At 37.0% G+C, this 72089-nt stretch overlaps 1 pseudogene; it reads left to right on the top strand.

The window, feature by feature from the left end:
* Window positions 1-21430: 21430 nt before the first annotated feature.
* On the top strand, window positions 21431-21914 carry LOC126947188 (testis-specific XK-related protein, Y-linked-like; annotated as a pseudogene).
* The last annotated feature ends 50175 nt before the right edge of the window (window positions 21915-72089 follow it).

The raw sequence follows: 72089 nt of genomic DNA, 5'->3' as shown, positions 1-72089 counted from the left end.
TGTATTTCTTTCTCTTGCCTTATTGCCCTGGCCAGAACTTCCAACACTATGTTGAATAGAAGTAGTGAGAGAGGGCATCCCTGTCTTGTACCAGTTTTCAAGGGGGAATGCTTCCAGTTTTTGCCCATTCAGTATGATATTGGCTGTGGTTTTGCCATACATAGCTCTTATTATTTTGAGACATTCCATCAATATCGAATATATTGAGAGTTTTTAGCATGAAGGCTGATGAATTTTGTCAAAGGCCTTTTCTGCATCTGTTGAGATAATCATGTGGTTTTCATCTTGTTTGTGTTTATGTGCTGGATTATATTTATTGATTTGTGTATATTGAACCAGCCTTGCATCCCAGGGATGAAGCCCACTTGATCATGGTGGATAAGGTTTTTGATGTGCTACTGGATTCAGTTTGCCAGAATCTATTGAGGATGTTTGCATCCATGTTTATCAGGGATATTGGTCTAAAATTCTCTTTTTTTAAATTGTGTCTCTGCCAGGCTTTGTAATCAGGATGATGCTAGCCTCATAAAATGAGTTAGGGAGGATTCCCTCTTTTTGTATTGATTGGAATAGTTTCAGAAAGAATGGTACCAGATCCTCCTTGTACCTCTGGTGGAATTTGGCTGTAAATCAGTCTGTTCCTGGACTTCTCTTGGTTGGTAAGCTATTAATTATTGCATCAATTTCAGAGCCTGTTATTGGTCTATTCAGGGATTCAGCTTCTTCCTGGTTTAGTCTTGGGAGGGTGTAGGTTTCCAGGAATTTATCCATTTCTTCTAGGTTTTCTTGTTTATTTGTGTACAGGTGTTTATAATATTCTATGATGATAGTTTGTATTTTTGTGGGATTAGTGGTGATATCCCCTTTATCATTTTTTATTGCATCTATTTGATTCTTCTCTCTTTTCTTCTTTGTTAGTCTTGCTAGCTGTCTATCAATTTTTTTGATCTTTTCAAAAAACCAGCTCCTGTATTCATTGATTTTTTGAAGGATGTTTTGTGTCTCTATCTCCTTCAGTTCTGCTCTGAACTTAGTTATTTCTTGCCTTCTGCTAGCTTTTGAATATGTTTTCTCTTGCTTCTCTAGTTCTTTTAATTGTCATGTTAAGGTTTCAATCTTAGATCTTTCCTATTTTCTCTTGTGGGTGATCAGTGCCATAAATTTCCTTGTACACACTGCTTTAAATGTGTCCCAGAGATTTTGGTATGTTGTATCTTTGTTCTCATTGGTTTCAAAGAACGTCTTTTTTTCTGCCTTCATTTTGTTATGTACCCAGGAGTCATCAGGAGCAGGTTGTTCACTTTCCCTGCAGTTGAGCAGTTTTGATTGAGTTTCTTAATCCTGAGTTCTAGTTTGATTGCACTGTGGTCTGAGAGAGAGTTTGTTATAATTTCTATTCTTTTACATTTGCTGAGGAGTGCTGTACCTCCAACTATGTGGTCAATTTTGGAATACTTGCAATGTGGTTCTGAGATGAATGTATATTCTGTTGAATTGGGGTGGAGAGTTCTATAGATGTCTATTAGGTCTGCTTGCTGCAGAGTTGAGTTCAATTCCTGGATATCCTTGTTAACTTTCTGTCTCATTGATCTGTCTAATGTTGACAGTGGGGTGTTCAAATCTCCCATTATTATTGTGTTGGAGTCTAATTCTGTTTTTAAGTCTCTAAGGACTTGCTTTATGAATCTGAGTGCTCCTCTTTTGGGTGCATATATATTTAGGATAGTTAGGTCTTCTTGTTGAATTAATCCCTTTACCTTTATGTAATGGCCCTCTTTGTCTCTTTTGATCTTTGTTGATTTAAAATCTGTTTTATCAGAGACTAGGATTGCAGCTCCTGCCTTTTTTTGTTTTCCATTTGCTTGGTAGATCTTCCTCCATCCCTTTATTTTGAGCCTATGTGTGTCTCTGCATGTAGATGGGTCTCCTGAATACAGCACACTGATGGTCTCGACTCTTTATCCAATTTGCCAATCTGTGTCTCTTAAATGGGCCATTCAGCCCATTTACTTTTAAGATTAATGTTGTTATGTGTGAACTTGATCCTGTCATTATGATATTAACTAGTTATTTTGCGCATAGGTTGATGCAATTTATTCCTTGCCTCAGTGGTCTTTACATTTTGGCATGTTATTGCAGTGGCTGGTACTGGTTGTTCCTTTCCATGTTTAATGCTTCCTTCAGGAGCTCTTGTAGGGCAGGCCTGGTGGTTATAAATTCTCTCAGCATTTGCTTGGCTGTAAAGGATTTTACTTCTCCTTCACTTATGAAACTTAGTTTGGCTGGATATGAAATTCTGGGTTGAAAATTGTTTTCTTTAAGAATGTTGAATATTGGCCACCACTCTCTTCTGGCTTGCAGAGTTTATGCTGCGAGACTCTGTGTTAGTCTGATGGGCTTCCCTTTGTGGGTAACCAGACCTTTCTCTCTGGTTGTCCTTAACATGTTTTTCTTCATTTCAGCTTTGGTGAATCTGACAATTCTGGGTCCTAGAGTTACTCTTTTTGAGGATTATCTCTGTGGCATTCTCTGTATTTCTTGAATTTGAATGTTGGCCTGCCTTGCTAGGTTGGGAAAGTTCTCCTGGATAATATCTTGCAGAGTGTTTTCCAACTTGGTTCCATTCTCCCTGTCACTTTCAGGTACACCAATCAGATGTAGATTTGATCTTTTCACATAGTCCCACGTGTCTTGGAGGCTTTGTTCATTTCTTTTCCCTCTTTTTTCTTGTTTCTTCTCTTCTCACTTCATTTGAATCATTTAATCTTCAATCACTGATACCCTTTCTTCCAGTTGGTCAAGTAGGTTACTGAAGCTTGTGCATTTATCACATAGTTCTTGTGTCATGGTTTTGAACTGTATCAGGTCATTTAAGGACTTCTCTACATTGGTTATTCTGGTTAGCCATTCATCAAATCTTTTTTAAAGGTTTTAAACTTTTTTGCCTTGGATTCAAATTTCCTCCTTTAGCTCAGAGAAGTTTGATCGTCTGAAGCCTTCTCTCAACTCATCAGAGTCATTCCCCAGCCAGCTGTGTTCCATTCCTGTTGAGGAGTTCCATACCTTTGGAGGGGGAGAGGCACTCTGATTTTTGGAATTTTCAGGTTTTCTGCACTGCTTTTTCCCCCTATTTGTGTGCGTGTGTGTGTGTGTGTGTGTGTGTGTGTGTTTTTTTTTTCCTACCTTTGTTCTTTGATGATGGTGACATACTAGTGGGGTTTTGGTGCCCTTTCTGTTTGTTAGTTTTCGTTCTAACAGTCAGGACCCTCAGCTGCAGATCTGTTGGAGTTGCTCAAGATCCACTCCAGACCCTCTTTACCTAGGTATTAGCAGCAGAGGCTGCAGAAGAGTGAATAATGGTTTACAGCAAATGTTGCAGCTTGATTGTTCCTGTGGAAGCTTCATCTCAGAGGGGTATGTGGCCATGTGAGTTGTGAGGTGTCAGTGTGCCCCTAGTTGGGGGTGTCTCCAAGTTAGGCTACTTGGGGGTCAGGGACCCATTTAAGCATGCAGTCTGTCCTTTCTCAGATCTCAAACTCCATGCTGGGAGAAGCACTACTCTCTTCAAAGCTGTCAGACAGGGACATTTAAATCTGCAGGGATTTCTGCTGCCTTTTGTTTGGCTATACTCTGTCCTCAGAGGTGGAGTCTACAGAGGTAGGCAGGCCTCCTTGAGCTGCAGTGGGCTCCACCCAATTAGAGTTTCCTGGCCACTTTGTTTATCTACTCAAGCCTCAGCAATGGCGGGTGCCCCTCCTCCAGGCTTGCTGCTGCCTGACAGCAGTCTGCTGCCTGACAGACTGCTGTGCTAGCAATAAGGGAGGCTCCATGGGCATGGGTCACTCCGAGCCAGACACAGGAGACAATCTCCTGGTGTGCCATTTGCTAAGACCTTTGGAAAGCCCAGTATTAGGCTGGGAGTCACTTGATTTTCCAAGTGTTGTGTGTCAAGTTTTCCCTTGGCTAGGAAGGGGAATTCCTTTTATCCTTGTGCTCCCGGGGTGAGGTGATGCCTCACGTTGCTTTGATTCTCACATGGTGGGCTGCACCCACTGTCCTGCACCCACTGTCTGACATGCCCCAGTGAGATCAACCGCATACCTAAGTTGGAAATGCAGAAATCACCCATCTTCTGTTTTGCTCACGCTGGAGCTGGAGGCTGGAGCTGTTCCTATTTGGCCATCTTGGAACCACCCCCGAGTTTTTTTTTATTTTAATTACAATTAACGTCTTGGCCATCTTATTTATTAGCTCTCTAATTTATATGCGTAAATCAAAGAAAGATTTTCAGACAACCATTACAATTTATAAATGTAAGGTGACATTACTGAGAAAATATATTCCTCCATGAGTGGATATGTCCCTTCTCCCTCCCACTAATGACACAGTAATATACACTCGTTGAAAATTATTAGTAAGTAATACACCGCTACAAACAATAATTCTCTTCTCCATGTCCGTGTTGATTTTGTGTACATGTGTGAGTTGATTAGAATGCATCTGCTTTCTCTCTAACATTCAACAGCAAGATGAACTAGGCTTGGACTTTCGGTGAAGGTTGACCATGCCTTTGTGCATCAAGCGATCTGACATATCCTCAGACGCAAGAATTTTTGAACCCCTTCCTTAAAGCCTGCTGCCACATTTGTGGTATATTTTGCTTTTGTTGTAAATAAGGATAGTCACCATTCTCGCTGCATAAGCTTCAGTTGTTCTATAAACACCTCCCATTCACTTATGCCAGTCTTGGAATCCACAATCACAAAAGGAAAGTTATCAGGTTCTTCCACGTTTGTGTAGTAGATGAACTCTTTCTTCCGGTTACTTAAGTTCTGGAAGTTTTGTGAATTGTTGATACTAAAAGTAAGAAGACAACTGTCATAACCTCTGTAAAATGCATCCTCAGGCTTCAGAATCTCTTCTAATCTGCTATGTGACAAATCTGCATGGTAACAAAACGTCAATCCCTTTCAAATATGATTTAAAAATTCCACGTGTATTGTATGGAACAGCTGAGTATCAAACTTATTAGTTAGTCACGTATCTGTTCATAAGTGAACTCTTCCCAACCCCATCATCTCCAAGCAGAATTACTTTAAAAAGTGATGAGTTTCCTGCCACTATTTATCTCAAGAGCTTCAAGAACCCTGCAAAATAAAAAGTCACCATAACATTCCTTTTTTACCTACCTATTCTTCTATATGAGTGAATGAATATCAGCATTTAGCTGAAATAAAACACATAGCCCCAGGGAATAACAAAAATAAGACTGGGTTTTTACTGAGCACATAGCCATGTGCCAGCTACTATACTATCATGATTCTCCAAAACAACTAAAAAGGGCTCACTCTTCCCCTTTCTCAGGTTACATTTAACTGTGAAGCTGACAAACAAAGTAATAGTAATTAATAATTAGAATTTACCTCACTGTTCTCCTCCTTATCTTCAAAATATCATTGTCTATATTTTTGCCTATGCACTCCATTACAAGAATACAGTTTCTCATGGTGGCGGGGGTGGGGGGGGGAATACACACACACACTCACACACACACACACATAAGGCTGCTGGATCACAGAAGTCATGTGATAAGTAGCACCAGCATTTTTGATTCCCACAAATCTTTCTGATGGATGAAATCTAACTGACAGCAGATATTCCCACTCAAAAAGTGCTTCACAACCTGAGATGAAAAGAAAAATTAATGCTTGTATTATGAAAATAATAATTCTGCCCACTCTTCTTTCCATCAAGTGACAAATTAATATTAACAACAACGGCCAGACGCAGTGGCTCAAGCCTGTAATCCCAGCACTTTGGGAAGCCGAGACGGGCGGATCACGAGGTCAGAGATCGACACCATCCTGGCTAACGCGGTGAAACCCCATCTCTACTAAAAAATGCAAAAAACACTAGCCTGGCTGGTGGCAGGCCCCTGTAGTCCCAGCTACTCGGGAGGCTGAGGCAGGAGAATGGCCTAAACCCGGGAGGCGGAGCTTGCACTGAGCCGAGATCCGGCCCCTGCACTCCAGCCTGGGCGACAGAGCCAGACTCCGTCTCAAAAAACAAACAAACAACAACAACAAACAAAAACAACAACTCGTTTATCAACACAGCTATTTTGAAAGAGTACTTTAAATTTTCATATTAACAACAAATTGAGTGACCATTACAGATATTTAACTTCAGAACCCTTAGGTCCATATTTTAATTACATGACGTCTGTTTGTTTAAAGAAAGTGTTTATTTAAAAATCTCTTTTAATACATATTTTTAACTGTCAATTCAATTGTTAAATAAATTAATGTAAAAGGTATTTTTAGAAAGGAAGTATTCTCTCTAGATAGATTGCACAAGACAAAGTTCTGACCTTGCAAGCAGTGAGTTTAGCTAGAAACTCCTACAATGTACTAGAAAATATACTCACACAGAGAAAAACATAAACAAATATAATTTCACATTTATCAGTTAAAGATTGGTACAGAATGCTGTTGATATTTGTATTCTTAATCCAAAGTTCTCTCTTGAAATAAACTAAATAGAAACTAAAAATAAACATAGGTTAAGAAAAATATGTCTTTCCACCTAAGAAAATATTTTTATGTTTGTTTGACATAATTAAACATCTCATTATATCTTGGAACAATTTTGAATTTTGTTCCAAAGAAAAATCATTTTAAAAAATCCAAGAACAATCAATAAATGCAATTCATTTCCAAAATTAGATTTTTGAAGAAATTTCTAAAATCTGAGAACTTTACCAAAGAGAAAAGTAACATTTTAAATTAATGTAGTCTTTTAATTACATATTAATGGAAATACATTTATTTACAATAAAAAGAAAATGCATTAAAATTATATTTTTTATTGAGTTATGAAACATGTAAAGAAGCTCATAAAAAAATGTTATAAAATAAGTTTTTGCAAGATGGATGTTTTCATAATTAGAAATTCAATCAAGGGCCAGGGATGGTGGCTCATACTTGTAATTCCAGCACTTGTGGAGGCCAAGGCAGGCAGTAGACTTGAAGCCAGGAGCTTGAGACAGGCCTAGCCAATATGCTGAAACCCCATCCGGTGTGGTGGAGCTCACCTGTAATTTCAGCTAATCAAGAAGCTGAGGCAGAATACTCACTTGAAACTGGGAAGCAGGGGGTTTCAGTGTGCCAAGATTGTACTGCTGTACTCCATCCAAACAGACAGTATGAGATTTCTTTATAAAAATAAAATAAATTCAATCAATTAAGAAGTGAGATATATTACTTATTTATTTTTCAATGCATGTTGTGGCAACTCTGAATTGTAACTACAAAAATGTCTTAAAGTGCAGCATACATTTCAAAGTTAGTATAACCTCGATTTTACAAAAAGAAAGCTTTTTCTTCTTCATTTAGTGTATTCAATTTTCTTTTATATTAAGTTATATGGTATATACTCAGAACATACTAGTTTATTTCATAGGTAAAATTGTTCCATGATTGTCCACTGTGTCTATCAACCCGTCACCTATGCATTCAGTCCCACATAGATTAGCTATTTACCCTGAAGCTCTTTTTTTTCCCTGCCCCCTGAAAGACCAAGTTGAATGCTATTCCTCTCCCTGTGTCTATGTGTCTTTAATGTTCACTGTGAGCATTTAGTGATTGTGAATATGCAATACTTGTTTTATTGTTTCTGTGTTAGTACACTGAGGATGATGGCTTCCAGCTTCATCCATCTCCCTTCAGAGAACATGATCTCCTTCCTTTTATTTCATGATGTATATGCACCTTGCTTTCTTTATCCAGTCTGTTACTGAAGGGCATTTGACTTAATTCCATGTCTTTGCTACTGTGATTAGTGCTATAATAAACACACACATGCATGTATTATTAAAATAGATTGACTTATTTTGAAGGGGAGCTATATACGCAGGAATGAAATTGCTGAGTCCAATAGTATTTCTTGTTCTCAATATCTGATGAATTACTACACACTTTTCCACAATGTCTGTACTGATTTACATTCCAAACAACACTGTAAAACATTCCTAGGGCTGAACTAACTCACCACCATCTGTTGTATCCTGGAATTTTAGTAATCTGCATTTTGACCAGCCTCAGATGATATCTCATTGTGGTTTGGGTTTATGTTTCCCTAAAAATTAGTGATGTTGACCTTTTTGAGATGAATGGCTTCTGAAATGAAAGACCCATAACACTTTTCTTACCCCAATGTGGCCTCTTTATATCTGCTAATCAGCACCCATTTCATGTGTGTTTTAACACTACCCTGCAAAAGAAAATGTATTATAGGCTCAACTTATTAGATAGACAAAATGACAGGATGGTAGAACAGCAGAAAGTTAGAGAAAAATGAGATCTCATATAAAATTTCTGCAATTATTTTTGAGATGGAGTTACACTTTTGTCACTCAAGCTGGACTGCAATGGTACAATCTCAGTTCACTGCAACCTCTGCCTCCTAGATTCAAGCAATTATCCTGCCTCAGCCTCTTGAGTAGTGAGATTACTATTACCTACCACCACATCCAGCTAATTTTTAAAATTATTATTATTGTCACATCAAATCTAGAGCCAAGCTTATGGAGAAATAATTAGGTGTCAGAGAAGTGAAAATCAAACCACAATGAGATACATACTTATATTGAATAGCATGGCCTATAATCAGAATGAAATGACAAATGTTTGTGAATACATGGAAAAATTGAGAACCTCATCCATTTGCTAGTGGGAACATAAAGTGAGGTTGTTTCTTTAGCAAACAGTCTAGGAGTTTCTCAAATAATTGGGTACACATTCAGCATATTTCCCCAAAATTAAGGTGTGTTTATGCGAATTTGTAGAGGAATGTTTGTAGTAGCATTATTCACAACATAAATGTTTCCATCCGCTCCTGATGTGGAGGTGGACCTAGGCCAATGGTAACCTTGAAGTACATTTGTATCATACATTCCCTTACCATATATCTGACATAATTAATGTAAATCCATATATTCTACAATGAAACTACCAAGATAAAGAATTTGGAGAAAATGCTGAAACTTTTTTGCCTCAGGATGCTTGGCTTAATAATAGGACAGAATAGCAAGCCTTTTGCAGAAATCTCAAGCTTAGGAAACTCCAGCATTTTAAAGAAAGGAAACTTTGCCTTAGAAGGAAGCATTAGCTTTATCTTTCATGGGTGTCTATTATACATAGTCCCTTGAAGATAATCTATAACGGAAGGCTGCACATCACAAAGAGCCTCATATTGTATGAGTCTATTTATATGAAGTGTCTGTAATAGGCAAATCTATAGTGACAGAAAATGGCGTACTGGATGCCAAGGACTCTAGGAAACAGGGAAGCTGGGATTAAATGGTAATGGGTGCAGAGGTTTTTTTTTTTTTTTTTTTTTTTTTTTTTTTTTTTTTTTTTTTAGTGCTATATATCTTCAGTATTTAAAAAGTGTGATGACGGTACACTTTTGTGAATACCCTGAAAATCACGGAGTGTGTACATTAAAATGGCTAATTGTGATAGTTTGTGAGTTATACCTCAATTAAAAAGCTGTTGAAACCTTGGTCAAAGTTTTGAGCCCTGCAGACAAAAGTACTGAATGGACCCCAGTTACATAAAATGGCAGGGAAGTGAAAAACTGAAAAACAATATGAGCTAAACTCAAAGTTGGAATTCATCATGAAAGAATGCTTTCTCTATTCTACACAACAAAACTGGAGGAAATGACCATGTAGTTGGATGATGCTTTACTTATAAATAATGCCTATAAATGTGCCCCTAAAATTACAGGATTTTTTATAAGAGTGCAAAACTCAGAATACAGAAAGAAGGTGGTAACACCAGCATTAAATTATAAACTATTCAGCATACACATGAAGAATTTAATTTACCTTTTAATTATTGTTATGCATAAATAGAAGCAGACAGAATTATCTAGTTTGATTATAAAAACACCAGGAAAAAATAATTTAGACACTTTACTTAACGTTTTATTGCTTCAGTCTCCACAGTTTAATAAGAAGACTGAATAATAAGTCTGTTACAGAAATTATGCCTATGAACCTTTTAGAATGAACATCATGTCAGGCATGGTTACTCACATTTGTAATCAAAACAACTCAGAGAGGGTCAAGGCAGGTGGACAATCTGAGGTCAGGGATTTGGGAGTAGCCTGGCCAACATGGTGAAATCCCATCTGTACTGAAAATGTCTGAAAATAAAAACAACAACAACAACAAAAACAAAAACAGAAAAATCCTGTGGTTCTAGCTACTTTGGACAGTGACACAGGAGAATTGCTTGAACCCGAGAGGCAGAAGTTGTAGTGAACTGAGATCCAGTCACTCCAGCTTGAGTAACCGAGCAAGATTGAATCACACTCTTCTCCCATGCCGAAAAGAAATAAGTAAATACATGAGAAAAAGAAAATGATCAAATTAACTGCGTTTTTTTTTAAAAAAAATTATTGTACTTTAAGTTCTAGAGTACATGTGCATAACGTGTAGGTTTGTTACATATGTATACTTGTGCCATGTTGCTGTGCTGCACTTATCAACTCGTCAGCACCCATCAACTCGTCATGTACATCAGGTATAACTCCCAATGCAATCCCTCCCCACTCCCTACTCCCCATGATAGGCACCGGTGTGTGGTGTTCCCCTTCCTGAGTCCAAGTGATCTCATTTTTCAGTTCCCACCTATGACTGAGAACATGCGGTGTTTGGTTTTCTGTTCTTGTGATAGTTTGCTCAGAATGATGGTTTCCAGCTGCATCGATGTCCCTACAAAGGACACAAACTCATCCTTTTTTTATGGCTGCATAGTATTCCATGGTGTATATGTGCCACATTTTCTTAATCCAGTCTGTCACTGATGGACATTTGGTTGATTCCAAGTCTTTGCTATTGTGAATAGTGCCCCAATAAACATAGGTGTGCATGTGTCTTTATAGCAGCATGATTTATAATCTTTTCGGTACATACCTAGGAATGGGATGGCTGGGTCGTATGGTACATCTAGTTCTAGATCCTTGAGGAATCGCCATACTGTTTTCCATAATGGTTGAACTAGTTTACAATCCCACCAACAGTGTAAAAGTGTTCCTATTTCTCCACATCCTTTCCAGCACCTGTTGTTTCCTGACTTTTGAATGATCGCCATTCTAACTGGTGTGAGATGGTATCTCATTGTGGTTTTGATTTGCATTTCTCTGATGGCCAGTGATGATGAGCATTTTTTCAATGTGTCTGTTGGCTGTATGAATGTCTTCTTTTGAGAAATGTCTGTTCATATCCTTTGCCCACTTTTTGATGGGGTTGTTTGTTTTTTATCTTGTAAATTAGTTTGAGTTCTTTGTAGGTTCTGGATATGAGCCCTTTGTCAGATGAGTAGATTGCGAAAATTTTCTCCCATTCTGTAGGTTGCCTGTTCACTCTGATGGTAGTTTCTTTTTCTGTGCAGAAGCTCTTCAGTTTAATGAGATACCATTTGTCAATTCCGGCTTTTGCTGCCGTTGCTTTTGGTGTTTTAGACATGAAGTCTTTTCCCATGCCTATGTCCTGAATGGTACTACCTAGGTTTTCCTCTAGGATTTTTATGGTATTAGGTCTAACATTTAAGTCTCTAATCCATCTTGAGTTAATTTTCATATAAGGAGTAAGGAAAGGATCCAGTTTCAGCTTTCTACTTATGGCTAGCCAATTTTCCCAGCACCATTTATTAAATAGAGAATCCTTTCCCCATTTCTTGTTTCTTTCAGGTTTGTCAAAGATCAGATGGCTGTAGATGTGTGGTATTATTTCCGAGGACTCTGTTCTGTTCCATTGGTCTATATCTCTGTTTTGGTACCAGTACCATGCTGTTTTGGTTACTGGAGCCTTGTAGTATACTTTGAAGTCAGGTAGCGTGATGCCTCCAGCTTTGTCCTTTTGAATTAGGATTGTCTTGGAGATGCGGGCTCTCTTTTGGTTCCATATGAACTTTAAAGCAGTTTTTTCCAATTCTGTGAAGAAACTCATTGGTAGCTTGATGGGGATGGCATTGAATCTATAAATTATCTTGGGCAGTATGGCCATTTTCACGATATTGATTCTTCCTATCCATGAGCATGGTATGTTCTTCCATTTGTTCGTGTCCTCTTTTATTTCACTGAGCAGTGGTTTGTAGTTCTCCTTGAAGAGGTCCTTCACATCCCTTGTAAGTTGGATACCTAGGTATTTTATTCTCTTTGAAGCAATTGTGAATGGAAGTTCATTCATGATTTGGCTCTCTGTTTGTCTTTTACTGGTGTATAAGAATGCTTGTGATTTTTGCACATTAATTTTGTATCCTGAGACTTTGCTGAAGTTGCTTATCAGCTTAAGGAGATTTTGGGCTGAGACAATGGGATTTTCTAAATATACAATCATGTCATCTGCAAAGAGGGACAATTTGACTTCTTTTCCTAACTGAATACTCTTGATTTCTTTCTCTTGCCTGATTGCCCTAGCCAGAACTTCTAACACTATGTTGAATAGGAGTGGTGAGAGAGGGCATCCCTGTCTTGTGCCAGTTTTCAAAGGGAATTTTTCCTGTTTTTGCCCATTCAGTATGATATTGGCTGTGGGTTTGTCATAAATAGCTCTTATTATTTTGAGGTACGTTCCATCAATACCGAATTTATTGAGCGTTTTTAGCATGAAGGGCTGTTGAATTTTGTCAAAAGCCTTTTCTGCATCTATTGAGATAATCATGTGGTTCTCGTCTTTGGTTCTGTTTATATGCTGGATTATGTTTATTGATTTGCGAATGTTGAACCAGCCTTGCATCCCAGGGATGAAGCCCACTTGATCATGGTGGATAAGCTTTTTGATGTGCTGCTGAATCCGTTTTGCCAGTATTTTATTGAGGATTTTTGCATTGATGTTCATCAGGGATATTGGTCTAAAATTCTCTTTTTTTGTTGTGTCTCTGCCAGGCTTTGGTATCAGGATGATGTTGGCCTCATAAAATGAGTTAGGGAGGATTCCCTTTTTTTCTATTGATTGGAATAGTTTCAGAAGGAATGGAACCAACTCCTCCTTATACCTCTGGTAGAATTCAGCTGTGAATCCATCTGGTCCTGGACTTTTTTTGGTTGGTAGGCTATTAATTATTGCCTCGATTTCAGAGCCTGCTATTGGTCTATTCAGGGATTGGGAAAAGAGTCAAGACCCATCAGTCTGCTGTATTCAGGAGACCCATCTCACATGCAGAGACATACGTAGGCTCAAAATAAAGGGATGGAGGAAGATTTACCAAGCAAATGGAGAACAAAAAAAAAAAGCAGGGGTTGCAATACAAGTCTCTGATAAAACAGACTTTAAACCATCAAAGATCAAAAGAGACAAAGAAGGCCATTACCTAATGGTAATGGGATCAATTCAACAGGAGAACTAACTATCCTAAATATATATGCACCCAATACAGGAGCACCCAGATTCATAAAGCAAGTCCTTAGAGACTTACAAAGAGACTTAGACTCCCATACAATAATAATGGGAGACTTTAACACTCCATTGTCAACATTAGACAGATCAACGAGATAGAAAGTTAACAAAGATATCCAGGAATTGAACTCATCTCTGCAGCAAGCAGACCTAATAGACATCTATAGAACTCTCCACCCCAAATCAACACAATATACATTCTTCTCAGCACCACATCGCACTTATTCCACAATTGACCACATAATTGGAAGTAAAGCACTCCTCAGCAAATGTACAAGAACAGAAATTATAACAAACTGTCTCTCAGACCACAGTGCAATCAATCTAGAACTCAGGACTAAGAAACTCAATCAAAACCGCTCAACTACATGGAAACTGAACAACCTGCTCCTGAATGACTACTGGGTACATAACGAAATGAAGGCAGAAATAAAGATGTTCTTTCAAACCAATGAGAACAAAGATACAACATACCAGAATCTCTGGGACACATTTAAAGCAGTGTGTGTAGAGGGAAATTTATAGCACTAAATGCCCACAAGAGAAAGCAGGAAAGATCTAAAATTGACACTCTAACATCGCAATTAAAAGAACTAGAGAAGCAAGAGCAAACACATTCCAAAGCTAGCAGAAGGCAAGAAATAACTAAGATCAGAGCAGAACTGAAGGAGATAGAGACACAAAAAACCCTCTAAAAAATCAATGAATCCAGGAGTTGGTTTTTTGAAAAGATCAACAAAATTGACAGACCGCTAGCAAGACTAATAAAGAAGAAAAGAGAGAAGAATCAAATTGACGGAATAAAAAATGATAAAGGGGATATCACCACCGACCCCACAGAAATACAAACTACCATTAGAGAATATTATAAACACCTCTATGCAAATAAACTGGAAAATCTAGAAGAAATGGATAATTTCCTGGACACTTACAGTCTTCCAAGACTAAACCAGGAAGAAGTTGAATCCCTGAATAGACCGATAGTTTTCAAAAATGCAAATGGGATTAAGAAAGTAATTTTTTTCTATTCCTGTTAATATTGTTCTCATTCAGCCTAAAGGACATTCTAAGTAGTTATGAGTGATAGAAATATTACCTTAAATTAAGGAATGAGAGTAGAGTGAATTAGAGGAGAGTATGGCTTGAAAATAATCTCATAAGTTGTATTTGTCAACTGACATGATTTAACATGTTAGTGGCAGATTTCCTAGACATCCTTAAATTTGCAGCTGTGATTTGGAATGTCAAAACAGAGCTAAGTAATTCGTTTCCATATGATTCCTCTCTGTTGCTATACTGATTTGCACGAGTACTAGAAATTTTGTAAGAACTAATTTCATTCAGATATGCATTTAGAGTTCCAAGACAGTAAAATGTATGAAAAATTATATAAATTTTATAGAATTAGGAGTCAATGGGGATAAGCGTTATCTGTCGTAAACATAAGTGCAGAAGTTTATAAACACATGCAAAAATGTGTAACCTCATGATTTAATCTTCTATGCAAATAAAAATTAGTAATAGCAAGGGCAATTAGTAACACTAGCAGGGCAATAAACACTCCTGCAAAGCCAAAGAGTTAATCCCAGTGACAATGCATGAAGTGATTTTGGGCCATACTCTAGCTATTTTAAGTTTAATTGACTGAATCTCCTGAAAGAAAAGGACTTAGCAGAAACAACAAAAAATGAACAACATATCAGCCAGAAAGCTCAACAAACAAACAACACTCCTGACAATAGTAGAACCACTAAATCTCAGTGTAGTAAAAACACCTCATTTTGTGGCTGTAGTTGTGGTTTGGAGACAGTGTCTCACTCTCTGGCCCAGGCTGCAGTGCAGTGGCTTGATCTCAGCTCCCTGCAACCTCCAACTCCCAGGTTCAAGTGATTCTCCTGCCTCTGCCTGCCAAGTTGCGGGGATTACAGGTGCACAACACTACACTGAGCTAATTTTTGTGTTTTTTAGAAGAGATGGGGTTTCACCATATTGGCCCGGCTCATCTCAAGCTCCTGACCTCATGATCTACCCACCTTGGTCTCCCAAAGTGTTGGGATTACAGGTGTGTGCCATCGTGCCTGGCCAACTTTTTCTGTTTTACAAGGTTAATTTAAGAAATTTAATAAATTTCTTGCAATAGGCCAAGCATCGTATCTCACATCTCTAATCCCAGCACTTTGAAAGGCCGAGGCAGGCAGGTCACCTGAGGTTGGCAGTTAGAGGCCAGCTTAGCTAACATGGTGAAATCCCATCTCTACTAAAAATACAAAACTAGCTGGATGTGGTGGCATGTGCCTACAATCCCAGCTACTTAGGAGGCTAAGGCAGTGGAATTGCTTGAACCTGGGAGGTAGAGGTTGAAATTCTGTGAAGATGAGAAATGTAGAGGTATATATACATATATACATATATACATATGTATGCATGTAGAGGTATATATACATATATACATATATACATATGTACATATACACACATGAACACCTATGCATATACATATACATACACACACAGCCACAGCCACACACACACACACACCTGTTAGCTGTGTATATATATTCTTTTGAAAACAGAAGATATTTATTTTTAATTGGGTTACTATTTTCTTATTCTTTTGAATCTGATTTTAGTTCCTTGTATATTTTGATTAACCCCATGTCTGATGTACAATTTGCAAATATTACTCTCATTCTACCACTTTAGTGATTTATTTTATTTTATTTTTATTTTTTGCTGTATGATGTAACCTCATTGTTCTGTTTGTGTGTTTTTTGTGTGTTTTTGAAGTCTTATCCAAAAAATATTCTTGCCCAGACTAAGGTAATTAAATGTGTTTTGTGATTTATTCTACTAATTTGTCAGTTTGGTATTTTCATTACTTCTTTATTTTTAAATGTTTTTAAAAATGTATTCTTACAGGTGATGTCTCACTATATTAGCTAGTGTGGAGTGCAGGGGCATAAGTGTTTCATGCTATAGCTTTGAACACCTAGATTCAGGTGATCCTCCTGTCTAAGACCCCTGAGTATCTGAAACTATAGATACACACCACTGCTCTAGGCTTTTTAATCCATTTGAGTTAATTTTTCTATGTGGTGAGAGATAGGGTTCAAATTGTATTCTTCTGCATGTAGTTCTCTTGTTTTCCCAGCACCGCGTATTGAAGAGACGGATATTTCCTCATACTGGGTTCTTGGCACCTCTGCAGAATATCAGTTGGCTATACAGGTGAAAATTTATTTTTGTTCACTGTATTCTGTTGTATTGGTTTACAGCATTGTGACATCTCCAGTTCTGTGGATTCACTCCCAAACCGCGCTGCCATCTTCAGGATTGCTTTGGCTATTTTGGGTTTTCTAGTGTTTGATTGTTTTTGTGATGTTGTATTAATTTTTTATTTTTTTCACCTTCTGTGAAAAATGACATTAGTGTTTTGACAGAGATTGCAATCAATCTGTGCACCACTTTGGATCATATGAACATTTTAACCATATGACTTTCTCCAGACAATGAACATAGATATCTTCCCATTTATTTATGTCATTTTAACATTTGATTAAGGTTTCATAGTTTTCAGAATGCAGATTTTTTTACCTCCTTCATTAAATTTACTCCTTTTTACCCCCCATAGCTGTTGTAAATGACAGTGTTTTCTTAAGGTTTTTTTTTGATATTTTGCTATTAGTGTATGGATATTTTGATTTTTTTGATATTTTGATATTTGCTATTAGTGTATGGATATTTTGATATTTTGCTATTAGTGTATGGAAATACTACGGAAATGTATATGTCGATTTTGTAAAGTGAAACTTTACTGACTTTCTGAGATAGTTCTAACTACTTTTTAGTGGTGAGTTTAGGGATTTCCATATGATATCATTAGCATATATGGACAACTTTACTTCTTCCTTTCCAATTCAGGTACCTTTTCTTACTTTCTCTTGTCTAACTGCTCTGGCTAAGGACTTTTAGTTTTATGTTAACATAAGTAGTGAAAGTGAACATCCCAGCCTTCTTTCAGATCTTCACAGCAAAACTTTCAACTTTAACTTCCATTAAGTGTGGTATTACCTAAGAGTTTATCATATATTCCATTAGCTGGTTTTTGGGTCTAAACCGTTCTTGCATTCCTGTAATCTCACTTCATCATGGTGAACGATTTTCTAAATGTGCATTGTAAGGCATTTTCTTAGTATTTTGTCGAGAATTTTTACATTATGTTTACAGATATATTGGCACATAGTTTTCTCTTTTTTCTGCATCCTTGTTTGGTTTTGTAATCAGCATAGTGCCTTCCCAATGGAATGAGTTGAAACTATTCCAATATCTTCCTTTTTTGCTTTATGTTTTTGTTTTGACTAGGTTAAAAAAAAAAGTGGCAGTAGTTGCTTTTTTTGTGTTAGGTAGAATGCAACAGTGACTACATCAGGTTTCAGGTTCTTCCTTAATAGGTGACTTTTTATTGCTGCTTTGATTTCTTACCTTTAATTTGTTTTTTGGTATCAGTTATTGTATCTCTTTTTTGGCTCTTATTTTCTTTATTAGGGCTTTTGATTATTATCATTACTTCATTTTATTATTTTACTTTTGAGTTTAGCTTTTTGTTTTTCTAATTCCTTGATTGAAACATCAAGCTGTGTATTTGATGTCTTATTTTAGAAGAAGACATTTATTGCCATAACTTCCCTCTTAAAATTGCTTTGGTTGTATCCCATAGGTTTTGGTGCCTTGTGTTTCTATTTTTCTCTCAAGAAATACAGTGTTTTCTCTTTAATGTCTTCATTGACTCACTGGTTGTTTAGGAGTTAGTTGTTTAATTTTGATGTACTCATGAGCTAGTGATTTCAGAAGAGACACTTGATATGGTTTTGATATTTTCAAATTTGTTAAGATGTGATTTTTTTTATAATGCATGATATATCCTGGAAGATACTCTGTGTATGCAGTGGAGAAAAATGTTTATTTTATAGCTCTTGGATAGTTGGTTCAGTAACTGTTTTTAGCATTTGCCCTGTTTACTTATTGAATTCTGTCTGCATTATCCATTCATTGCTGAAAGTAAGGTGCTGAAGTTTTCTATTATTATCTTGCACTTTTTTTCCTCCTTTGGATCTATTAACATTTGTGTTATACATGTGCCTATATTACTTATATAGGTGTATTCCTGATATAATATTTTCTTTTGTTTCTTCTGCTTAATTCTGTACCTTTTTTTTTTCTTTGATATTTGTTGGTTTGATTATATTAAGTCGTGGGTATATTTTTATTGAAATTGAATCTGACTGGAAATCTTTGATATTCTGATAGCAGAATACTTAATTTTTTATTTAAGTTCAGAAAGATTTCTGTTATTATTCCTCAAAAAAAACTTTCTGCTCTTTTGTTTATACCTTTTTTTTTGAGATGGAAATTTGCTCTTGTCTCTCAGGACTCTTGTCTGTCAGGATGGAGTGCAATGGTATGACTGTGCTTCACTGCATCCTCCTTGTTTTGGGTTCCAGTGATTCTCCTGAGCAGTGATACTCCTGAGTTCCAGTGATTCTCCTGAGTTCCAGTAATTCTCCTGACTCAGGCTTCTGAGTAGCTGGGATTACAGATGTCCACCAATTTGCCTGGCTAATTTTTTTATTTTAATAGAGAAATGGTTTCACCATGTTGGACAGTCTGCTCTCAACCTCTTGACAACATATTATGCACCCACTTTGGCCTCTTGAAGTGCTGGGGATACAGGCATGAGCCATTGTGCCCAGTTCTACCGCACTGTTGAATGCCAGTTGAATGTATATTTGCTTTTTGGATGTTATCCCATTAATCTTATGAATCTTCTTCATGTCTTCTCCTCTGACTATATATTTCAATTGACATGTCTTTGAATTTGGCTGCTTGACCACTTCTGTTGTCACTACTGTCAACTGCATTTTTTATTTTATTGTGCTTTATTCTTCAAGATTTCTATTTGTTTTTTTCCTCCCATTATTTTAATCTCTCGGGTAAGTTTCTCCAATAAATTTTGGAACTGTTTGTGTTTTGTTGAAGTCCACTGCATTGTCTTAAAATAACTATTTTGAATTCCTTGTCAGGCCGTGTGTCCATGCCCAACTCTTTTGGGTCAGTCACCACTAGCATCTTATTTTGACCACTTGATGCCATCATGTGTCTCTCATCGATCCTAATCCTTGTGACTAGACATTAATGTCTGTGCCATGAGGTAAATGTGTAATTCAGTGTTCATGGTTTGGCTTTGTTTGGAAGCTTTTTTTCCACTGTAAGCCTGTCCAGAGACTCGGGGCAATGAGAAGAAGGAAATTACAATCTTTAAGTCTATGATAGCTTCAGCCCTGGTAGCACTAGGGGAGAACCTAATGAGCAGCCTTTCATGGCTGGGGTAATTAGACAGCCAAAGCTGACTCAGTGCCAGGTTTCACCTGCAGCACACGATTGAACACTGGGTGCAGTCAAGGCCTGTAGGTTCCATGGTCTTCCCTCTGACCTTTCTTCATGGCCTGAGGTTACTGTAGTCAATCAGTAGGAATATTGACTGGAACTCAAGTCCATTCTGCTGAGGTCATAGTTTGTAATCTTTTGCTGGGGTTGGTCTATCAGCCTCCTAAAGTGCTGGAATCAGGGGACAGGGAAATAAAAGTCATAAAGCAAAAAATACCTATGCCTACTTCCTTTGCCCAAGCAATCTTCCCATCTCTGTCTCCTGAATAGTTGAGCCTACAGGCATGTGCCACCATGCCTGGCTAACACTTTTTTTGTATGTTGTTGTTGTTGGGCTCTAGTGATGTATTCATCTCAGCCTCCTAAACTACTAGGATTACAGCTATGAGTCACTACACTCAGCTAAAATTTACTTTCTAAAATTTAATTTTTAGGTGATTAATGTTTATTCCATCTTATTTCTCATAAATTCAGTTAAGAATGATGTTGGTTTAGAGTTTCTCCTTGGGTATTGCTGAAGGAATCAAAGGATTCTTGATTCTCATTTTCTACATGATGTTAGAAAATGAGTAATTACTTTAGATGAGTAATGACTATTTGGCCACCCTTTATTTTCTGGCTTCATTTAATTGTGTATGAAGAGTGTATTTTTTAACCCGCCTGTGTATGTGAAATGAATTTTTACTCTTTCAACTGAATGTAGTATGAAATTGTTTAATCCAATTATTCAACTACTTCATAATTTTGGCTTTCTTCCTTGTGCATAGTAGTCTAATTATTGGGAGAACAATCTCAAAATAATTTAATTTGCTTATGAAAAATTTTCTGATAAAATTACATAAATACACACCAACAAAAACAGGCACACACATATCATTTAATTTCTAAATATTTTGTTTTTTCTGCTTCTCTAGTACCTTGTATTCCATCACTCAGCAAAATCTGTCAGCTCCACTTCCAGGATTTACTTGAACTCCACAGCTTATTCCCTATTTCCTGTTATCACCATAGTCGAAGACACAGTTTATATTACATTTACCTCCTACCTTACACTGTAATTTTCTACTTTACACTTTAACTTTCTTTAAAAAAGAAATAATCTTTTCAAGATCTAGTTCAGGTAATTTTATTTTTTCTTCATTGAGACTTCTATGTGCTGTCACACATTATAGCATCAGATATGAATGAATATCTGATTGAAATATTCATCCAATCATATTTCATAAAATATGAAATCAATTTTACCTGTTCCAGTTATTTTTTTGAAGGAATGTGTATATATATTTATAAATGTGGGTATGTATGCATGCACTTATTATTTGTTTTTACCAGTATAATATATGTTTTGCATGCATATATTTACTAAATCCCTGATAATGGAAAGTTAACAAATCTTTTTTTCTTTTTTTTAAGTAAATTATTTTCTGAAGTAGGTGGGTTGGGAAGAATATATCTTGACATGGCAAGTTTGAAAGAGAAAGTGGCTATTACTAATAAAAATTATTCTCTAACCTTTTCATGTTTATTTTTAATAGCATTGCTGATGACATGTTCTCTCTTATCAGTTGTGTCTGGGGCCATTCACTGCAATATACTGGCCATCCACACAAGCCCGACTTTGCTGCCATTAAGCTACAGATGATAAAATTCATCTAAGTAATGATATGGCATTCTTTGGTGATTATCTCACATGTAGTGACTGACATTTTTCCCTGCATCTCTGAAACTGAGGTGCCTATCCTTTCTATTAATCATATATTTTACATTATTGTTGGAACCATGGGTGGAGTTTTGGAAAAGTGGAACTCATCTTCCTAGCAATACAGAAAATAATTCCAGCATGTTGGGTACAGTACTGATGCTTATCTTAATCATACCAGTATATGCTGCCATCAACTTCTCCTGCTGGTCAACAGTGAAACTGCAGTTATCAAATGAGGAAAAAATTGACAGGACATAGAAGTGGGCCATAGAATTCTAAACTACAGCTTTCAGTTTTTAGAAAATGTGATAATAATATTGGTATTTAGGTTCTTTGGAGGGAAAAACTTTACTGAAGCCTTGTGACTCATTAATTGCCATGTAGCTCATCATAACCTACCTAGTAGCCATTGACTTTATGCTCCTCTTCAGTCAGTATTTGCATCTAAGGTGATCAGGCAAAGTATTGCCAGGACTTACTGAAAAGCATCCAGATGCACTGTGGTATTGTGTAAACACCTAGAGAAAACACGATTAAAAGAATAAAAATAAGGAGCTGAGAAATTACTATCATTCATGGAGAAGGTTTGGAGATTTTCAATATAAAAGTATGCAATATCCATAATATGTTCATATATACTTTCACAGAACAAAGAGTGAAGAGGCTGAATGTCTTTGTAAATATACTCCTGAAAAGTTAGAAACAGCAAAATCTTGGAAGTAGTTTCTAATAAATTTGATTTTTCTGATGTGACTATGCATTAGTAATTTTTGTTTTCTTAAATATAATTGTGCAACTTATTAAACAAAACAAAATCAAAAATCCCTCTGGGTCAAAAAACTGAGCAGAAAAACTAACCATAATGCATTTTTCATCTAGTACAGTTTTGGAAACTATGCCTTTAATTTAACAAGTGTTTGTAATCTAGCATATATATTGCCAGTCAATATTTTCTTTTAAAAAAGAGTACTTACCACAGGTTTCATTCTGTACTTAAGGAGAATCTGAAAGAGAAGTCTTATGAGCATGATCCTATTTATATTAATTTAAGGTAATTAAAGTATTTCTCATTAAACTTTGACTAACAGAAAGTCACTCATATTAATGCATCTTAAAACACAAAACTTGTTCTCTTAAAAAGATATCATCAAGTTAATAATTTAAAATACTAATTTACATTCCTATCAACAGTACACAAGTATTCTCTGTGCTCTAGGTTCTCAAAAACACTTGTCCTGTTTCATCATGGTAATAATAGCCACTCCAACATGTGTGAGAGGAGGACTAATTGCTGGTTTTAATTTGCCTTTCCCTGATGATTGGTGGTGTTGAGCATCTTTAAATATACAGTTGTTCAGAAATTAGCTGGGCAAACTAGAGCACACCTGTAATCCCAGCTATGAGAGAGGCAAAGGCAGAATTGCTGGAAACCAGTGGGTGGGGGATTCAGTGAGCTGAGATCACACCACTGCACTCTAGCCTGGATGACAGAGTGAGAAAGTGATAATCCATCTCAAATCAATCAGTCAATCCATCCATCCATCCATCCATCCATCCATCCATCCATCCATCCATCCATCCATCTATCCACCAATCAATATTAAATACAGCACTGTTGGCCAGTTGTATGTCTTCTTTTGAGAAATGTAAATTCAGGTCTTTTGACCATATTTCATAGGCTAAATTGTTTTGGGTGTAGTTGTTGTTGTTAAATGACTTGTGTTCCTTGTACGTATTTATTATTCTCAGTTTATCATATATATGGTTTGCAGATATTTTCTCCAAGTGTTTGGGTTGTCTCTTCATTCTACTATTTGTTTTCCTTTTCCCTTTGTTGTGCAGAAACATTTTAGTTTGATGGAACGTGATCCAATTGTTTTGTGTTGTGCTTTTACAGCCTGTTCTTCTGAGGTCATAGAATTGAGGTTTCAAAAATAAAATAAAATTAAAAATAAAATTACCACATGATCCAGCTACTCTGCTTCAGAATATGTACTCAAAAGATATAAAATTAGCATATCAAAGAGATATCTGCACTAATATATTCATCTCAACGTTATTTGTAATAGCCAAGATATGGTAAGAACGTTACCGTATGAGGTGGTTGGATCACTTGAGGTCAGAAGTTTGAGACCCCAGTGAGCCATAGTTGTGCCACTGTACTCCAGCCTGGGCAATGCAGCGAGGCCCTGACCCTTTAAACAAACACAAAAAGTAGAGATTGGAGTGTGGGGTTGTGATGGGAGTGGATAGAGATAGAGGAGATGTTCATCGAAGGGTAAAAAATGTCAGTGAGATAGGAAGACGTTCTGGTGATCCATTGCACAGAATGGTGACTACAGTTAATAAATGTCAACTTCAGAATTGTTTAATTTAAAAAAAAGGGCAGCCATGGTGGCTCATGTCTGAAATCCCAGCCCTTTGGGTGGCCATGGCAGGAGGATCACTAGAGGTCAGGAGATCAAGACAAGCCTGGCCAACACGATGAAACATCATCTCTACTGAAAATACAAGAATTAGCCAGGTTTGGTGGCATGTGCATGTCATCCCAGCTACTTAAGTAGCTGAGGCAAGAGAGTAACTTGAACTCAGGAGGCAGAAGGTGAAATCAGCTGAGATTGTGCCACTTTACTCAAGTGTGGGCAACAAAAGAAAAACTCTATCTCAAAAAAACGGATCTCTTAAAAAGTAGAATTTATGTATTCTTACCACAAAGAAATGATAAGTATGTGAGATGATGGATATGGTAACTAGCCCAATTTAATTCTTTTGAAATGTATACGTGCATTATAAAATCACCATGTCACATAAATATTTACATTTGTTAATTTAAAATAAAAATTTTTAAAGACTGCATTGTAATTTAAATAAACTTGGCTTAATATACATAAACAGTAATATATGCAAATGTTTTCCTCTATTTTGACAATTTGGCTTCTGTTATTTCTTGGGGAAACACTCACTAGGGGAAGGGATGAAGAACACTTAAGCTAATATTAAGTGTTCTTTTTATATATACTATATATTATATATTATATAATAATTATATAATGATGTACATTATTTATTAATATATGTTATATATAATACATATTACATATTAACATATATTATATATTTATATATTATATAATATATAATAGTATATATAATAATATATAACATGTAGTATATATAATATATAGTATATATAATAGTATATAAATACATATTATTTATATAGTATAAAATATATATTATTAATTTATATTATAAAATATATATTATTAATTTATATTATAAAATATATATATTATTGATTTATAATAATTAACTAATAAATAATAATATATAATTATTATTAATATAAATATATAATATATATTATTATAGAATATTAATATAATAACAAAATAATGTAACAAACAAAATAATATACAAAATACAATATATACAATATATACAATTGTATATTGTATACAATGTACAATATACAAAACAATATACAAAGTAATACAATAAAGACAAATATAATAACAAAACAAAATTAATATAATAACAAAATAACAGTATTTTGTTATTGTTTTTGTTTTGTTTTTCCTTTTTTTAATTCTACCAAAGCAATGGAGGGAACTTTCTTATTCACACTTTCTTTTGTGTTTCTTTCTCATGAGAAATCACCACCAAAACTAAAGCTCATGTAGATTTGTGTATATATTTTTCTGCTCCTATGAATGATCCTCTTCACCTTTTCTTTGGATTTCACAACTTCGTAAAACAGTGATTTACCTATTATTTGTTGTCTCCCTGTACCATTACTTCTTCACTCCATCTGCAGGATCATTTTCTTTACTTCTTATTTTATTTTAGTTTTTTTTTTTTGAGATGGAGTCTCTGGCACAATCTCGGCTCACTGCAACCTTGGCCTCCTGGCTTCATGTGATTCTCCTGCCTCAGACTTCTGAGTATCTGACATTAGAGGCATGCACTACCATGCTTGACTAATTTTTGAATTTTTATTTGTGACAGGGTTTCACTGTGTTGCCAAAGCTGGTCTCAAACTGACCTCAAGTGGTCCACCTGCTCAGTCTCCCAAAGTCCGGGAATTACAGGTGTGAGCACCACACCAGGCTTGAGCATTTTCTTTCTTAGATCTACATGCTGCTTGTCTTAGTCCTAGATATGCCACTCTCAACTCATTTATTCATTTTCAGTGATAGCAAGACTCATGGAGAGAGTAGGCCCTGACAAGATTTAATTTTATTTGTCTTAACCCTCCTTTCTTCAGGCATTGTCCATGTTTGTTAGAATCATATCTATACTTGTCACTAAATCCCATATTTCACTTGTCTGTTGCATATTACTCAAACAGGTGTATGTATCTGTAAAACTGATTCACACCCTCATTCCTGAAATACTGTTTTGCTTTGGATCACATGACTCAAATTTCCTCTGATTTCTCTATTTAATTGTCAGTGTCCTTGCTTTCATTTTATCTCACAGATGTCTGTTCGTTAGACCACTAATGTAACTACACAGAATACCTCTTTCTCCTTCCCTTTCTCCTTTCACTTTTCCCTTTTCCCTTTCGTTTTTTGTTTCTTTCCTTTTCTTTTTAAAGAAAGGTTTCTGTCACCCAACCTGGAGTGCAGTAGTGAGACCTTGACTGACTACAGCCTCAAATTCCTGGACTCAAGCAATCTTCCTGCATTGGTATCCTGAGTAACTGAGACTACAGTTGTACACCACCACATTTGGCTTTTTATTGATGTTGTTTTCAGACAGAAGCCTCCTACGTTTTAAACCTTTAGTTTTAAGGAATTCAACCAGTGATATAACCTCTGGATTCCTATACATTGTGCCTTTTTTTCTTATGAGCGCCCCAAGGTTAAGACAGCTAAATGGAAAACTTTCCCTGAACTTCTTTGCACTTTCAACATGCCTCTCTCTTCCATCATTTTTTTGTCCAAAATTACATCACCTATATAACATAAAAACTGGGTATATTCCAAATACATTATTTTCCTTCATCTCTGTCATATTTTATCTACAATAAATTTTTTATTATTTACCACTTACAATTTTTTTTTCTTGTTGCTGTTTATAGATTCCAGTTGAGGTCATCATTCATTGTTCCCTAAATATTAGTATCAACATCTTAATTTACTTCCTGCTTCCATGTTAACCTATTCAATTTATTTTTCATTGAGGATTTACAATTATTCTGCTTTTTAATGAATAAAATATATCTCTTTTCCCTTTCTTTCTATTCTTCTTCCTTTCTGCTTTACTATTAGCCGTTACTTTGTGAAGTGAGGAGTCATTTCAGTGTTATTTACTATTATATCCACCATTTTAAGCTAAAATTCTGAGATACAATAACCTCTCTATAAGTGTTTAATAGTGATAATAAACAATATAATTTTGTAATTTCAGTATTAAATTTTTGAGTACCAAGTCTGTAGATTATTTAGGTAAGCTTGCTATTTTTTTACTCACTCCTTCCACTTCTATCCATCCTAGCTATAAGACGTTTAGAGGTGTGAACTTGGCATATTCTTCCCTGTACTTGAATAAAGAATAAAGTCACGTGAATAAAGAAACATACACTGACTAGTTAATTCATATAAGTAAATATGAATTTATATTAAATATAGTTTTATATTTAAAATTTATATGGTTTTATTACTTAAATTTATTATGACAGTTATTATTTAGATTTTTATTATTTAAAACTCAAACAATACAGCAAAAAAACATGGGAAAATTTCAAGTAATTCATTATTTATTGTTCTTTTTATCATAGAAGAGACTTACTGGTTAGGGCCATATTTCCAGAATAGTCAGAACATTTCACTTTTCATTTCCCAATGAAATCTGAGGAGTGTGTTTTGAACTCCATAGTGATATGCCCACAACTACCCAGTGTAATTCTGCCTTCTTAAGAGGACATGATTCTATAATATGAATATGATAATGTCCCAAAATAGCACCCTTACATTTCATTATATAAAACACCACTAATGTAATAATAATATATAAGCTGTATATTATGTAGTCTAGTTATAGAGCTAATTTTTACACTCAAATAGTTTAGTTAGAGACTGTGAGATTAAACTGGACCAAGATGGAACTTAATTATTTGTAACAACTACCATACTGTGGCAAAATGATTAGCTGCACTGTTAATAATATGGAAAATAATACAGTTATATCACTTAAAATTTACTAACAAAAACTTATATTTCTTAACTATTTCTTATTACATGAAAGACAGAATGACTGTCATGATAATGATGGAAGCAGCCTCAAATAAAGTCTTACAAAACAGTCTGGACATGATAGTTCATGCCTGTAATCCCAGCACTTTGGGAGGTTGAGGTGCATGGATGACTTGAGCTCAAGAATTTGACACCAGCCTGGCCAACATGGTGAAACCTCCTCTCTACTAAAAATAAGATCATTAACCAGGCATGAGGGTGCATGCCTGTAATCCCAGTTACTCAGGAGGCTGAGACAAAAGAATCGCTTAAACCTGGAAGGCAGAGGCTGCAGGGAGCTGAGATCGCACCACTGCACTCTAGCCTGGGTGACAGAGTGAGACCCGTCTCAAAAAAACATTTCTGAACATTAAAAAGCAAGGTAAATTTAATCAAGTTTCTATTTTATGCTGTCACTAAAGTTCATTCCGTTAAAAGTGAAGAAATATAAGGAAGAGCAAAAACCTCATACTTGATTTTTGGAGCACTGGAATCTAATAACGTAACACAGGGGAGTGTTTAATGAAGAAAGACCCGACCTGTAAGTTTGGGCAAAACAATATGTGGTGTTTTAACTGCCCATCATTTCCTATTCCTTGGCTTCATGGCAACTGTGAAGATTAAATTCTAGATGCAACTTTTGATGCATGTAGGGAAAAGACGGAGCTTATCTCAAAGAATTGTGGTTGTGTGATTTAAAATGTCTGAGGTTCCCTTGGAGATTATTAGCTCACAGGCTTTTCCTTAGCCCACCTCAGAGCTTTCTTGGGAGCAGAAGTTGACTCCCAGGAGGCATTTGGGAAAGGAAATATACTATTCAGAGCCACCTGGAGCAAGGAATGAGTCAGGTCAAGCAGTACACACAAAAAAAATGCCTGGAAGGAAGAGGCTGTGGAAGAAAATTGACGTGGAAAATCAGCTTTGTAAAACTTTCACAGTTTGTGATTGTTTGTTTTGGATTGGGTTTTTAAATGAGACAGAGCTTGCCCTGTGGCCCACGCTGGATGCCTGTGGCATGATCATGTCGCATTGCAACCTCAACCTCCTTGGGTTCAAATGATCTTCCCACCTCAGCCTCCTGAGCAACACATCTCTCTGGACTCCACCTATCCTCCCACCTCAGCGTCTCACAGTACAGGCATGGGCCACCACAACCACCTTATTTTTGTATTTTTTATACAGAAGAGATATTGTCATGTCGTCAAGGCTGATCTTGTACTTCTAGGCTCAAGTGATTTCTTCTCCAAGCCTTCCAAATTGGTGGGATCACAGATAGGAACCACCACACCCAGCCTCCTACTGGTATATTTAGATGGATATAAGTATGTCTATTTTTGGATCTTTGACTTTGGGCTAAACACTAGAGTTCCTCAAAGAGTCAATATGCAAAGTCTGTGCAGTTTTTCTTTTCTTTTCCTCTTTTTTTAAAAACTTTACTTGGACTGTTTTTTTAAAAAAATGTGTCAGGAACAGTAGGTGACCAAAAGGGTGACAGAACACAGATTAAGTGGCCATACATGAGGAGAAATACAGATTACAAAAATAGATCTGTAGGGTTGCTAAACAAGTAAACAACCCGCAAACTAAGCAATTGTGGAGGTCAGGAATTTGTTATCTGAGTATGCTGAATAATATCCAAAGTGTTCGTCTTTCAACAATAGAACAAAAGGCATTCAAAGGAAAACAAAAAAATGGCATACTCAGAGAAAACATAATTAAAAGAAACTACTTCAGAAAGCCCAGGCATGGTACTGACTAGGGAAATATTTCAATTCAATTCATTTTAATGTTCTCAAAGATGTAAGGGAACCCAGGAGAACAGTGATTCAAAATTGAAAATACCAATAAAGACATATAAATTATTTTAAAACATGAATTCAATAATCTGTAATTAGAAGGACTGAATAGCATGCATGAGCATGCAGTAAATATAATAAGGAAACTTGAAGATGGATTGTTTGATATTATTCAGTGTAAGGAACAAGAAGAGAAATGAAAATAATGAACAAAATTAAAGTTTCCACAGGACCCCATCAAGAATATCAACATATTCATAATGGGAGTTCCACTGGAAAAGGAGAGATGGGGGAAAAAAAGAACATTTGAAGAAACAGTGGCTGAAATTTCCCAAATGTTGATAGAGGCAAAACTACTGATCCAAGTATCTCCAAAGAAAAAATACTCCAGGAAGAATAAACTCAAAGATATCCACACTGAAACACATGCACTGAAATTGACAAAAGACAAATAGAGCACTTTAAAAGAAGCAAGACAGAAGTAACTGATCACAAGCAAGTTATTCTCCATGACATTAATAGCCAATTTCTCATTGAAAATTATGGAGGAAATAAGTCACTGTGATGAGATCTTTAAAGTGCTGAAATAAAAAATGAAGTCAGTCATGAACTCAATATGTGGACAAACCAAAATTCAAATTCATGAGCAAATAAGCCATTTCCAAGCAAATGGAATTAAAGAGAGTACATCACCACTAGATCAACCTTACAAAAAGTAATAAAAACAAGTAAGGAATGAAAGAAACGTAGTAACTCATGTGCAAATACTGAAATAAGGAACATCAATAAAGTAATTACTGCAGGAAATAAGAAAGCCAATATTACTGTATTTGGGGTTTCTGCCACTTTATTTTTCTACTATATTTAAATGACAAGAGTGTTTCACAAATGCAATTCCAACCAAACTGGGAGATTTCCTTGAGCCCAGGAGTTTGCGACCAGCCAGGTCAACAAAGTGTGACCGTTTCTCTACACAAAAACTAGCCAGCTGTGGTGGCATGCACTTTTGTCCCAAGTACATGGGGGTCTGACGTGAAAGGATCTCTTGAGTCCAGGAGCTTGAGGCTGTAGTGAACCATGTTTAGCCTGTGTGACTGAAATCCTGTCTCAATGAAGTAAAATAAAATATAATAATAAAATAAAGGAATGACAAAGAATAAAACAATAATCACATATCTGTGTTGTTAGCAGACATTGTATAACAAAAAATTTTTGACCAAAAACACAGGAAGTTAGGGAGAGCAGTATGGGAAAATGATTTTTGTATAATGTCAACATTTTGTTATTATAATTCACACTATATTATTATAAATTTAAGATATTAATTATAATACCATTTGTAACCACTAAGAAAATAACTGTTCAAATTTACTGAACAGAAATGAGGGAGTCAAAACATTAGCCTAGAAAAACAAATTCAAAAATCCGTAGTTTTGGAGGAATTGAAGAATAACAACAACAGCAAAACGCAGATAAAAAGGACCAAAATAGGAAAATAAATTATTGTCAGCAATTACTTTCAATCCAAATAAACTAAAATCTAGTTAAAAATCAAAGATTGGAAAAATAACTTTTTAAATATTTTTAAAATGAGGGAAAAAATAATGCTAACTGTAACCAAAACAGAGCTAGAATAACTATACAAATATCAAAATTGTTTAATTGAGCAAGAAGATATAATACTTACATATATACCTAATATCAGATCCTCAGGATATAAGAAACAAAAATGAATAGATTTGAGGAGCTAGACAGTTCTGCAATAATAATAATAGTTGGAGATTTCAACACCCCACTTTCAACAATGTGTGAAATGACCAAACCGAAGTTCAATAAGAAAATAATGGTCTTGAAAAGCAGTATAAATCAAATAAGTCTCTTGGACATATACAAACTACTCCACTCCACAAGCTGACTACACATTTTTCTAAAGTGTGAGTGGATCATTCTTTGTGCTGTCTTCAGAATAGACTTTATGGTAGGCCACAAAGCAAATCTCATTATATTTAATATTATTGAAACCACACATAATACTTTCTCCAACTGCAATGGAATAAAACTAGAGAGTCATTTCCTTTTCTTTCTTTCTTTTTTTTTCTTCCTTTCATTTTTTTAAAAAATAAGATGGAGTCTCACTCTGTCACCAAGGTTAGAATACAGTGAGGTGATCTTGGCTCACTGCAACCTCCGCCTTTCATGTTCAAGTCATTCTCTTGCCTCAGCCTCCTGAGTAGCTGGGACTACAGGCATACACCATCACATCTGGCTAATTTTTATAATGTTAGTGTAGACAGTTTCACCATATTGATGAGGCTGAGGCTGGTCTCAAACTCCGGACCTCTGGTAATCCAACCACCTCATAAAAACTGAAAAATATATAATGTTTGGAGACTAATTAATATACTCTTCAAAAACCTATGGTTAACTGAAGAATCTGCAAGGAATTAAATACTTTTCACAAATAAATAAAAAATTTAAACATTCTAAAACTTCTGAAATGCAGCTAAATCAATGATAAGGTATATATATGTGTAAACAGATAGATAAAAAATAAGAAATGTAAAATTTGTAACATAAATTTACACAAAAGGAAGTAGAAAAAGTACAAACTGGAGAAGAGTACCTTTACAAAAAAAATGGCATAGTAAAGAAGTTGCTGTCATTCACCCCCAACCCTAACCCCCCAAGAACACTCACAGAAAAACCAAATCCAAGTATACAGTGCTGAGATTATCAACAGCAATAAGACAGGCTCAAATATGAGAATGAGGCTGCTCCTAGGGTTACAGAGAAGTGAAGACACCAGGGAGATGATAAGAGAGTTTGCCTTTTATATTCATGACATTCTTCCCCTAGTCTGCTGATGACAACCAAGTGTGGGGGGAAAAAAAACAAAACACCTCCTCTGATTCATGGTTACTACACACTGGAAAAAATAAAGTTGAAGTAGATGACCAACTTCTCCACCACTTTGGATTCCCTGGCAAGGGACCTATTCCTGCCTTAACCCAAGGAAGCCTCGTGAGTGCCTGAAAAGAGAAAAAAATCTGAGGGCAACCACAGATGAAGGAGAAAGGCAGGACTACCATCTCCAGCCTGGATATCTCAGTGACAGGAGATGCCAAACCTGAGTGCCTGTGCAGGATTACCATGAGGTAGGAGGTATATTTCATAATTTCTTGATCACAAACCTATAGACAGCCTTCCCACACTGTTAGGCTATCCCCTTCAAGATCTCTCAGATAAGAGACTGGCTCTGTTTCAAAGTTGGTTAGATCTGAGACATACCTGGGCTTAGGACCCTATCTACTGCCAAAACAAGGGACTGAACTAGCCAAAAACAAGCTAACAAAACCCCCAGAATAGTTATGTCTTAAAGAAAACTTAAAGCAATCATATAAAATAAAATGCAAAATAAGACAGAGAAAACAATGGACTAAATAACTAGTCCTTCGATAAAAAGATATAGACGTATAACCACAAGAAATAATACCAAACAGGAAACTATAACCTTCCTAAATGGAAAAAACAATAAACCCTTGACCAGTGCTAATCAATTAGCTGGCTATTGGTGGTTATTGGATCGATAAATCAAAATATCAGTTTTCAGGAAAAGCAGATCTCTAAAACAACACAGAAAATGAACTAATATCCTTCTGAAAGAAATTTTTTTAATGGACTGAAATAATTTAAAAGTTAAAAAAAAAAAATCCTGGAGCTGAAAAATATATTGGCTGAAGTGAAAAATTCAAAAGGCTTTAAACAGCAGAATAGTTCAAATAGAATAAAGAATCAGCGAGCTCTAAAATGAATTATTAGGACCAGGTGTGCTGGCTCAGGCCGGTAATCACTGCACTTAGGGAGGCTGTGATGGGTTGATCACTTGAGGTTGGAAGTTAAAGACCTGTCTGGACATCATGATGAAACCCTGGCTCTAAGAATACAAAAAATTCTCTGGGCATAGTGATACATACCTGTAATCCCAGCTATTCAGGAGGCTGAGAGAGGAGAATTGCTCAAACCTGAAAGTCAGAGGTTGCAGTGAGTTAATGTCCTGCCTTTCAACTCCAGGCTTGGCAACACAGTGAGTCTTTGTTTCAAAAAAAAAAAAAAAAAAAAGGAAAATAAAATAGAAGAAAATTAATGCAGCTTATTAGGAAATGCACAAACAACAAAACAGAAAAACAATCAAAAAGAATAAAGAATATTTACAAGATATAAAAAATTACCTAAAATAGGCAAATCTAAGATTTGGCAATATTCATGAAAGAGCTCAGCAAGTGGAAAATATTTATAGCATATTCAAATGAATAATAACAAATTTCAAAAATTTGAGAAAGATATAAATATACAGCTTCAGAAAGATCAGAGACTATGAAAAATATTAATACCACAAAAAAGTACCTTGTAACAAATAAGGATCAAACTCTCAAAGGTCGAGAAATATAAAAAATTCTGAAAGCACTAAGGGAAAATAAACAAAAATGGAGGAGCTTGAAATCATTAGGCAAAAGACTTGTCAACAATATGTTTTTTGGGAAGACGCAGTATTAAAGGATATAAATTGTGACATCATAAATGTAATTGGAGGAGAAGGTAAAGGTGTAGAGTTTTTCATGACAAAAGTCAGATTAAACTTGTTGATTATTAAATATAAGATGTTTTATCTGAGCCTTTGATGGCCATGAAATCTACGGCAGCAACACCAATGATAGAGACAAAGGAATCAAAGCTTATCACTACTAAAACATTTAAATGCTAAACATTTCAAAGCAGACATGGGAGAAAGAAAGGAAAAAATGAAGTATGACTCAATCAGAAAAACAACTAACAAGATAAAAGTAGTAAGAACTTATAAATATTTATCTGGAATGTAAATGAATTAAATTATGCAATTAAATGACGTAGAGTGAGGGAATTGATTTTAGCAATGAGATTCAACTATGTGTTTCCTACGAGACCCACTTATTCTTTAAGGACTAACATAGGCTGCAAGTGAAGGAATAGAAGATAACCTATGCAAATGGTAATAAAGTAAATTCTGGCTGGCTGTACTCATATCTGATAAAAAAGATTTCAAGTCAAAACCTGTCATAAACCAAGAAGGTCATCATTTAATAGTAAAACAATTCATTCATCAAAAGGATATTACAATGATATATATACACATATACACTAAACATTGGAACAACTAAATATTTAAAGCAAACATAAATAGAAATGAAGAAAAAAATGGCAATAAAATTATACTAGGAAATGTCAGTACCTCAATTACAACAAGGACGAGACAAACGTGACAGAAAACTAGTAAGGAAATGCCAGATTTATATTATACATACACAATTAAGTTGTAGTTTTAACTAAATGGACCCAACAGATATATACAGAAATTTTCATCCTGTAGCAGCAGAATCTATATTTTGCTGTAACACACATGGAAGATTCTCTAAGATAGACCATATGTTAGGCTATAAAACAAGTATTAACAAAAGTAAGATGACTAAAAGCACATTTAATATTGTTTCAGACAGTCATGGTAACAAGCCAAAATTCAGTGACAGGAGGAATCTTGAAAACGTGAACATTTTTAATACATTTCTCCTAAATGACCAATCGATGAAAAGAAAAATAGAAAGAAAAATTCAGAAATTTCTTGAGACAAATGATAGTGGAAACACAACATATCTAAACCTATGGTATGCAATGAAGCAGCATTATGGTGAAAGATTATAGTTACAAATGCATACATTTAAATAAAAGAATAATGATTTCAAATAAGCAAAATCTGATACCTAAGGAACTGGAAGAAAAAACAACTAAATTCAAAATTAGCACAATGAATAAAATAATAATAATTAAAACAGAAACAAATCAAAGAGGGAACATGAACATCACAGAGTGAATCAGTACAATCCAGAGTAGATTTTTTTTTTGAAAAATCAACAAACCCTTAGCTAGACTAAGAAAAAAAAAATACAAAAAAGCCATAAAAAATTTAACTTATAAAAGTTAATACAGGCACGTTAGACATATACAAGAATCAAAGGGGATAATTCTGAATACATACATAATAACAACTTAGAAAACCTAGGGAAATGAATACATTCACAGAAAAATACAACCTAAAAGATTGAGTCAGGAAGAAATAACCTAAACAAATCAATTACAAATGAAGAATGAACAGTGGTTTTATAAAGCTTTCCAACATAGAAAAGCTAAACAACAGATGGCTTTGCGAATAAATTTTACCATATTTTCAAAAAAGAATAAAAAGGAGTTAATTGTAATGCTTCTAAACTTGTTTTATGAGGCCTATATCACCTTGATATGAAAGCAAAAAAAAAAAAAAAAAATCATGAGAAGCAAGGACTATAGGTCAATTTCTCTGATACACATTGGAGGAAAAATTCTCAATAAAATATTAGCAATCTGAATCCAACAACATGCCAAAAACATTATATATCATGGCCAAGATTGTATATCCCTGGTATGCAAGGTCAGTTATATATACACATGAATCAATGTGATTCATCACATTAACAGAATAAAGGATTAAAAACATATATACATCCCAATTAATGTGGAAAAAGAGTATGAAAATTTCCAACAATGTTTCTTGATTTAAAAATCCTTAATAGTTTAGGTAGAGAAAGAAAATTATTCTTTGTAATAAAGGCCATTTAAGAAAAAAAAAAAAAGCTAACTATACCATCAAGAGGAAAAATTGAACTTTTCAAATGAGATCCGGCATAACATGAGGAGGTCCATTTTGCCCACTTATATTTAACATAGTACTGAAAGTACTGGCAAGAGTAATCCTACAAGAGAAAAAAGGTAGTCAAATTATAAAGCAAAAAGTAAAATTACCTCTATTTGCAGATGATAGACTCCTATATGTAAAAACAACTCAAATATTCTATATAAGAAACTGTTAGAACTAAGGAATTAATTTAGAAAAGTCATTGTACACATAATTACCTACTGAAAAACTGAAAAAAAAATTAAGAAACTCATCTCATTTATATCAAAGAAATTAAATACTTAAGAAAAATTTTAACCAGAAAGTAAAAGATCTCTCCACTGAAAACTATGAAACATTGACAAAAGCAATTGAAGAAGACACAAATGAATGGAAATATGGTCCATGCTTATGGATTGGGAGAGTTAATATTGTTAAAATGTTTATAGTCTCCAAGTCAATACACAGATTCAATGCTATCCAATCAAATGAAGAGAAATTAAGTATGAAGAATACACTACCTTATTTGAAACTGGCATGAACACAGAAACATGGCCAAAAGAAATAAGTCAAGCATATATAATCAATTGATTTTGAAATATGTTGCAAAATGATATCATGAGGATTGTCTCTTCTACCAGGAGTGTTGGGAAAATTAGATTTCCACATGCAAAATAACAAATTTGGACCCACATTTTACATCATACACAAAAATCAACAGCATATGAGATGAAAAATCCTAAATGTAAGACTGCAACCTCTAAAATACCTAGAAGAGAACACACAAAAATCTCCTGAACATTGGCCCTGGTAATAATTATTTTGGACCCCATATTAAAAACTCAGTCCACATAAACAAAAATAAATGAGCAAGACTATCTCAAATGAAAAAGCTTTTGCACAGTAAAGGAAACAATCAACAAAATACAATATACTAGATATTGAGAAAAATGTTTTCAAGCTTTATATCTGATGATGGGCTAAGATCTAAAATTTATAAAGAACTTGTACAACTCAATAGTAGGCAAATAAATTAAAAGATGAGCAAAAGCTCTGAATTGACAATTCTCCAAGGAACACATAAAAATGGGCAACAGGTATTTGAAACATATTCAGCATCATTAATCATCAGAAAAATTTTAATCAAAGGTACTTTGATACATTACATAACTCATATCAGGATGGCTATTATCAAAAACTCTAAAGATTACACACGTTGGCTAGGATGTAGAGAAAATGAAACTCTTATAGAATGTTGTTGGTAATATATAGCCATTATAAAATTGGTATGGAGGTTTCCAGAAAATTAAAAATAGAACTACCACCAACTCTTCCTTTAGACATATAACCAAATGAAATCACAACCTCATAGAGATATCTGCACTCTCATGTTGACTGCAGCATTATAAACAATAGCTAAGATATGGAAACAACCTTATTGTCCAGTACAATGAAATATTCTTTAGCCCTAAACAAGAATGAGATCTTGCAGTTTGCCAAACCATGGAGGAGCTCATAGGAAGTCAAGCGAAGTGAAATAAACCTGACACAGAAAAAAATATTGTATAATCTCACATATAGGGAACAGAAGGGAAGGTAGTGTCAGTCTTTTTTTTTTTTTTTTTAAATGAGCTCTCAAAAGTTAATAGAACTAGAACTCCATCCTTATCACAAAAATGACACCAAGCTCTTCATAAGGGATCCACCCCCGTGATCTGAGCATCTCCCACTCAACCTCACCTCCAACATTGATGATCAAATTTCAGCATGAAGTTTGTAAAGGCAAATATCCTAACTATAGCAGCAACTATGTGAGATTACAATTATGGTAATTTGCTTCTGTATAGCAGCCTTTGAAATATTAATGTATATCCCATAGCATCATGCCATACACAGGAAATGCACATAATTGGATGCATTTCTATTATTTATTTTTAAATTGTTATTATACTTTAACTTCTAGGGTATATGTGCACAACGTGCAGGTTTGATACATAGGTACTGATGTGCCATGTTGGTTTGCTGCACCCATCAACTCATCATTTGCATTAGGTATTTCTCCTAATGCATCCGTCCCCTAGCCTTCCATGCCACTGCAGGCCCCAGTATGTGATATTCCCCACCATGTGTCCAAGTGATCTCATTGTTCAATTCCCACCTATGAGTGAGAACGTACATTGTTTGGTTTCCTGTCCTTGTGATAGTTTGCTGAGAATGATGGTTTCTAGCTTCATCCATGTCCCTGCAAAGGATATAAACTTGTCCTTTTTTATGGCTGTATAGTATTCCATGGTGTATATGTGCCACATTTTCTTAATCCAGTCTATCATCGATGGGCATTTGGGTTCATTCCAAGCCTATGTGAAACATACATGTCCATGTGTCTTTACAGCAGCATGATTTATAATCCATTGGATATATACTCAGCAATGGGATTGCTTGATCAAATGCTAATTCTAGGTCTAGATCCTTGAGAAATTGCCACACTGTCTTCCACAATGGTTGAACTAATTTACACTCCAACCAACAGTTGTAAAAGCGTTCCAATGTCTCCACATCCTCTCCAACATCTGTTGTTTCCTGAGTTTTTAATGATTGCCATTCTAACTGATGTGAGATGGTATCTCATTGTGGTTTTGATTTGCTTTTCTCTGATGACAAGTGATGATTAGCTTTTTTTTTTTTTTTTTAATGGAGTCTCTCTCTATTGTACAGGCTGGAGTGCAATGGTGTGATATTGACTCTCTGCAAACTCTGCCTAGAGTTATTATTATTATTATTTGCCTTCTGCTAGAAAACTAGACAGTTTTCCCGGCACCATTTACTAAACAGGGAATCCTTTCTCCATTTCTTCTTTTTGTCAGGTTTGTCAAAGATAAAATGACCATAGATGTACGGTGTTATTTCTGACGCCTCTCTTCTGTTCCATTGGTCAATATATCTGTTTTGGTAACAGTACCATGCTATTTTGGTTACGGTATCCGTGTAGTATAGTTTGAAGTCAGGTAATGTGATACCTCCAGCTTTTTGCTTAGGATTGTCTTGGCAATGCAGGCTCTTTTTTGGTTCCATATGAACTTTAAAGTAGATTTTTCCAATTATCTGAAGAAAGTCATTGACAGCTTAATGAGGATAACATTGAATGTGTAAACTACTTTGGGCACTATGGCCATTTTCAAGATATTGATTCTTCCTACCCATGATCATAGACTATTCTTCCAGTGGTTTGTGTCCTTTTTTATTTCATTCAGTCGTGGTTTGTAGTTCTCGAAGAGGTCCTTCACATCCTCTTTAAGTTGGATTCCTAGGTAATTTATTCCCTTTGTAGCAATTGTGAATGGGAGTTTATTCATGATTTGGTTCTCTGTTGATCTGTTAATGGTGTATATAAATGCTTGTGATTTTTGCCCATTGATTTTTGTATCCCGAGATCTTGCTGAAGTTGCTCATCAGCTTAAGGAGACTTTGGGCTGAGACAATGGGGTTTTCTGAATACACAATCATGTCAGTGGAAAACAGGGACAATTTGACTTCCTCATTTACTGATTGAATACCCTTTATTTATTTCTCTTGCCTGATTGCCCTGGCCAGAACTTCCAACAGTATGCTGAATAATAGTAGTGAGAGAGGGCATCGTCATCTTGTGATGGTTTTCTAAGGGAATGCTTCTAGTATTTGGCCACTCAGTATGATACTGGTTGAGGGTTTGTCATAAGTAGCTTCTGTTATTTTGAGATACAGTCCATCAATATCTAGTTTATTGAGTTTTTAGCATGAAGGGCTGTTGAATCTTGTCAAAGGCCTTTTCTGCATCTATTGAGATAATCGTGTGGTTTTTGTTATTGGTTCTGTTTATGTGATGGATTATTTTTATTGATTTGCTTATATTGAATCAGGCTTGCACCCCAGGGATGAAGCCAATGTGATCATAGTAGATAAGCTTTTTGATGTGCTGCTGGATTCAGTTTGCCAGTATTTTATTGAGGATTTTTGTATTGATGTTCATCAGGGATATTGGCTTAAAATTCTCTTTTTATGTTGTGTCTCTGCCAGGCTTTGGTATCAGGATGATGTTGGCCTGATAAAATGAGTCAGGGAAGATTCCCTCTTTTTTATTGAGAGGAATAATTTCATAAGGAATGGTATCAACTCCTCTTTGTACCTCTGGTAGAATTCAGCTGTGAATCCATGTTGTCCTGGACTTTTTTTGGTTGGTAGGCTATTAATTATTTCCTCAATTTCAGAGCCTGTTACTGGTCTATTCAGAGATTCAACTTCTTTCTGCTTTAGTTTTGGGAGGGTGTATGTGACCAGAAACTTATCCATTTCTTCTAGATTTTCTAGCTTATTTGTGTAGAGGTGCTTATAGTATTCTCTGATGATAGTTTGTATTTCTGTGGGATCGGTGGTGATATTCCCTTTATCATTTTGTATTGCGTCTATTTTATTCTTTTCTCTTTTCTTCTCTGTTAGTCTTGCTAGCAGTCTATCAATTTTGTTGATCTTGTCAAAAAAACAGTTCCTGGATTCATTGAAGGGTTTGTTGTGTCTCTATCTCTTTCCATTCTGCTCTGATCTCAGTTATTATTTGTCTTCTGCTAGCTTTTTGTTTGCTCTTGCTTTTCTAGTTCATTTAATTGTGATGTTACAGTGTCAATTTTAGATCTTTCCTGCTTTCTCTTGTGGACATTTAGTGCTATAAATTTCCCTCTACATGATGCTTTAAATGTGTCCCAAAGATTCTGGAACGTTGTATCTTTGTTCTCATTGGTTTCAAAGAACGTCTTTATTTCTACCTTCATTTCATTATTTACCCAGCAGTCATTCAGGAGCAAATTGTTCTGTTTCCATGTAGTTGTGAGGTTTTGAGTGAGTTTCCTAATCCTGAATTCTAACTTGATTGCACTGTGGTCTGTAAAACAGTTTGCTGTGATTTACGTTCTTTTACATTTGCTGAGGAGTGCTTTACTTCTAATTATGTGGTCTATTTTTGAATAAGTGTGATGTGCTGAGAAGAATGTATGTGCTGTTGATTTGGGGTGGAGATTTCTGTAAATGTTTATTAGGTCTCTTTGTTGCAGAGCTGAGGTTCAGTCCTGGATATCCTTGTTAACCTTCTGTCTCATTGATCTGCTAATATTTACAGTGGGGTGTTAAAGTCTCCCATTATTATTGTGTGGGAGTCTACGTCTCTTTGTAGGTCTCTAAGGACTTGCTTTATGAATCTGGTTGCTTATGTATTGGGTGCATATATTTTTAGGATAGTTAGCACTTCTTGGTGAATTGATCCCTTACCGTTACATAATGGCTTTCTTTTTCTCTTTTGTTCTTTGTTGATTAGAAGTCTGTTTTATCAGCAACTAGGATTGCAACTCCTGCTTTTTCTTTTTTCTGTTTTTTTTTTTTTTTTTTTTTTTTTTTTTGGCTTGGTAGATCTTCTTTCATCTATATTTTGAGCCTATGTGCATTTTTGCATGTGAGATGAGTCTCCTGAATACAGTACACTGATGGGTTTTGACTGTTTATCCAATTTATCAGTCTGTGCCTTTTAATTGGGGCATTTAGCCCATTTCCATTTAAGGTTCATATTATTAAGTTGTCTGTTGCCTTTTTTTCAGTTGTGCCCTGCCCACAGAGGTGTAGTCTAGAGGCAGTAGGCCTTGTTGACCTGTGGTGGGCTCCACCCAGTTAGAGCTTCCTGGCTGCTTTGTTTACCTACTCAAGGCTTTGTACTGGCGGACACCCCTACCCCAGCCAGGCTGCCACCTGGGATATTGATCTCAGACTGCTGTGCTAGGAGTGAGCAAGGTTCCATGGGCATGGGACCCACTGAGACAGGCATGGGATAAAATCACCTTGTCTGCTGGTTGCTAAGACATTGGGAATAGTGCAGTATTTGGGTGGGCATGCCCTGTTTTTCCAGGTAGACTGTCATGGCTTCCCTTGGCTAGGAAAGGGAAATCCTCCAACCAACGTCACATCCCAGGAGGGACAACGTCCTGCCCTACTGCAGCTTGCTCTCTGTGGACTGCACTCACTGTCCAACCAGTCCCAATGAGATGAACCATGTACCTCAGATGGAAATGCACAAATCAACCATCTTCTGCATCAATCAAACTGGGAGCTGCAGACTGGAGCTGTTACTATTCAGCATATCTTGGAACATCCCAGAAAAAGATAGGATGCATTTTTAAAGGTTTTTGTTTGTTTGTTTGTTTGTTTGTTTGTTTTTTTATGAGATGGAGTCTTGTCCCGTTACCCAGGGTGGAGTGCAGTGGTGTGACTTTGGCTCACTACAAGCTCCACCTCCCAGGTTCAGGCCATTCTCCTGCCTCAGCCTCCTGGGTAAGTGGAACAACAGGTGTGTGCCACCATGCCCAGCTATTTTTTTTGTATTTTTACTAGAGACAGGGTTTCACCATGTTAACCATGATAGTCTCAATTTCTTGACATCGTGATCCACCCGCCTTGGCCTCCAAAAGTGCTGGGATTACAGGCATGAGCCACTACACCTGGCTGAAGGTAAATTTTCTATTTAAGTGCTCATACATCTAGTTTTATTAAATGCGTAATTAAATCTGTATTTCAGAAAAACGTGAATTGCGGGGTTTTCTTACTTCCTCCACCCATTTCCCTGTCCCTTTCAATCAGCTGGCTGTGAGATCACTGAAACCAGACGTTCAAGACTCAGGACTGGCCCAAGTGGAGCTGTGTCTGCCCCTCTGCATTTCAAGGTCACTGTGTGGCAGGGTCAGGTCTTTGGCTGGAAAGAATGACATTATGTTACCAGAGGAGGGTTTGGTGAGTTGATTTGAGAGACAACACAGTCACCAAGATTTGGAACATCTCAGGTTAGAAATTGTGGGTTGTTGTTTCAGACCAAAGGAAGGAGGAGAAATAAACAAAGAATATTGGGGTGGCCCTGTGGTGGCAGCATTTTCTGGACTGCCAGCCTGCTTTACCTGCTGGGAAGAAGGCTGGGCCTCAGAGTCCCACAAAACCTCCCGTCCCGCCCATTCTTCTTTAGAAGGACATGAATAAAATGGGCCTCCACAGTCCCAAGAAACCACTCAAGGAGCATGGGAGCCACTGAGGTTGGCATTGGACATTCCCAGAGACAAGATCATTCGAAAGCCATTGACAGCCAGGTCCTGTCATCCCAAGGGCCATGGGACCATATCACAATTTCAGTTACCCTTTACCCTCTAGTGGGGACTAGGACATGGAATGGCTTTAGGGATGACAGGGCCCTGTCACTGGGATAAGTTCAGACCCCATGGAGTGGGAAACCACCAGCCAGGAACCCACGTCAGGGGCCAGATTTGGAGAGGAACTTCATCTGACCATACACGTGCTCTTGCAGCCTGAGTCATCACCTGAATTTATGTCTAATTTGGAGAATGGAGACAACAGACTTAGAAAAAGACACACAGGCCTGCCACCTAAAGAGAAACCCAGCTGTGATTGTAGTGTGTTTATTTTTAGTATTTTCTTTGTTTTGCTTTCTCATGTTTTTGCTACATATTATTGCTTGTTTGAGCACCCTCCCTGCCACTCTGTGATCTTCCTTTGATGGGGAGGATCTTGAAGGATAATAAAAGTGCAGGCTGGCCAGCTTTGGATCTGTCTACATGTGGGGCTGGCATACTTCTTATCTGGTCTTCACACCATATGCACATTTGCTCCTCCTTTCCATGTACCATGATGACATTAGCTTCTTTCTTGACACCTCTGGTGCCTTCTTATATTTAGATTCTGCACTGCCCAGGTGTGTAACCCTAGGAACGTTCATGTGACCTCTCACCTGTAAAACAGAGATGGTGCTAGGACCTTCCATGGGGATTGTTGCAAAGGTTAAGTAGGGTTGCTTATCCAAAGACGAAGAGTAACATTGAGACACAGCGAGCATTCATGAAATGCCAATTCTTTATTATCAAGTGCTGCCTAATAGTTCTTTAGGATCAACCATCATTTATTCACATAACTATTATGCTCTTTTAATTGTTTCCCAATTTTCAATACTGGAGAACAATACTTCATTGAAGGTCGTGGTAAATAAAGTGCTAACTTTTTATGAGTTTCCAGTAATAGGCTTTACTAAGTGCCTCAAGGGGGCCAGGTCAATCATAGCCTGCCCCAAGTCTTTGAAACCACAGGGAAAGTGGTAAAGGCATTGCAATTTGTGATATTCTGGGGCCCATACCAGTGACCAAGTTGAAACAGGAACCCACATTCCTGAGCTTGGCTTCAGTTTCTTTCCAAGTCCTACTGCTCTGGCCTGAGAGAGCCTCTGTCCACAAAATATGGTGTTTTCTGTGTCCCCCAGGTCACTGCAGGGTGGCAAGATGTACCAGTAGGGGCCCAAACATGATGTTGCCACCCTCATCCTCATCTTTCCTGGCCCTTTCCTCTGCCTTCTGACTGCTTGCAGTACCATGCTGGGCCTCTCTATGGCTGCACCTGAATCATGGCTGATGTATCTAACACTGGCATCCTCCAAAGAAGTTTCCTTCCAGACTAGGCAGTTGGTCCACAGGTAAAGGCTGAACCATGATCCACACTGCAGATACTTTTATGGCTGTGTCTATTGATAACCTTTGCGATGCCTACATGTGGATCTGCTTTGGTCAGATCTTGAGTTTCTGAGCTGGATGTAGTGATTCCTTGGGTCTTGTTTGAGGGAGTGTAAGTATAGGTAGAACCAGGATTTTCTGCTGGAATCTGTGGTGTTTAATTAGACTTGAAACCAATACAGCTGGAACAGAGACTCTTCCTAGAGTCTCTGACACCACAGATAATTTCTCATATAATTTATTTTGAAAATAAAATACATGCACATGACTGAAAAATAGAGAAGTGAGGCAAGAGTTACAGAGAAAGAGCTGCCACCATGTGCACCTCACCCTAGTCCCCTCAACCACTTGTTAACAACAGATACAACAGAGGAAGGCTGACTTTCTTTGACTCCTAACCTTTCCTCCACCCTCAGCCAAAGGTAGGAATATAATTATTTTAGTTTCTTTCTTAGTTATCACTGAAACTGTAAGTAACTCTAGACTACATATATTTAGATATTTATATTGTCGATCCAATACAGCAGAATCTTGTGATTCTCCTCTTGTAGGGAATATATTGGCACTGTGAATTCACCTATATTTCTTAGTATTCTATGGGTGTGTGTGTGTGTGTGTATATATATATATTCTATGTGTTCTACCCATAGAATACTAAGAAACATATAGATATATATTTTATAAAAATATTTTTTCCTTTAGCTTTCTCTTTTCTTGGAGCTTCTAATTGCCTTTTCTTGTTTCTTTCTATTTAAAAATAATTGTCTCTTTTTATCACATTCTTAATATCTTCCAGCATTTCTAACTTCCCCTCTGAAAAGTCACTGCTGGATACCTTCCTTTTTCCTGTTCCCATCCAACCAACATCTTTCTAGGCCTGGGATGGAGCTCTCATTCCCAGAGCTTTTATAACTGCCTCCATGGGTTTTTACATGGCAAATGCTATTTTGTTACTGCAACACTGGGAGCAGTCTCCGAGAGAGCTAACCACTTTCCTTATGGTTTATTTTTTAATTGTATGTGATTTTGAAATATTTTTTGGATACTGTCTTCCATTTTTTTTCTTTGAGAGTCGTACAGTTTAAGAGAATTTCGAGCTTTCTTTCCTAATCTCAATTTTCCTATCATCTTCCTAAATTTTGTTACTTTCTATGATTGTAATATTTTATACTTTTCTGAGACTATAGGGAGCATGGGTTCTGAAGTTTCCTTGAACAGATATCATGGGGCAAGAAGGAGGAAGGAACTTAAAGACTCATTTCTCTTGAAGATCAAACAGACTCACTCTCTGTTTGATCATATTTTTCTCTTATATCGTACATTTTTCTAAACTGTTGGAAAATCATGTTTGCCTGTGCAATTAGTAATAAGGTTACAATGTGGATGGTCACAGACTCAGTTCACATTGGGAGAAGAGGAAATGGACTTCAAACCAGGGGCCTACACATGGGAAGGGTGATTTCCTCTGGGAATCCCTAAGCTTCCTTGTTTCCTCTGCAGAAACCTTCACCTTCAGGTGCCCTTCTGCTGTCTTGGCATGACAGTTCTCTTCTTCCACTTGCAACCTGACTGCACAGCTGTGGACATTGCGCTTATGGCTTTTCCCTTCTCTTTGTCTTGAAGAGAGAAGATGCAACCCATTTCTCCCCTATGATGGAACAAGAATTTCCATATTAGAGCTTGAATATTATTTACTCAACATCAGAGGGTGAGTAAGCATGAAAGAGGAAATAGCAGAAAACATACATGGACAGGAAGTCACTTTTTTTTCTTTTTTTTATTATTATTATACTTTAAGTCTAGGGTACATGTGCATAACGTGCAGGTTTGTTACATATGTATACTGGTGCCATGTTGCTGTGCTGCACCCATCAACTCGTCATTTACATCAGGTATAACTCCCAATGCAATGCCTCTCCCCTCCCTTCTCCCCCCTCCCCATGATAGGCCCCGGTGTGTGATGTTCCCCTTCCTGAGTCCAAGTGATCTCATTGTTCATTTCCCACCTATGAGTGAGAACATGCGGTGTTTGGTTTTCTGTTCTTGTGATAGTTTGCTCAGAATGATGGTTTCCAGCTGCATCCATGTCTCTACAAAGGACACAAACTCATCCTTTTTGATGGCTGCATAGTATTCCATGGTGTATATGTGCCACATTTTCTTAATCCAGTCTGTCACTGATGGACATTTGGGTTGACTCCAAGTCTTTGCTATTGTGAATAGTGACTCAATAAACATACGTGTGCATGTGTCTTTATAGCAGTATGATTTATAATCTTTTCGGTACATACCCAGGAATGGGATGGCTGGGTCATATGGTACATCTAGTTCTAGATCCTTGAGGAATCGCCATACTGTTTTCCATAATGGTTGAACTAGTTTACAATCCCACCAACAGTGTAAAAATGTTCCTATTTCTCCACATCCTCTCCAGCACCTGTTGTTTCCTGACTTTTGAATGATCGCCATTCTAACTGGTGTGAGATGGTATCTCATTGTGGTTTTGATTTGCATTTCTCTGATGGCCAGTGATGATGAGCATTTTTTCATGTGTCTGTTGGCTGTATGGATGTCTTCTTTTGAGAAATGTCTGTTCATATTCTTTGCCCACTTTTTGATGGGGTTGTTTGTTTTTTTCTTGTAAATTTGTTTGAGTTCTTTGTAGGTTCTGGATATTAGCCCTTTGTCAGATGAGTAGATTGCAAAAATTTTCTCCCATTCTGTAGGTTGCCTGTTCACTCTGATGGTGGTTGCTTTTGCTGTGCAGAAGCTCTTTAGTTTAATTAGATACCATTTGTCAATTTTGGCTTTTGCTGCCATTGCTTTTGGTGTTTTAGACGTGAAGTCTTTGCCCATGCCTATGTCCTGAATGGTACTATCTAGGTTTTCCTCTAGGGTTTTTATGGTATTAGGTCTAACATTTAAGTCTCTAATCCATCTTGAATTAATTTTCATATAAGGAATAAGGAAAGGATCCAGTTTCAGCTTTCTACTTATGGCTAGCCAATTTTCCCAGCACCATTTATTAAATAGGGAATCCTTTCCCCATTTCTTGTTTCTCTCAGGTTTGTCAAAGATCAAATAGCTGTAGATGTGTGATATTATTTCTGAGGACTCTGTTCTGTTCCATTGGTCTATATCTCTGTTTTGGTACCAGTACCATGCTGTTTTGGTTACTGAAGCCTTGTAGTATACTTTGAAGTCTGGTAGCGTGATGCCTCCAGCTTTGTTCTTTTGACTTAGTATTGTCTTGGAGATGCGGGCTCCTTTTTGGTTGCATGTGAACTTTAAAGCAGTTTTTTTCAATTCTGTGAAGAAACTCATTGGTAGCTTGATGGGGATGGCATTGAATCTATAAATTATCTTGGGCAGTATGGCCATTTTCACGATATTGATTCTTCCTATCCATGAGCATGGTATGTTCTTCCATTTGTTTGTGTCCTCTTTTATTTCACTGAGCAGTGGTTTGTAGTTCTCCTTGAAGAGGTCCTTCACATCCCTTGTAAGTTAGATTCCTAGGTATTTTATTCTCTTTGAAGCAATTGTGAATGGAAGTTCATTCATGATTTGGCTCTCTGTTTGTCTGTTACTGGTGTATAAGAATGCTTGTGATTTTTGCACATTAATTTTGTATCCTGAGACTTTGCTGAAGTTGCTTATCAGCTTAAGGAGATTTTGGGTTGAGACAATGGGGTTTTCTAAATATATAATCATGTCATCTGCAAAAAGGGACAATTTGACTTCTTTTCCTAACTGAATACCCTTGATTTCTTTCTCTTTCCTGATTGCCCTAGCCAGAACTTCCAACGCTATGTTGAATAGGAGTGGTGAGAGAGGGCATCCCTGTCTTGTGCCAGTTTTCAAAGGGAATTTTTCCAGTTTTTGCCCATTCAATATGATATTGGCTGTGGGTTTGTCATAAATAGCTCTTATTGTTTTGAGGTACGTTCCTTCAATACTGAATTTATTGAGCGTTTTTAGCATGAAGGGCTTTTGAATTTTGTCAAAAGCTTTTTCTGCATCTATTGAGATAATCATGTGGTTCTCGTCTTTGGTTCTGTTTATATGCTGGATTATGTTTATTGATTTGCGAATGTTGAACCAGCTTTGCATCCCAGGGATGAAGACCACTTGATCATGGTGGATAAGCTTTTTGATGTGCTGTTGAATCCGTTTTGCCAGTATTTTATTGAGGATTTTTACATCGATGTTCATCAGGGATATTGGTCTAAAATTCTCTTTTTTGTTGTGTCTCTGCCAGGCTTTGGTATCAGGATGATGTTGCCTCATAAAATGAGTTAGGGAGGATTCCCTCTTTTTCTATTGTTTGGAATAGTTTCAGAAGGAATGGTACCAGCTCCTCCTTGTACCTCTGGTGGAATTCAGCTGTGAATCCATCTGGTCCTGCACTTTTTTTCATTGGTAGGCTATTAATTATTGCCTCAATTTCAGAGCCTGCTATTGGTCTATTCAGGGATTCAACTTCTTCCTGGTTTAGTCTTGGAAGAGTGTAAGTGTCCAGGAAATTATCAATTTCTTCTAGATTTTCTAGTTTATTTACGTAGAGGTGTTTATAGTATTCTCTGATTCTGGTATGTTGTATCTTGGTTCTCATTGGTTTCAAAGAACATCTTTATTTCTGCCTTCATTTCGTTATGTACCCAGTAGTCATTCAGGAGCAGGTTGTTCAGTTTCCATGTAGTTGAGCGGTTTTGATTGACTTTCTTAGTCCTGAGTTCTAGTTTGATTGCACTGTGGTCTGAGAGACAGTTTGTTATAATTTCTGTTCTTGTACATTTGCTGGGGAGTGCTTTACTTCCAATTATGGAGTCAATTTTGGAATAAGTGCGATGTGGTGCTGAGAAGAATGTATATTGTGTTGATTTGGGGTGGAGAGTTCTATAAATGTCTATTATGTCTGCTTGCTGCAGAGATGAGTTCAATTCCTGGATATCCTTGTTAACTTTCTGTCTCGTTGATCTGTCTAATGTTGACAGTGGAGTGTTGAAGTCTCCCATTACTATTGTATGGGAGTCTAAGTCTCTTTGTAAGTCTCTAAGGACTTGCTTTATGAATCTGGGTGCTCCTGTATTGGGTGCATATATATCTAGGATAGTTAGCTCTTCCTGTTGAATTGATCCCTTTACCATTATGTAATGGCCTTCTTTGTCTCTCTTGATCTTTGATGGTTTAAAGTCTGTTTTATCCGAGACTAGTATTGCAACCCCTGCTTTTTTTTGTTCTCCATTTGCTTAGTAGATCTTCCTCCATCCCTTTATTTTGAGCCTATGTATGTCTCTGCATGTGAGATGGGTCTCCTGAATACAGCAGACTGATGGGTCTTGACTATCCAGTTTGCCAGTCTGTGTCTTTTAATTGGACCATTTAGTCCATTTACATTTAAGGTTAATATTGTTATGTGTGAACTTGATCCTGCCATTATGATATTAACTGGTTATTTTGCTTGTTAGTTGATGCAGTTTCTTCCTAGCCTCGATGATCTTTACATTTTGGCATGTTTTTGCAATGGCTGGTACTGGTTGTTCCTTTCCATGTTTAGTGCTTCCTTCAGGGTCTCTTGTAAGGCAGGCCTAGTGGTGATAAAATCTCTAAGCATTTGCTTATCTGTAAAGGATTTTATTTCTCCTTCACTTATGAAACTTGGTTTGGCTAGATATGAAATTCTGGGTTTAAAATTCTTTTCTTAAAAATGTTGAATATTGGACCCCACTCTCTTCTGGCTTGTAGAGTTTCTGCCGAGAGATCTGCTGTTAGTCTGATGGGTTTCCCTTTGTGGGTAACCCGACCTTTCTCTCTGGCTGCCCTTAAGGTTTTTTCCTTCATTTCAACTTGGGTAAATCTGGCAATTATGTGTCTTGGAGTTGCTCTTCTTAAGGAGTATCTTTGTGGCGTTCTGTGTATTTCCTGGATTTGAATGTTGGCCTGCCCTACTATGTGGGGGAAGTTCTCCTGGATGATATCCTGAAGAGTGTTTTCCAACTTGGTTACATTTTCCCCCTCACTTTCAGGCACCCCAATCATACGTAGATTTGGTCTTTTTACATAATCCCATACTTCTTGCAGGTTTTGTTCATTTCTTTTTTTGTTTTTTCTTTTGGTTTTTCTTCTCACTTCATTTCATTCATTTGATCCTCAATCACTGATAGTCTTTCTTCCAGTTGATTGAGTCGGTTACTGAAGCTTGTGCATTTGTCACGTATTTCTTGTGTCATGGTTTTCATCTCTTTCATTTCATTTATGACCTTCTCTGCATTAATTACTCTAGCCATCAATTCTTCCACTTTTTTTCAAGATTTTCAGTTTATTTGCACTGGGCATGTAATTCCTGCTTTAGCTCTGAGACGTTTGATGGACTGAAGCCTTCTTCTCTCATCTCATGAAAGTCATTCTCCGTCAAGCTTTGATCCGTTGCTGGCGATGAGCTGCGCTCCTTTGCCGGGGGAGATGCGCTCTTATTTTTTGAATTTCCAGCTTTTCAGCCCTGCTTTTTCCCCATCTTTCTGGTTTTATCTGCCTCTGGTCTTTGATAATGATGGTGATGTACTGATGGGGTTCTGGTGTAGGTGTCCATCCTGTTTGATAGTTTTCCTTCTAACAGTCAGGATCCTCAGCTGTAGGTCTGTTGGAGATTGCTTGAGGTCCACTCCAGACCCTGTTTGCCTGGGTGTCAGCAGCAGAGGCTGCAGAAGATAGAATATTGCTGAACAGCAACTGTACCTATCTGATTCTTGCTTTGGAGGCTTCCTCTCAGGGGTGTACTCCACTCTGTGAGGTGTGGGGTGTCAGACTGCCCCTAGTGGGGGATGTCTCCCAGTTAGGCTACTCAGGGGTCAGGGACCCACTTAAGCAGGCAGTCTGTCCCTTCTCAGATTTCAACCTCCCTGTTGGGAGATCCACTGCTCTCTTCAAAGCTGTCAAACAGAGTCGTTTGCATCTGCAGAGGTTTCTGCTGCTTTTGTTGTTGTTTAACTGTGCCCTATCCCCAGAGGTGGAGTCTACAGGGACAGGCAAGTTTACTTGAGCTGCTGTGAGCTCCACCCAGTTCGAGCTTCCCAGCGGCTTTGTTTACCTACTTAAGCCTCAGCAATGGCGGGCGCCCCTCCCCTAGTCTCGCTGCTGCCTTTGGTTAGATGGCAGACTGCTGTGCTAGCAATGAAGGAGGCTCCGTGGGTGTGGGACCCTCCCGGCCAGGTGTGGGATATAATCTCCTGGTGTGCCTGTTTGCTTAAAATGCAGTATTGGGGTGGGAGTTACCTGATTTTCCAGGTGTTGTGTGTCTCAGTTCCCCTGGCTAGGAAAAGGGTCTCCCTTTCCCCTTGCACTTCCCAGGTGAGGCAATGCCTCGCCCTGCTTCAGCTCTCACTGGTCGGGCTGCAGCAGCTGACCAGCATCGATTGTCCAGCACCCCTTAGTGAGATGAACCTCCTTTTTTAATTGCCAAGGGCCAGTGAGACTAGGATCTCCTGTAAGGATAGAAAATAGATTACTCACGGCATAGGTAGAAATGTCTAGAGCAGGTCATATGTAACTAATGTCCACTAGTATTGGGGGATCCTGCCCCCAATATTTCAACATAGGTTCTTCTTGTTTTCCATAAGTGTTGGTTGGCTGAGATATAAAGAGAAATAATGCAAAGGAAGGAGTTCTACAGCTTGGCAGCCAGGGATGGCATCACATATCAGCAGGACTGTGATGCCCACCTGAGGCTCAAAATTAGCAAGTTTTTATCAAGGATTTCAAAAGGGAAGGGTGTTTACAAACAGGGAGTAGGTACAAAGATCACATACCTCAAAGGGCAAAAAGCAGAACAAAGATCAAATACTTCTGACGGAACAGGAGAAGGGCAAAAGCAGAACTCCTGATAAGGGTCTATGTTCAGTGGTATATGTATTGTCTTGATGAAGCTCTTAAACCACAGAAAACAGGGTTCAAGAGCAGAGAACCAGTCTCACCAAAAAATTTAACAGGGTGGTGTTTCCCAACCCTAGTAAGACTGAGGGTACTGCAGGAGACCAGGGCTTACCTCAGTCCTTGTCTCAAATACATAGGACAGACATTCTCAGAGCAGACATTTATTGACCTCCCCCCAGGAATGTATTCCTCTCCTAGAGTATTAATATTAGTGTTCCTTGCTAGGAAAAGAATTAACTATATCTTCCCTACTTGCACATCTGTTTATAGGCTCTCTACAAGAAGAAAAATATGGTTATTTTTGCCTGACCCTGCAGGCAGTCAAACCTTATGGTTGTCTTCCCTTGTTCCCTAAAAATTGCTGTTATTCTGTTCTTTTTCAAGGTACACTGATTTCATATTGTTCAAACACATATGTTTTACAATCAACTTGTACAGGTAACGCAGTTATCACAGTGTTTCTGAGGTGATGTACATTTTCAGGTTACAAAGGTAACCAGATTAAGAGATTAAAGAAAAGACAGGCAAAAGAAATTATAAAAGTATTATTTGGGAACTGATAAATGTCCATAAAATCTTCAGAATTCGTGTTCCTCTGCCATGACTCCAGTTGGTTCCTCTGTTCTGGGTCCCTGACTTCCCGCAACACCCTAGTAATTTTTGAACGTCACTTGATGTTTTCATTTGATCCCTACATATCGTTACTTTCTGTGTCAATATTGTAGTGTCATTTACTAAGGTCGCAAAGTAGGAACAAGGAGTAGTAGTCTGAATTTTGTCAGGAGCTATAATGAAACCAGCATGAGAAATAAAATTTTGCAAGTGATCATAACATTGGAGTAATATTTCTTAAGTAGGGACAGCACAAAGAATATCATCTATATAATTCCATATGAACTTTAAAGCAGTTTTTTCCAATTCTGTGAAGAAACTCATTGGTAGCTTGATGGGGATGGCATTGAATCTATCAAAATTGACAAATGAGATCTCATTAAACTAAAGAGCTTCTGCACAGCAAAAGCAACTACCATCTGAGTGAACAGGCAACCTACAGAATGGGAGAAAATTTTTGCAATCTACTCATCTGACAAAGGGCTAATATCCAGAACCTACAAAGAACTCAAACAAATTTACAAGAAAAAAACAAACAACCCCATCAAAAAGTGGGCAAAGGATATGAACAGACATTTCTCAAAAGAAGACATTCATACAGCCAACAGACACATGAAAAAATGCTCATCATCACTGACCATCAGAGAAATGCAAATCAAAACCACAATGAGATACCATCTCACACCAGTTAGAATGGCAATCATTCAAAAGTCAGGAAACAACAGGTGCTGGAGAGGATGTGGAGAAATAGGAACACTTTTGCACTGTTGGTGGGATTGTAAACTAGTTCAACCATTATGGAAAACAGTATGGCGATTCCTCAAGGATCTAGAACTAGATGTACCATATGACCCAGCCATCCCATTACTGGGGATATACCCAAAGGATTATAAATCATGCTGCTATAGACACATGCACACGTATGTTTATTGCGGCACTATTCACAATAGCAAAGACTTGGAATCAACCCAAATGTCCATCAGTGACAGACTGGATTAAGAAAATGTGGCGCATATACACCATGGAATACTATGCAGCCATCAAAAAGGATGAGTTCGTGTCCTTTGTAGGGACATGGATGCAGCTGGAAACCATCATTCTTAGCAAACTATCACAAGAACAGAAAACCAAACACCGCATGTTCTCACTCATAGGTGGGAACTGAATAATGAGATCAGTTGGACTCGGGAAGGGGAACACCACACACCGGGGCCTATCATGGGGGTGGGGGGGAGGGAGGGATTGCATTAGGAGTTATACCTGATGTAAATGATGAGTTGATGGGTGCAGCACAGCAACATGACACAAGTATTCATATGTAACAAACATGCATGTTATGCACATGTACCCTAGAACTTAAAGTATAATAATAAAAAATAAAAAATAAAATAAAATAAAAATAAAAAATAAAAAAAAGAATATCATCTATATAATGAATAATGTAACAATGTGAAAATTTTGTATGAGTAGGTTCAATTGCTTGTCCTACATAAGTCTGGCAAATTGTTGGACTGTTTAACATTCCTTATGTCAATACTTTCCAATGAAAATGCTTAGCAGTCTGCAGGCTGTTTACCTCAGGAACTGTAAATACAAACCGTCCACAGTCTTGCTCAGCTAAAGGGATAGTAAAGAAACAGTCTTTTAAATCTATGACTATTAAAGGTCAACTTTTTGGAATCATAGCAGGAGAAGGCAATCCTGGTTGTAATGTCCCCATAGTTTGAAATAAGGGCTCTAAGATTTGTCAACATTTCCATTTACCTCATTTTTTCTTAATTATAAAGACTTGAGAGTTCCAGGGGGAAGATGTTGGATCCGTGTGTCCTTTTTCTAATTGTCCAGCAACTAAGTTCTCTAAAGCCTCCTGTTTCTCTTTACTTAGTGGCCATTGTTCTATCCAAATTGGCTTATCTGCTAACCATTTTAAAGGTATAAGTTCTGGAGACCTAACAATGGCCACCATCAAAACTGATATCCTAGACCTTGAGAGAAACTTTATCTTTCCACATGAAGCAGTTCCTTCAAATCTTGCACATTTTTTCCTAGTTGCGTATCAGGGACATACCCCATTTCATGCATCATATATTGATTTTGAGGGCTATATAATTGTTCTGGAATTAGAACTTGGGCTCCCCATTGTTGTAGAAATCCCTTCCCCATAAATTTATAATTACAGAAGTTATAATTGGTTGAATTATCCCAGATAGTCCATCAGGCCCTTCACAATGCAAAATAGAATTATTTGGATATGCTTCAGGGGCTTTACTAACTCCAACTATGTTAAATTGAGTGGGTTGAATTGGCCACACTAATGGCCAGTGCTGTAGAGAAATGATTGAAATATCTGCTCCTGTCTCTATCAAACCTTTAAATTTCTTTGCCTGAATAGTTGTTTCTATTGATGTTTATCAGTCATTTGATTCACCCAATAAGCTGCTTTGCCTTGTTGATTTGTGCTTCCAAATCTTCCTGTTTGTTTAGTTTTACTTTTCCCCATTCCCACATATGGCACAATCAGGAACTGTGCTATACACTCTCCTGACTCTGCTTTCCAGGGGACAGAAGTAGATATAACAAGTTGAATTTCTCCTTTGTAATCTGAAACTGTTACTCCTTTATGTACTCTTATTCCTTTTAAATTTAAACTAGATCTACCTCGAAGTAATTCTACCATTCCCACTGGCAAGGGTTCACCATCTCCTGTTGGCACTTTTTGTGAGTGTTACCCAGACAGAAGCCTCATAGCTTTTGTGCAGCATAAATCTACTGCAGCACTACCGGCTGTGGCAGGGGACAGGCATTGTACAGGAGTGAGAGAATGGCCTGAGCTGGAAATAGCCTGTGTTGGAATGGGCCCAGAATGGGTCCCCCATGGCATTTCCTCAAATCAGATTTCATCTTTATCAAACTTAGAGTAACACTAATTAGCCCAATATTTTCCTTTTCTGCATTTTGGACATATTTCAGGCTCAGCAGTTTTCTTTTTTCCCTCAACTGGTGGTCTGATTTCCTGATTTTTTTCTACATTCTTTTTTAATATGATCATGCTTCCCACAGTTAAACAAACTCCAAGAAATGGAGTATTTACTTTACCCACTTTCAATCTTGCCATAACTTGCATCAAAAAAGTAGCTTTATGCAGATTACCTCCAATACCGTCACAGGCCTTGATATAATCAACTAAATGTGCTTCTTCTCTAATAAGTCATAGAGCAGCCTGGCAATAGCAATTGGCATTCACAAAAACTAGTGACCTAACTTTATATCCTGAGCAGCCATATCTGCAATCACCTTTTTAAGAGACCCCTGTAACTGAGCTATAAAATCTGCATATGGTTCTTTTGGTCCCTGTTTTATGTCACTAAAGGAAGGAAGAGTATTGTTCTTTTCCTGAAGTGATTTTTCCCCAAGCTCTAATGCACACTACTCTAAGCTGTTCTATGGCATCATCCTGCATGACCACTTGTGCATCCAAACAAGCCCAACCGCTGACCCCCAGAAGTTGGTCTGCAATTATGTTAATTTGAGGTTGGGCCTGGGCATTGTGAGAAGCCTGAGCATAAACTTCATCTCCTCACCAAGTTTTAAATTGTAAGAACTGAGCAGGAGTCAGCCAAGTTCGAGTAAGAGCATCCCATTCAGTAGGAATCATGTGACTGGAGACAGCAACATTCTTTAACACATTACAAAAGAAGAACCTGGTACATATTGATTAATATTGTGTTGAAATTCTTTGAGGAAGTCAAAATGAACAGTATCAAAAGTTTCTATACTATTTCCCTGTTGACCCTAATGTTCCCTAACAGGGAACTGCCAAGCCTCTATATCACCCTTTCATATAGCTTGCTGAATTCTTGCCTGAATAGAACTGGAAGCAGTAGCTCGAGGCACTGCTTGAACAGTCCTGGGTGCAACTACTTTTCAGCCAGCGTGCTCTGAAAAAGAAAGATCTGGAGGATCAGGCCACTCTTTTTCTTCAGAATAATGAGTTGGTGCAGAAGTGGACGAATCTCTCTCTCCTTTGCCACGTTAGCTTCAGTTGGCAGACAAACCTGCTCTGTCACCTCTTCTATTACTTCTATATCTTCTATTACTTCTATTACTCTTCTTCCTCCTCATGATCAATGTGAAAATGTTCCAAGGTAGAGGGAACCAGAGCCCACACTTGTCCCATCTTTATCCTGATGCTTCGGAGCTCCCCTTCTTACTATGGGGATTGCTTAAGAGTACCCAGGAGTCCTCTAGTGTAGTTCCACATTCTCCAACCATCATTCTGGTGATCCTTTGACCCGGGTTTGAGCCTCCCCATATGGACACCACTTGCTGCAACCAGCTTGGTTGTGGAGATCATAACCCAGTGACGTTAATGGCATTAAAGAAACACAAACAGAAATACCGAGTGTGAAGTGGGAATCAGGAGGCTGACAAGCTTCAAGCTGAGAGTCACAGAGTTTTACTTACTTATTTATTGACAGCAAGCCAGTGATAAGCATTGTTTCTATAGATTATTGATTAACTAAAATGGGAGACAAAGAATGGGCTCTGGTTAGTTACCTGGAGTAGGGCGTGTCCTGGAGGCGTAGATTGCTCATGCTATTGTTTGTGGTTCAGGAACTCCTTAAATGATTTTCTGCCCTGGGTTTGCCAGATATTCCTTGACCTCATTCCAGTAAACCAACAATCTTCAGTGAGGGTATCACAGCAATCATGAGCATGTCACAGTGCTGCAGAGATATTGTTTATGGCCAGTTTTGGAGCCAGTCTATGGCCAGATTTGGGGACCTGCTCTCAAAAAAGTCTTTATAATATATGTAAAATAGCTAATGATTTATAACATATTAATAATATAGATCAAGGAAGAGTGATAAAATACCTGGCCTACACCTGGAAATAAAACAAATTTGGCAAATCTTCCAGAAAATATAAGCAAAAATATGTTCTTCCTTAACTGCAGAAGGGTTATAGTAAAAATACCTTTGTCTGAGGTTTTATTTGTTAAATGACAAATGATTTAATAGAAATCAAGCACTTATTTATAATTCACTGGAGCAAAGTTAAAAGTTGCAAAAGCAACTCTCATGAAAGCCAGAGATTATAAGTGTAAGATAAAATAAAAAAAAAAAGTCACACTGACTATTAAGAAAAGAAACATCTCTGTGGTTTCAACTTCAACAATATTAGCTTGAGATTAAACTTGTTAATTCATTGAAATAGTCAACTGAGGAGTAAATTTAGATATATTAGCAGGAAAGAGACCGTTTCTGTGTTTGATGGGGTTGGGCTCCCTGCCTAAATAATTGGTGAAAGAAAGTGTGGGTCAGACATTTTGGTAAAATATTTAAGTCAGTAGAGAAAGTCATGCCCCACAGATACTAGGAACTAACACAGAATGAGGTTTTTATTCAAATCCATGAGAGGAAAGATTTATATCTCAACCTCTATCCTGTGGGATATTCAAGGCCGATGTTAGATTTTTGATCATGCCTACAAAATATAACTACGCCCAAAGAAGAAACTGGTATAAAATGCTAGAATAAACAATTAAGTTCTTAAACACCTGGAAAAATTAACATAAAACGGCCACTGTGAGAATCACTTTAAGCTTAAGAACTGAAGATTGTTTTACCACTTCACAGACAACATTAATAATTAACTGACAGATGGTCCACGTCCTAACAGGTAGCTAAGGAAGACACACTTAAGGAATATTCTCAAGGATATAAAGTTGAATCAAAAAAGTCTTTATCATGAGTAGGTTTAGGTGTCCTCTGAGACGAAGAAATGGAATCTAAAGGAAAAACAGGTGGGTAGAAGGACAAAAATACATTTTTAAATAGACGATTATACATTATTGAAAAATGAATCACATATTAAAGGAACTCAAATATTTTGTTTGTTTGTTTGTTTGTTTGTTGCTTATGCAGTAGATTCCACACAAATATAACATGAATAAGTACTTTCCTAAGTAAATCTGTAAGTAAATTTGCCAGGTGCAGGGGAATAATGAAGTTGAAATGTCACATTTCAATTTAAAATTTGATAACTTGTTGACAACAAAGAATTTATTGTCAGTATGACCCTGTCCCATGTGATATTGAGAATATTATTAAATTACTAGAATATTGAGAATTATTCTAAAATGTTATTAGTTGCTTATTTAAAATGAAAATGTAACTGGGAATCCTGTATTATATCTGGTGACCGTAGATGAAACAGAAGTTAGGAAAGTTGAACTCACTGGTGGAAGCTTTTACACACATTTACGAGAAACAGCAGAAGACAAAAATATATAGAAAGAGAAACAGATTATGCAAATAATCTCTACATAAAATATCCACATAAGTTACCATTTACTAAAAACACATTTTTGACTCACAAAGATCATGCCGAGAAACAGATTATGCAAATAATCTCTACATAAAATATCCACATAAGTTACCATTTACTAAAAACACATTTTTGACTCACAAAGATCATGCCAATATTAAAGACTTATCAAAAGACAAAGGAAAATAAATATAAAGGCTATTTTATTTTAGCAAAGAGAAATATAAATCTCAAAATAAAAGAGGTATGCAGGAAATTTTTCTTTGTTTCTTTTTTTGTTTTTTTGAACAGGGCTGGACATACGTTTTACTTTGTTTAAAAAAATTTCAACAAATTGGGTCCTTCTGACTAACTACAGAAAGTGTAGAAATATGGTGACTAATGTCAAAAGCAGGAAAATAAAAAATATGAGTAAGTAAAGTAGATGAATACAATTAGAAAAACAGGTGGTCGGTGGGGAGAGAGAGAGAAGCACAAAGGTAGATAGGAGGCAAAGGCAGAGAAAAATAAAATTTAGGGTAAATAAAAAACTGTCTAAGGAAGTATTAATTATGTAGCTAGGAGAGTAACCAAATTAGATGTAAGCTGTTACATAAACCCATGTGTTAAAATATAAAATACTCTAACATTAGATTGATAAAAATTTGCTTTCACCCGGGAATAATCACACTGAAATATTGAACATAAAGGTTTATTAAAAAATTAACAAGTATTTATCAAAAAAGTTAACCTACTGTTATTATGTAAGGTTAAAGACAATTTTAGAAAAAATTCAAAGAATAAAGAAGGAAATTATAGATAACTTAAAAGGTGACAGACAAAATATGAGATAAAATACTAAAAAATTATTTAAAAATTATTAAAAAATATAAAAAAATTATAAAAACATAATATAAGGTGACAGAGAAAATAAGAAATATCAAAATATGAAAAAACTTTTAAAGATAATATAACAGTCAGAAATGTAAAGTCATCAGTAGCATTGTCTCAATAGACACCTGAGGCAAATTTTATGAATATCTATTTATGTAGACAAGTCTCAATTGTAGTGAGAGGTGATATATGTATATACACACACACACACACACACAATGTAATATATATAATATATATTCATCTAGACTGATGAGTATATAGATATTTAGAAGGAATAGAAACAATTTGCAATGCTTGTGTACTTATTTTTCTTCAGTTTTTTAATGTGAACCAAAGTAGTGGAGCATGTTTCCAGGATTTCAGAACTCTACCAGTAGAGCAAGTATTAATACAGAATAACACTTGTCTGCTCTAATGTCAGGTACATCTCATCTAACTAGCACCATGCTTTGCCTTCTCACATGCTCTCTAGACATCATACTCACCCTTCTCTTCCAGATCCACTTTCTCATGACACTGTCTTCTAGCAGGGCTTACTTGAATGCCAGCATAATGCAGGCTTACCAGGGTATCCAAGCAAAGAAAGAACAGAAAATGCAAGACATCCAGTTGTAGTAAACTGAATAATTCATTTCTTACACATAAATATTTGCCAGGGTGTTTCATCTGAAGCATTTATAGCTCTGAAAAATAATCACACAGCTGCTTTTCACTACAGAGGCGTATTCCACTAAACTAATGTAGACTTTCAAATACCTCATTTTCTGTCTCAAACTGCTGGGATGTATCTTCAAGGAAAACTTTCCAGTGGTTAAATCTTTTTCCTTAGAACAAATATTGGAGGTTATAAATTAGCAGTTTTAAAAGACAACACTTTGTCGAAATGGTTGCTCATACCTTTTAAGTTTGTGGCATGTACACATTCATTACTGGAGCAGTTCTACCAAGACACTCATTAGAATATGTGATACTCCTTGATAGGGACCTGTGACACACCAGCATCAAGGGATGAGACCACAAATTCATAGATATGCCATCTATCCTCAAATAAGTGCTATTTATATAGGAAATAAAATGGAATTGGTGTTAAGTTTTAATTCTGACTTTAATAAATGTTTGCCTCAAAAATAATGTGATTTTTATGACTGACTTTTCAAATTAGATTTTCTTCCCAAGTCCAGGCCCCATTAATTTACTCATCCAAATAAGAACATATTTTGGAAAAATACTAAAATTAGCTACAATTATGCTGATTCTATCACTAAAGAATTTGGATTCCCACTAATTGATAAGTTTTCCAGAACAATTTTATCATCTACTACTAAAGGGTCTGGATTCTGACTCATTGACAAGCTTTCCAAAAGCAATTTTGTAATAGGTTATATTTCAATAACATTCTCATTCATTTTTCATTATCCTTGGGAAATAAACATCAGCTCCACCTTAAGGAGTATTTGTTTAAATTTCTAAGAATTTATCTCACAATCACAGACCCAAGTATCTTTCACAGAATTTTGTTCCATAAATATTTTTCTTAATTAAAAAGTGTCACCTTCTTAAAACGACCACCATTTTTAACCATTTCTAAGTGGTCTGGGTAAAGAGTTTCATACCAACTCTCTAAAACCTAATTTCAAACTGACCACAGACCACTAATCTCTTATGTTTATTGACTTGAAGACATAATTTAAATTAGGGTTAGTATTAATTTCTTTTTATCAAAATATTAGTTTCCTGGAATAATAAAGTTTGATGTTGAGCAAGAAAACTACTTGAGTTTAAGCCATTTCAAAACAGGCTTGCTTTCTGCATTATTATTGTGTTACAGACATTAAGTGACTATAGGTACTGGGTATTAGTGATGGTAAACTTTGTGTTTTTCATTATGAAATAATCTATGTAACAGTTGGGTACAGCAGTACTTTTAAATGGGCTGCTAAATATAGGATTAACTATGTATATTCATATTAAGAATTAGCTTGTGATTTTCACTGTTTCCTGGATATTAAAATATACAGGTGCAGAAAACTATTCAAAATTGAGGAAGGAAGCACAGATTTATTAGGGTGCTACTAAACTTGAACATCAAGTATCATATATCTGTTGATGAGGAAACCAGCCCCACACCAGCCAGCGTGTACCCCGAGTTCAGCAGAGACAAGGGAGTTAGAAAGAGACAGAATAAGCATTTAAAGGCAGGTCCAGGGGACCGGAATGTTGGAGGCTTGATCATGGCCCAGAGCTCCTTGGCTCCACCTAATTTAATGGTTTACAAGATCTTGGTTCTTAGGGCAAATGGGAGGGTTTAGGAAGGGATGAGGAAAAGGATTAATCAGTGAAAGAGAACTCATGAGTCATTCTATAAGATGTATAGGAGTGGCAGTTTCTGTGAATTTCCTTGAGCAAAGGTGTGGGTCTATACTACTTAAGATCTTTAGCTTATCATTACTGAAATAGGTGAGAGTGGGTTTCAGGAGGAGTGTATGATTACACTCCACAGCTTCAAAGGAGTGTTACACTCCTGAATCACCCATGGAATGCCACTGAGTGGAATGCTATTGGGGCATAAAGACCCGAAGGCAATAATGAAACTTTTCTCCTCAGAGGCCGCCCATGGCTCCACATGGGTGTCTCACACAGGGAAGACAAACCCATCTGGAACCCCAGAAACTCTCTTTCCCACATGTCCCCTTTGGTCATCTCCATGAATTATGTTTGATTAATAACTGCCATTGCTATCATGGCTCGTTCTTGGTGTCTGGCTTCTCTCCCAAGGCACCGTCTGCATCTGTACACTAAAAACAAATAGCAAAAACAGACACAACCCAAAATAAAATTTGCAATTTTTGATCCACCTATGGTTTTAATCCGCTTTAAAGGATTGATATTAGAAAGGCCATGAGCGACTCCAGCAACAATATTAGCTCCAGGAAATGGGCTGACATGAGCCTGATATGTGCCCAAAATTTGTTGTTTTTTCTTTTTTTTTTCAGTTTAGCAATATCTAATGTTAAATTATCTTCTTGTGATGTCTAATCATCTGCCAGTGGTGTTCAGTGGTATTATAAGTGCTAGGAGTAATACAAAGATCAGAAGTATTCCAACCACATTGCATTTGAATTCTATGCTCCAAGCACATAATCCGATCTCCCATCCAAATTACTGTTTGACAGAGATCATTAATTTGATTTGCCAGCTTTTTATCTATTTGGCTTTGGGAATTCAAAAACTTAAAACTTTTCTTCCAACTATCCACAAAACCCACAGTTTGATTAGAAGAGTGCAAAGCAACACTAGCAGCAACAGCAGTAGGTGTGACAGCTATAAGGCCCATGATCACAGCTATTAAAGTAAATATGGATCTCTTTGATCTATTAAGTATTCATTTTAGTACTTCATTGATAATATGTATGGAGGGAGAGGTCTCCCAAATCTACTGAGGGAAACAGGTATCCAATTTTTTCTCAGGCCTTAACCAGTAAAATGCTATTATCTTGTTAAAGGTAGAATTAATGTAGGTAAAAAGATGAGAGTTGAGGCATGATATGGTTTGAGAGTCAGGTAGGATATTAATTTTTTCCACTGCCAATAAAAAAAAGATGTTTAGCACAACTCTGAAATGAGACCTTCCTATTAGAGGTTATGACTATCAAAGTTTTTTTACACTGGGCCTCTGTTTTATATTCTCCTTTCCAAATCTGAATTGGGGGTAGAGCCATCATTAATATCCACAGTTCTGGATGTTCTGGACTTATAATTGGATCAATCATTTTTGGGCATGGAGGAGCCATACCATTCTCCTCCCACTAAGTAGGGTAACTTTTTTCAATTTGTCTACATAATTTTGGTGCATTATCTGGGTAGTCATTTGCAAAAGGAGCCTTCCTACAATTTTTGCTCTGTCCAGTACAAGTTAAGGCAAAGTGTCCCCTAGGGGCCCAATCAATGATGGTTCCATAGGAATGATTTTGTAGTACAGCAGTGCTCTTTGCAAGACAATCTCCCCAGGTTAGCACCTCTAGCTTTTCAGACTATTTACTGGCCTGCCTATGGCAGGGATTCTTATTAGGTTTAAATTTATTAATCTGGCGCTGTGTCATAACATAGACTGCTCAAGTTATTTAATGGTGTCCTAGGATTGAAATGTTTTTCACCTGATTACATGAATAGAGGCTTTTGATCCATTATGTGCAGGGACAATTACCATACAACTTTAATTATAATTTAAACATCTAGCTGTGGGACCCAGGCAGATGGGAGAAAAGTAATAACCATTGTGGTTTTGATTTGCATTTCTCTGATGGCCAGTGATGATGAGTATTTTTTCATGTGTCTGTTGGCTGCATAAATGTCTTCTTTTGAGAAGTGTCTATTAATGTCTTTCACCTACTTTTTGATGGGATTGTACTTTTTTTCTTGTAAATTTGTTAGAGTTCTTTGTAGATTTGGATATTAGTCCTTTGTCAGATGAGTAGATTGCAAAAATTCTCTCCCATTCTGTAGGTTGCCTGTTCACTCTGATGGTAGTTTCTTTTGCTGTGCAGAAGCTCTTTAGTTTAATTAGATCTCATTTGTCAATTTTGGTTTTTTGTTGCCATTGCTTTTCCTGTTTTAGACATAAAGTCTTTGCCCATGCCAATGTCCTGAATGGTATTGCCTAGCTTTTCTTCTGGGGTTTTTATTGTTTTAGGTCTAACATTTAAGTATTTAATCCATCTTGAATTAATTTTTATATAAGGTGTAAGGAAGGGATCCAGTTATAGCTTTCTACATATAACTAGCCAGTGTTCCCAGAACTATTTGTTAAATAGGGAATGCTTTCCCTATTTCTTGTTTTTGTCAGGTTTGTCAAAGATCAGGTGGTTGTAGATGTATGGCATTATCTCGGAGGGCTCTGTTCGGTTCCATTGGTCTATACCTCTGTTTTGGTACCAGTACCATACTGTTTTGGTTACTGTAACCTTCTAGTATAGTTTGAAGTAGGGTAGCGTGATCCCTCCAGCTTTGTTCTTTTGACTTAGGATTTTCTTGGCAATGTGGGCTCTTTTTTGGTTCCGTATGAACTTTAAAGTACCATCTCACACCAGTTAGAATGGCAATCATTAAAAAGTCAGGAAACGGCCGGGCGCGGTGGCTCAAGCCTGTAATCCCAGCACTTTGGGAGGCCGAGACGGGCGGATCACGAGGTCAGGAGATCGAGACCATCCTGGCTAACACGGTGAAATCCCGTCTCTACTAAAAAATACAAAAAAAAACTAGCTGGGCGAGGTGGCGGGCGCCTGTAGTCCCAGCTACTCGGGAGGCTGAGGCAGGAGAATGGTCTAAACCCGGGAGGCGGAGCTTGCAGTGAGCTGAGATCCGGCCACTGCACCCCAGCCTGGGCGACAGAGCAAGACTCTGTCTCAAAAAAAAAAAAAAAAAAAAAAAAAAGTCAGGAAACAACAGGTGCTGGAGAGGATGTGGAGAAATAGGAACACTTTTACACTGTTAGTGGGATTGTAAACTAGTTCAACCATTGTAGAAGACAGTGTGGTGATTCCTTAATAATCTAGAACTAGAAATGCCATTTGACCCAGTCATCCCATTACTGGGTATATACTCAAAAATTTATAAATCATGCTGCTATAAAGACACATGCACACGTATGTTCATTGCAGCACTATTCACAATAGTGAAGACTTGGAGTCATCCCAAATGTCCATCAGTGACAGACTGGATTAAGAAAATGTGGCACATATACATCATGGAATACTATGCAGCCATAAAAAAGGATGAGTTTGTGTCCTTTGTATGTACATGGATGTCCTTTGTATGTACATTCTCAGCAAACTATTGCAAGGACAAAAAACCAAACACCACATGTTCTAACTCAGAGGTGGGAATTGAACAATGAGAATACTTGGACACAGGACAGGGAGGATCACAAACTGGGGACTGTTGTGGGGTGGGGCAAGGGGGGAGGGATAGCATTGGCAGATATACCTAATGTAAATGATGAGTTAATGGGTGCAGCACACCAACATGGCACATGTGTACATATGTAACAAATTTGCACATTGTGCCCATGTATGTACCCTATAATTTAAAGTATAATAAAAAATAAAAAGTGATAACCAATGGAAACATTCATTAACTTTCTTTCCTCCCCTGGATGAATAGGACCTTGGTTATCTGTTGGTCTGGGCAACCAGACACTATCATTAGCATAAACCTCCACCGGGGTGTCTAACCTTGTAACAGGCCTAATCAGTGGTGGGGATGAATGTAGCCCCAATAAGTATAATTTTGATCTGCCTCAGCTATAGGGAGACACACCACCAGGGAGATTACTGCCATCATAGCTATTATTAGATTACTGGTGGTCAGCGGTTTGTTCTGAGACCTCAGGTTCTCTTCTGCAATGTAAGCTAGTCTCTTCCTATCTGCCCCAAGGTCAGTGGAGTTGCTTGGTGAGTTTTACTGGTTTTCATCTCAGCCATCTGATGAACTGGGGGCTCAGGGACATTGCGAGGTCTTTTTCTCTTCCTTGGATTCTGGCTCATGGCACAGCTTAAGATGTCTTTTGTGTACCCAGACAGAAAGCTGATTCTCTGCTCTTAAGATACAAGCAAACCCTTGACCCCAACAAGACCCACTGAGGCTTTTGTTTCGGCCAGTTTTTTTGCCATTGATAAAGAGCTATGATTGACACATCTGCTCCTGTGTTAACCAGATTTTTTTCCTTCAATAGTGACCATACAAACAGGTCTATTGTCAGATACTTGATTTACCCAATAGATAGCCTTGCCTGCTGAATTTGTGTTTCCAAATCCTCTGCTCTTTTTTCTGAGCTTTCTCCTAAGTTACCATATGGTAAAAGCAACAGTTGAGCTATTCTGTCACCTGGATTAGCACTCCAGGGAACAGTGGAGGAGATAACAATCTGAATTTATCCCTGGCAATTAGTGTCCACTGCTCCAGTATGTACTTGGAAAGGATACAGCTTCAGTACAGCATCAATCTACTGCCCACCTTTAGCTGTGGAGGGGGACAATTGCTGTACATTTGCAGAGGTATAGACTGGGCTGGGAACACTCCATTTGGAGTCGGGGACATCCCATCCTGAATTGGGAATGCTCCCTTTTGAATTGGGGCCCAGTCCTGAGTTTTACCTTTTTTTGACTCTTTGTACACTCTCTTTTTGTATGTCCTATGTGTCTACAATTATAGCAAGATCCAGGTAACACTCATGTGTTTTTTGTTACCCTTAGTCCAGCCATTGCCTGAGCAAGAAGACTGGCCTTATATAAGTGTCCCCTAATGCCATCACAGGCTTTAATGTATTCACTTTCACCTAAAGATTTTTCCTCATTTAGATCTGTCTTTCCCTTAATAGGTCTAATTGCTGCCTGTCATTCTGTATTAGCATTTTCATAAGCAAGCTGCTGAAGAATCCTGGCATGAGAATCTGAATTAGTCTTTTGAGCCCCATCTGCAAACAGGTGATAAAATCTGGATAACTCTCCCTTGGACCTTGTCAAAATGAGTTAACAGAAGGATAAGTAGTCATGCATTTTTTCCCAGGCTCTTAGGCATATAGTTTTCAGCTGATCAACAGCCTCATCCATTAGCATCTGTTGATTTAGAGTACCCCAATGTCTGTCCAATTCAAAGCAATTGATCAGATGTGATATTTACAGGAGTTTGGGCTTCAGCATTTCTGTGTGCCTGATTTGTTGCTTTATCTGCCCACCAGGTTTCAAATTGAAGAAATTCAGAGGGTGACAGGGTGAATTGGGCTAATGCTTCCCAATCCATACGTATTAAACACCTGTTAAAAGCCACAGATTGTAACAAGGAATGAAGAATTTGGCCCATATTGTCCAATTGCTTGCTTTAAGTATTTTAATATTTGAAAAGGAAATACCTCCCAGGGTGCTTGAGCAGGTTCTCTGGGATCCTCAGCTGGAGAAATAATTACTGGAAACTGCCAGGCATCCAAATCCCCCATTTCTCCACCTGGTGAATAGATGCCTGGATTGTCCCTGTGACATAATTTGTATTTGGGATGGCTCACAGTATTCCTCTACCATAACTAACAGGCAGACAAGCCTGGATCATTCCGTCACCATAATTGGCTGTTGGGCAAGCCTGAAGCTTACCTTCACCAAAGTTGATGGTGGGATGTGCAACAATGGGATCAGCAAGCTGCCTCTCACCCTTCCTTTCCAAAAATTTATAAGGCTGAGGCAGGGATGGCCATTCTGGACCTTCCCCTAAAGGCACAGGAGTTGGCACTGTTTCTGTAATAAGTGGAACTGTTTCTTTCATAAGTTTTTGAAAGTTAGCATATATAGCTTCCCATTTCTCCCCTTTTTTTAAACTAGACTGTGATGATTATCAGATTTACTTTGCTGATTATCAGACTCCTGATTATTAAACTTTTCTATGTCATCCGGAAACTTCTCCTCCTCAATGTGGAAAGGCTCCAGTGCTGTTTTAATTGCTGACCACACAGACCAAGCGGAGAAGGGAATATCCCAAGTTCAGCAGATACAAAGAGGTAGAAGGAGACAGAAAAAGTGTTTAAAAGGCAGATCCAGGGGATTGGACTGTCAGATACTTGCTCATGGCCCAGAGCTCTTTGATTCCACCTAAGTTGTTGGTTTACAAACTCTTTGTTCTTAGGGCAGGTGGAAGGGGTAGGAAGGGAAGAGAAAAAGGATTAATCAGTGAAGGAGAACTCATGAGTCATGTATAGCAGTGGCAGTTTCTATGAATTTCCTTGAGCAAAGGTGTGTGTCTATACTACTTAAGATTTTTAACTTATAGGGACTGAAAGTAGTGGGAGTCGGTTTCAGGAAAAGCCAAGATATTTGAATATACTGCACTGCTTCAAGGGAATGTTATCTCCCTGAGCAACCTGTGTAATGCCACTGAGTGGTTATACTCTGGGGGCATAAATACGTGAAGACAATAAGGAGACTTTTCCTACCCCTTCCACCTGCCCTAAGAACAAAGAGTTTGTAAACCAACAACTTAGGTGGAATCAAAGAGCTCTGGGCCATGAGCAAGTATCTGACAGTCCGATCCCCTGGACCTGCTTTTTAAACACTTTTTCTGTCTCCTTCTACAATCAATTGTGGGTTTTGTTGTTTTATTGTCGTTGTTTGTTTGTTTGTTTTTGGTTACTTCATAAACATGCCTATTTGGGATTTTTTTTTTTAATTGGGAGAAGCTCTCTTCTGTGTAGAACAGCTCTTTCAAAATATCTCAGTGTTTTGTTATACTGTTACACAACAGATTTAACTATATTTTCCAGCAGTGCTGGTGTGTCAGATTCCATTGTTCTAGAAGAGGCAATGTCTCAACCCTAATTTTACTTTTCTAATTCTAGTAGCTATAGGAACTTTTGAAAGTTTTGTTTAAGTAGTCTAATACTTTTTATGTAAAGAGCATTAAATTTTGCTATGTATAAACTTTCACAATCTAAAAATGAATCAACATTTCAGTCCTTGAATCCCAGCACTTTTGGGAAGCTGAGTCAAGTAGATCATGAGGTCAGGAGATTGAGACCATCCAGGCTAAAATGGTAAAACCCCATCTCTACTAAAAACACAAAAAATTAGCTAGGTGTGATGGCAGGCACCTGTAGTCCTAGCTACTCAAGAGGCTGAGACCAGAGAATGGCATGAATCTGGGAGGTAGAGCATGCAGTGAGACAAGATCACACCAATGCACTCCAGCCTTGGCAACAGAGTGAGACTACATCTAAAAAAAAAAAAAAAAAAAATTCAGTCACACCCAATGGCTTCCTAAAGTTCTAATGAAGTGTTATAACAAATATTTGTAGATAATAGTCAATATTTGTGCATACTTATTGTAAAGATCTATTTAGGTGGAAATAATTGTGGATGCACTAAGAGTAATAAAATAAAATTATAGCTTCATTTACTTGTTACCATATATAAATCCTCTCTTCCTTTGTTCTCAATATAGTGTCACTTTTGAATACGTGCATAGTAAAGATTTCACATTGTTATAAAATCAAGTCTGTGAGTGCTACTTGTTTTATTTCTGGCAAAAATCTCTTTAGCAATTTAAGAACATAGTATAATCCATTGGCTGTATTGGACATAAAAGTGCCACTAACAGTTCTGAAGTTCTGTGTATAAAGTTATAACTTTTCTGACTAGTTTTGCAACAAATGCAATCAACCTACCCATAAGATTAACAAGGCATAAACTTGGGCAAAGCACAATAAGAGCCCCTGTGTATTTGGTTGTTTTTTCAAATCAGTTGTACAAAAGTCTATGGAAAGATTTACTCAGGAATATAAAGAAACCTAGTTCTAAAAGTTACCCTCTAGAGTAGCAGTGTTTGAACTCCTTATCTGTCAATATGATTCAAAATTTGGATTCTCTGCATCTGATGTATCTTAGTGAGTCCTAGTCTTTGTCAATATTGTCACATGATCATTCATAATTGAGGTGCTGACTCTGGATCATCACCCTTCATTCATACATGGCAGGAGAAGAGTCAGCAGTTCAATTGGTGTGCTATTTGTCACAATACTTGCTACCTTCTGTTTAAGTAGCATTTTTGTGAAATTATTTAATTCACATTAACCAAATTGGAAACTGTAAATAACAGATAAGATCATCAGCACTCTCTCAACTGTCAAAAGTGATCTTGCTGCAAAAGCAAGGACTCCTACAGGTTTAAGTAGAGTTTTTTTCTCTAGGTCTGCCTTGTAAAACTTGATTTTCAAGAGATGAAAATGAAGTCAATTATAGGGGAAGAACTCTATATTTATAAACTGATGAAATACTTGAAGCCCATTCATTAAGTATGAAGACCAAAGGTTTCACAATAAAGATGCTATCTCAGTATGTTCCTGCTGCTATAACACAATACCTTAGACTAGGTAAGTTACAAAGGCAGATAGGTATTTCTTACAGTTTTAGAGGCTGGGAAGTCCAAGATCAAAGCACTGGCAGTTTCAAAGTCTGGTAAAGGCCTGGTCCTCTGCTTCTAAGATGGCACCTTCTTGCTGTGTTCTCCAGAGAGGACAAATACAGTATCCTCAGATGACAGAAGGATAAAAAAGCATAGTTAGTTAGTTCCATTGAGTTGTTTTATAATGTCACTAATTGCACTCTTAATTTCCTTCAAAAGTCCCCACATTTTAATTCTATCACATTGGAGGGTTTAAATTCCAACATATGAATTCTGGAAGGACTCACACATTCAAAGTTCAGGTATCAAATGTAAAGACCACAGGCAATATTGTACAATTCATAATGCCTAGGAAAATCTGTGTTTTTATGTTCAGAGAGAAAACAGAAAAGCACTGGGATAAATGACCTCATGTTTTACAGATGGCAGCCCTTCACTGG

Source organism: Macaca thibetana, chromosome Y, assembly GCF_024542745.1.
Source record: "Macaca thibetana thibetana isolate TM-01 chromosome Y, ASM2454274v1, whole genome shotgun sequence".
NCBI classification, from domain to species: domain Eukaryota; kingdom Metazoa; phylum Chordata; class Mammalia; order Primates; family Cercopithecidae; genus Macaca; species Macaca thibetana.
The sequence above is the reverse complement of the archived record's forward strand: the minus strand, read 5'-3'. Positions and strand labels throughout refer to the sequence as shown.